The sequence below is a fragment of the Xenopus laevis genome, chromosome 9_10L, assembly GCF_017654675.1.
Source record: "Xenopus laevis strain J_2021 chromosome 9_10L, Xenopus_laevis_v10.1, whole genome shotgun sequence".
NCBI lineage: Eukaryota > Metazoa > Chordata > Amphibia > Anura > Pipidae > Xenopus > Xenopus laevis.
In genome coordinates this window covers 22,002,464-22,074,552 of record NC_054387.1, presented here as the reverse complement: position 1 = coordinate 22,074,552, position 72,089 = coordinate 22,002,464, and positions in this window count along the sequence as shown.

The window sequence follows — 72,089 nt, the reverse complement described above, 5'->3', positions numbered from 1 at the left end:
AGGGTTTTGTTCTTCTAATTAACAACACCTAGAGCATGTACAGCAGAAAAAAAAGCTACTGGAGGCATCTTCTGATGCACAGATCTGGTCATCTGTAGCATTTTTGTAGCTGTAGACATAAAGAAGACCTTACAAAGTGCCAGAGGAATGTACCACTTGTGTGATAGATGTTTAGCAGTTGTAGCTGTGACCAGCATGGTAAGAAACTGGTGACCCACCCCTTTCAGGAAGATATCCCATTACAATTAAGGTTCATTTATGTGTCTTTGCTGCCAAAGGGACATTCAGTCCTTGATTTTGGCAGGGCCCGGCCTCTCTACTCCCATGGTAAACAACAAGTCAAACAAGGAAGGGAAATACTCGATGATCTGTTTCCTGTTAACCCACAACTCTTTCCCTAACATCATTATCAGTTATTTATCTATAATTCGCCTCTAGCATCTCTGCTGAGAGCCTTGTTTAGGAATCTACTCTAAATTCATCTGCACATTCAGCCTGTTAGTGCATCTGTTCTGCTTCTTCCTACTGGAAAATGTTTCCTTCTGTTATTTAGTTTAGTAAGTTATTGGGGGTTAAGTAATATAAGGCACTAAATTTGTACCTTAAATTACATATGGGGAACAGCAACCCAGCTCCTGACGTGGGCTTTGCGGGGAAATATTCCGGGGTGCTACGTTTACTTGATACTGACACGTTCCTATGATTTTTATAGGAATGTGTCAGTATCTCTTTAACCTGAGAACATACTAACTCCATGCAGATAGTGCCCTGGCTGGATGCAAACGTAGGACCCAAGTGCTGCAGGTACTAACCACTGCATCACTATGCTGCACCTAATGATCCGGTCCATAGACTAAATTTGAATCAAACAATTTGAAATCATATTTCCTTGTTCTCTGTGACAAAACAGTAGACTTTCTACTGCCGGTTGGTCTGGTCCTGTTGGTATTCTTGTATTTTGACCGAACGGTGGCTGCTTCAGCACAGTGATAATTCTAATGCTGTGCTTGAACTCAGGTTCATCTTGTCCCATCAATTTACCAAGGTATTATTTGGAAACAAGTTGAACCATGTCTTGTCAACCTTGTCGAAGGCTTAATGTAGTTTTGTCTTGCTCTATGACTAAATTTGCCCAATGAACATTCTGCTTTAAGGTTCCAGCTATGTCAGCTGCAAGTTGGTTATGCATAGACCAAACAAACCAATACAGTACTCACTCACATCTGTGTGATGGCATGAAGGCCCATTCCTTGCAAAATTATGATATGGGAAACAGGTAAATTCACCTTGGGCATTTATCTATTGAATTAACCACACGTACCTTTCCCCCTTCCCTCCTGTTCCCCTGTCCTTCCTAGGACTTGATAATAAGGGAAGAAAAAGAAGGTCAGATACTTTTTTATTGCCTAGTTGAGCATTTCCAACTGCTTCTTTATAGATTAACTATATCAATCAGTTTGTGTCAGGTGAAGTGTTTTATTTTAAAGAGTCTGATATTAGGTTGTGATGGAACTTTTTTCCACTCTCTACTCAGGCAGGCTTGGTCTTGTCTACATTTCATTTCCACATATGGATAAAAGGAAGGAAAAAAAGCAGAATTAGGGGGTATATGTATCGTGGGTGGTTGGGAGGGGGAATTTAATCATCTTATGGTTGGTTAGAAAAGGAGAAAAATACATCTGTACTTATGATAATCCCTACAAATACAAATCAGCTCAGAGATATAAAATTATTTTGCAGACGTAATATACGAAAGTTTCTGTTCATTAACTCCCTCTGAGCAGCATTCCATCTAAATAAGCACATTTAAAGAAACCGTGCCCTCTAGCAAACTGCTGGGTCCTGGTTATGAGGTGCTGGGCCCTTAAAATAAATGTCTGCCTTACAATTGAATTAATAATTCCATAGCATAAGATGTCAATAGCTGGCTAAGGATTCTGGGAATCTTATTTTGGTACTTTCACATTTTCCCAGATAGGGGTCCCAGAAATGTGACCCAGTTGGGTTTCTGCTTAAAACAGATCATTGTAGCTAAAGATATGGATGGGGCCCTAGAATGATTTTTCTGTAGAAGCTAGTGACTCTTAGTATTAAAGCCACTGCAGCCAAGGAAAATAAAGCCAGTTTACCAAGGAAAATAAAGCCAGTTTACCATTTGTGCTCATCTTCCTGATTTATTCTCCCACTTGATTTCAGATGCAATAAAAGGACAAGGAAAACAAAATACAGTAGGGGTGCCAATTTACAGATACCTTCTGAGAGAGACAATATAATCATAAACATTTGCTTGTAATGAAAAACCACCGGCTGGGGTACTTTTCCTCAGTTCAATTCTGCCATCCTAATGGTGGCCATACACGGGCAGATAAAGCTGCTGATATCGGTCGTTTGGACCGATTTGACAGCTTATCTGCCCGTGTATGGGGGCTTCCGACGGGTCTTCCCGATCGATATCTGGCCACGATATTGATCGGGAAGGTTGGATTTTTACCCGACCGACCCGTCGGAGCCCCTTGGCGCATCGTAATTCGATCGTTCGGCCATACGGTCGAACGTTCGAATTACCCCCGATATAGCCATGCAGTTAGTGGCATATCGGGGAAAGATCCGCTCGTTTGGCGATGTCGCCAAACGAGTGGATCTTTGAGTCTATGGCCACCTTAAAAGGATTTCCCATGGATCCTTTGCAGCTGTTGCAGAACATTCACAGTTTTTGGACAACCAAAAACCTTGGAAATCCTTAAAAATGGCAGCAGTGCTTAGATGAAAAGTATCCCAGAACATACGATGGTCTATGGTTATCTATGGTTATGGTTATCACATTGGGGACAATTTGACACCCCTCAGTGAATTTCTCTTTCCCTGTCCTATGCAAAAACGCAAGGTAGGAATATGTTGTGAAACTATGAGGTAAAATAACTTTTTAAAGGACAGCAAGAGGTGAAGTCACTGGGGGGTACCAATATGTTGGGCATGGACCAGCCAGACATTCAATTAGCACCAAGGTTTCACCATTAATGATACAGTTCCAGCATGTGCCACAGTGCAGAACAGTTGTGAAAAGGGATTATAAACACAGATGTCGTACAGTAAGAGCTGTCTATGTTTTGGCAACAGATTCTTCCTCTTTATGGAATGACAACTGTCATGTTGAAATAAAACCAAAATCAATCACATGTCCCTTAGGGGAGAGGAAGATCTGGGTTTCCATCACAGAATGGGGATTTCTAGCAACTTAGTGATGGGGTAATATAGGAACAAAATACCTGTCATGTTTTTAAAGATGATGATAAACACATTAGTGCCTTTCCCCTAAACTGTCATTCATTACATGCATTCACTTCAATAGTTTCATAATTTTCATGTACTACATAGGGGGGATTATTTATCAAAAATCCAAAATTTCTGATAATTTTTGGTAAAAGAGTCCGACCACCTTTTTTCACCTTATTTATCAATCCATTTTTCAGAAAATTTCCTGTGCAGGAAAAAGCTTGATAAAATCGTGAAAAAAATTGAATCATACGAGTTTTTTTGGATTTGATGCCTGAAAATTTTGGGGGGTTTTTTTTGGATTTTTGCCAAAAGACCACAAAATATTAAGATTATTGCATGAAACTCCGCGCAGATGAGGCACTTTTCTCATTGACTTTAAGTTCGAGTTCTTTTTAATTCGGACTTAGGTTTTAGGTTTTTTTCCCCACTAAAAATTCAGATTTTATAATAAAAAAAACCTCGAAGTTTTTGCATTCGGACTTTGATAATTCCCTTAATCTCACCTTCATCAAGATTTTTACTATACCTGGGATCAAAAATATTCATGGTAGCTCTCATTCATATGTGCCAATAAACATGTTCAGGAAATTATGACACATATGTTAGAAAATATTTCAAGATAAAATCTGCATGTAGGATATCCATGTTTCCGGTATTTTTCTAAATAAAAGTATAATAAATAACTGTGCAATGCTGCATTGACCTAAGTTCTTGCAATGTTGCTCAATGGAAGTTGGGAGTACCAATTGCCCCATTTATATCTTCTCTTGGGTTATACGAGCTACTGTTTACAGGGTCAGAAATGCTAAAATGTATGTGTTTTCCTTGATTTTTGTTTGTGGCAATGTTATAATGTCATTCTGACAGCTACCACACCAATGACCCTCTGTAGATATCAGATGATAGAATGGAATCAATTACAATCTATTTTTTTGTACATCAAATTTTGAGGTCAGAAAGTACTCCTTTCACCTCAATCTTGTGTCCGGGCTGGCTGTTGGATTTTCTGGATGAATTGTAGAGTTCACGTTCAAGTCTCAGTATTGCTTCAGCGCACACTATTTCCTCTTGTAACTTTAAGAGCCGAATTTACGGGTCTTAACTATTGTGCCATTGCACTAGCGATGCTGCCAGCCTTTGACCCATTTTGACACTCATTTTTAAGCATGGAGAGGGGGGGAGCAGCATCGGGGCTGCCCCTGAAACTCCCCTGCATCAGATTGCTAAATAGTTCTGAGTGTAATGCTGGCACTTCCACTATTTATTATATACACTGCGTGGAGTTCCTGATCTTGAATCACATGAGGTATCCCATTCTCCTAGGGTATAGCTAGGGTTGCCATCTTCACTGGAAAAAAAATACCAGCCTTAAAGGGGTTTTTCATCTTAACGTTAATGTTTAGTATGTAAAGTAATATTAGTCTTTACTATCTAATTTTTTTTATAGTTTTTGAATTATCTGGCTTTTTCTTCTGACTCTTTCCAGCTTTCAAATGGGGGTCGCTGACCCCATCTAAAAAAACAAATTCTCTGAAAGGCTAAAATGTATTGTTATTGCCTAATTTTTATTACACATCTTACTATTGAGACCTCTCCTATTGATATTGTATGATCTTATTCAAATCAATGCATGGTTGCTTAGGTAATTTGGACCCAATCATATTGCTGAAATTGTAAACTGGAGAGCTACTGAATACAAAACTAAATAAATCAAAAACCACAGATAATAAAAAAATTAAAACCATTTGCAAATTTTCAAATTAGCAAATTAGAATATCACTCTCTCTACATCATACTAAAAATGTAATTAAAAGTGAACAACCCCTTTAATAACATTGGTATCAAGCATCATTTTTACAGGACAGGCCGGTAAAATATCTGCCACTTGGCAACCCTAGGTGAAGCAAAGAAATGCCACTCTGGCACCTAAGAGGAGAGGGACAGCAATTGTGTAGATTGTAAATTACAAGATTTTGTTTCCTGAATTCCACTTTATCTGAAGTTTAGGTTTAGGGCCATCAAGGTTGAACACTTTAATAAGAATTTTAAACAGTGAATCATCTCCGCGTTTGTTGTCAAAGCAAAGGTCAAGACTGTAAAAACATACTACCTGGAGGACAGTTTCCTGAATGCTTTTATCAAAACAGCTGTTATATCAAGAATCCGTATTTTTTTCCAGTCTGAAGTCAACTTGTTATAAACACAGGTGTCCTTCTTCCCCTGAGGGAGGGTAAATTTGTTCAACTGATTGCCCTATCAGGCTAAGTTAGAAACTAGGAAAAGTTGTGTTTAGTTATCAGTGACAATGATCTTACAAAAATGTTGGAGTGTTACAGGTTACCAAGGGCTTCCAGAAAATGTCTGCACAAGGAAAAACCTTACACCCCTGCAAATTCACATGGCGTATTTTTTTCTTTTTAAATACTACATAGTTAAACGTACAGCCAGGCAATATGCATAGACTAGAATTTGATCAATCAGGTAGTCTGATCAATGGGTTAGAACAGTAGGATTAATTCATAGGACCTTTAAGTTGGCAAGACCAAGTAGGCAGTTTATCGTTCCATGTATTTGGGGGAGGGGGAGCATGGCTTCCAGACACCACTATCTCACCAGTAATCTGGCTGGAACAAGTCCATATACAATATCTATTGTTCAGATTTGGAAATCTTATCAGTATAGGAGAGCATCAACACATTGATCCACCCTCCTCCTGGCCGATTTTAAATATGATAATAAAAGTTTGATTTTTTTATCTTTATAAATCAAATCCCAGTGTGCACCTACTTCTTGGATGAGTGAATAATACAGCATCTTAACGGTAGCACCTGGGTAATTGCAAGTAAACGGTGTGCGGAGGATTTATGGAATGTATATATGTGTGTGTGTGTGTGTGTGTATATATATATATATATGTGTGTGTATACACACACACACACACACACACACACACACACACACACACACACACACACACACACACACACACACACACACACACACACACACACACACACACACACACACACTCACACACACACTGGCTGGGCCCGGTGCTCAACTGTGCACTCACCTGTATATGTGTACATGTTTGCCTTTGCTGTCCATTGATTTGACCATGTATTTATGCAGTTGTTGATTTTCGACTCTCTGGGCAACCACACTTTTGTTTTTAAATTTATCTGGTTTGGGACACACAAGTGGTTCCTGAGGTTGTCAGATGGTCAAGGTACTCGATGCACTAGGCGACAGGTGACATATAGGACCATTTGAATGTACATGTATGTGGGCAGGAACAAACGACAAACACACTTTGTGTTGTGACCTTGTGTAATAGAGCCCTTGCCAATGTGTGGGCCCATCCTGGGCCACACAGGTATATATACCCGTCCTTGGTAGGCCTTAAATGCAGGCACCACTGGACAATATAGCCATGAGATCAGGTATGGTAATTGGCATTTGGCTATGTGGCTACAATGGTCCATATTCACTCCCGCAGGTAGGGGAGTAGTATCAGTGTATCGTCTTAGTCTAATGCCCACCACGGGCTCGCCCACCTCTACTGTAACTGGCATTGGACTGCCATGGTCATTTGGTCACCCTGTGTTTCCCAGGTTTTGAGCACTCCGATGCTAGAGTTGGCCTTTGGAGGGACAACAACACTCAGGGCCCAGTGTTATAACCAGTGTTTTTTTAAACTTCACTGTGTGTCATCACTATGATGTCAGCAATGTGGGAGTGCCCTATGATAACTTAGCCTCTCTTTGGCTATAAATTGTGTGTTCTGTCACTGCACTGTGTTTCCTTGAGAAAGGTCCTTGTGTTGGAACGAAACATTGGATTAATAAACTTTTTTTATTTTTATCTCCATTTTGTCTGTTCTGCAAATCCTGTGAGTGCCATCACCCCTTACCTGCTATGAATTACATTTGCATGAGCACCCAGGTATTACCTTAGATCAGGGAGTGCGGCCCATATCTGCTGCTTTTTATATATATATATATATATATATATATATATATATATATATATATATGTCTTTATGTGGTTATTATTTCAGTTGTCTATAATTCTTTCTATTTTTATTAATGAAAATCATAATAATTTTCAAACTAATTACCCTATAAAACAATCCTCATTAAAAACAGGAACTTTTTATACATTTTTGGCATTTTTTGACAAAGCACTTTATACCTCATTTCATCCCAGAACTTGTTTTGGCATGTGTCTTATTGATTTCAATAGGTTCCATCAGGTCTAATGAGTTGTATAACTATTTTTCCCAGATTAGCGTTGTATATTATATTATGTCTGTGGTTATCATGGATGGTGTTAGTTTATTTCTAAGGAGAACAAGAGATATTGATTTTCGATTTATCATCTACAATTTGTTTTGCTACAAAATATTTAAAACACCTTTGGGTGGATGCCATTTTGGTCTATTGCTGTATACATTTTAATATCATCCAATCATTTTCTTCTTCCTCTTCTGTCAGCAGTCAGCAGTCTAATAAACAGAACATTATTTATTGGAAGTCTTGCTGCTGTGGAAATGCTGTTGGTTTATATGTAAAGACTTTATATTCTTCACTCTGCATTCTCGTTTTTGCAGCAGTTTGACTGCACTCTAATTCCGTGTAACTATTTTCTAACTTGAGTTAATATTATTGTAATATTTACCTGTTTTTATATCCTCACTGGATTTCCTTTCACCACATTTTGGCTGATTCTCTTTGTATTTATTTGTTTTGAATCTCTAAGCTATCCAATTCGCCTACCTTTCTTCTGTAAGATATGGCAATGTAGAAATTAAGTATCAGACCAAACCCTTTATTATGCCAGATATTTGAAACATAAACCCTTTAGTTATTTTATTTTTAATTTAATTTTAGTGATACCTCCTAAAGTGAGACCATACTTTACTTATTTTGTGCTGAGACCATAGTTTCTTTCACACTTATTACTTACACATATGAGATGTTCTATGCTTGCCTCTCTGATGTAAATTATGGAGGAAAATACATACATATTAATCATTAAACAGTACTATATAAATCTAAGATATAAGTAATCCTTATTAGAGGAAAACCAATCCTATTGGGTTTAATGTTCAAGTGATTTTTTTAGTAGACTTAAGATATGGAGATCCAAATTACGGAAAGACCCTGTATCCTGAAAACCCCAGGTCCCGAGCATTCTAGATAACAGATCTCATACCTGTACCTCCATTCTGTAAACATAAAAGAGAAAAACAATTCGTAGTGCTGGATTCTTGAATCTGATTTTAATATTATTTTTTATATAGTGACAACATATTCTGCATTGCTGTACAGAGATTGTCATTTGATGTAAAACTTTTGTTGGGGTTCTAGTTTCCAGGCTGAAAAGTGCCAGAACTGGTGATGTCAGGTTTTCCAAGTTACTGGGTAGACTGGGACTCTAAAAAATATCAATAGGCCATGTGTCTTTGTAAATGCGCCATAAAAGGGCCATGGATCCTCTGATTGAAAGATTTATAATGGCTTTGTTGCCTCACAGATCTTAGGTTAGATTCCAACAATGTCATTATCTGCTTGGAGTTGGCATTTCCTTCCTAATTGAAGGTTCAAATTTTGATCAAGGCTTCCGTTGGATTTTTAAAATAATTGAAAAATGTTGCTACCTGAATATATACGTTGTCATTCTAAAACCTCCCAAATTGACTGTAAAAGTTGTTGTCCAGGAATTACTATTAGAACAAATAGGCATTCTTCCCATATCTCGCCTTACTACCTTTCAGGCTGGGCTTCTTCCAGACACTGCCACATTTTGGAAACCATTGGTCTAAGGCTGTGGTCCCCAACTAGTGGCTCCCGAGTAATATGTTGCTCAACAAACTCTGATGTTGTTCCCAGTGGCCTCAAAACAGGTGCTCATTTTTGGATTTCTGACTTGTGAACTGCCAAACTAACCAATTTCAATCCTTATTGGGCACCCCTAGAATCTTTTTTCATGCTTGTTGCTCCCCAACTTTGTTTATATTTAAATGTGGGTATGTTAAATATTTAAATGTGGGTCATGGGTAAAATAAGTTTGGAGACTAGGGTGATGGGAGGTGTATTGAGACTCATCACCAGAAGGGTTGGGACAGGACCAATGGCACCTTGAGAGGCTAAAGGGGGATGGCCCTAAGAAGATTTAAGCTTCCAACCTGCCTACCACCAACTGTAGATTTTTTTTTTGGCCCAGACTTACAGGCCTGATGAATTTTGGCCCAGCCTGCACAACACTGGTGGTCTGGGGAGGTGAGTGCCATTCAATATCATTGATGACACCACAGGGTAACCTGTGGCAACTTGCTGCACAGCAAAGTATCATGGAATGCTAGACCAGCTCTAGGCAAGGGATACATGTTGTTGGCAAGAGAAATGCATTCAGAAAATCCAAAATTCCCTGCCCTGTTCCCCTGCAAATATCTCTGGTGACACCTTCAGATGTTGCAGAAAGACGGTGACGCTGCAGGGAATTTACAGGGACTTTCACATGATGCTTAAAGGGATACTGTCATGGGAATTTTTTTTTCAAAATTAATCAGTTAATAGTGCTGCTCCAGCAGAATTCTGCACTGAAATTCATTTCTCAAACAGCAAACAGATTTTTTTATATTCAATTTTGAAATCTGACATGGGGCTAGACATATTGTCAATTTCCCAGCTGCCCCAAGTCATGTGACTGGTGCTCTGATAAACTTTAATCACTCTTTACTGCTGTACTGCAAGTTGGAGTGATATCACCCCCTCCCTTCCCCCCCCCCCCAGCAGCCAAACAAAAGAACAATGGGAAGGTAACCAGATAGCAGCTCCCTAACACAAGATAACAGCTGCCTGGTAGATCTAAGAACAACACTCAATAGTAAAAACCCATGTCCCACTGAGACACATTCAGTTACATTGAGAAGGAAAATCAGCAGCCTGCCAGAAAGCATTTCTCTGTTTGTTCTTTTGAGAAATGGATTTCAGTGCAGAATTCTGCACTTAACTGATACGTTTAGAAAAAAACATGTTTTCCAATGACAGGATCCCTTTAAGTACCATGTGAAAGTCTCCAGTCTGGCTTCAGAGTTAGGCATGCAGTTCTCAGGATCAGCTCAAGCTTATTTTGGAAATGCATTACTCAAATTATACACTGGTGTGCAAAATTCTAATTGGGCAATCAAATACTCCAGGTAAGAGGTTAATAAAATGGAAGACTACCAAAGCCAAAACACTTTTAAGAATAAACTCCTAAATTATCAGTTTGTTAGATGCATTACACAGCTAGGTACACAAATGAGGTGGTGTGGCCTTTTGAGCAGTGATTTATTACTCATTACATTTACGCCATACCTGGGAAATTACTCAAACTGCACCTAGGGCTTAGCCCGCAGCACCTGTCTCAGACAGGGTTAGTTATTAAAAGATTTACTTACTTACCCTCTATGGAGCAAAAAGTGTCAGATAGACAGCTAGGCCGGAAAGCAGCCAAAGCTTATGTGTATGTATAAACAACACTGAGCTGAACAGAGATATACAAGGTCATTACTGCCGACTGTACTTACAAACTCACATTAACATACACACAAGCACTAGCAAACACAAAAACTCACAAAGACACTAACTCACAGACACACATGGGCATACTTTCAACATAAAACACATCCACATATTTGCAAACTCAAAAACACTTGCAGTCACTAGCAAGCTCACAACATTACACAGATGTAAACTCACTCTCAGGGCACAAATGGTGCCTGAGCATTTACTTCTGTTGACACACTGTCACCTAATCCCTAGCTCCTGCAGTCTCCCCCCTCCTGCCCTGTCTGGTTCTGCTACCCAGTCCTGATCCTGTTCTGATCCAGTTTCTGCCTCCTTACTCACACACCTCCAGTCTTGTCTACATCTTTTCTCTCCTGTCTCTTATTGATAGGCCAACTTCATTCCACTCCAGTCTGTCCTTGAATCATGTCCGCTCTGTCCCACTCCAGTCTGTCCTTGACTCTATGCCGGCTCCATCCCACTCCAGTCTGTCCTTGACTCTATACCCGCTCCATCCCACTCCAGTCTGTCCTTGACTTTATGCCCGCTCCATCCCACTCCAGTCTGTTATTGACTCTTTGTCCCACTCTAGTCTGTACTTGATTCTATGCCTGCTCCATCCCACTACAGTCTGTCCTTGACTCTAGGCCCGCTATGTCTCACTCCAGTCTGTCCTTGACTCTACTCCATTTCTATCCTATTCCTGATCTTCAGCCTCTATCTTCTCAGTACCTGTTGGCCTTTAACAGCTATTCGCCTGAAGGACTCCTTTCCCTTTAGAATCCTAAGAAAGCCCTTACATTCACATACTGCAGGGGTGTTCAAACTTTTTGCAACGAGGGCCAGATTTGGTGAAGTGAAAATGTGTGGGGGTCAACCATTCAGCCTGACCTTCTTTGAACCATTAACATCATTTAACGCATTTAAACAAGGAATCGAATAGCCATAGCAATAATATTTGGGCACATTAGTGAAATGATCTGCCATTTGGTGTATACTGCTGCCTGTGTGCTTAAGGTGTTAGCAATAGACACGTACTGGCACGTAGTGATGCACCGCTCTTGTATAATTCTTTAGTTTACTGTACTGTCACGTCAGTATGTCTATTGCACCTTCAACCCTAAAAAAGTATGCGAGATCAACGTGTCACTACGTTCCAGTATGTGTCTATTGCTAACACCTTCAGCGCACAGGCAGCAGTATAGACCAAATTTGAAAACGGGCCGCAAATGAGCCCTGGGCCTGACTTTGGACATGCCTGACATACTGTGTCAAAGGTTGTCACACCCTGGGCCAGAATTAGGGGTAGGCAGAAGAGGCACCTGCCTAAGACGCAACGATAATGGGAATGATGGCCTCATGGCGCATTTGAGCAACTCTGAGTTGCTGAGTTACCCAAGTAGAGGCAGATATTAACTGAAAGATCATCCACTACTGCCTGAGCTAGCAGCCCAATGGTTCTTGTATGAGTTCAAAAAGGCACCCGTTCATCTCGTTTAACCCTTTATCCAAGTGAAACCTAAGAGGGGGAGAAATTCCTTTCTGACTCCAGCTACAAATACATTTCAGTATCTTTATCATTTGTTAAAAAGGCATCTAACTCTTTCTTGAAACTATTAAATGTATCTGCATGGAGAGAATTCAGTAGCTTCACATGAATCTGCTGAAATTGAAGATTGAAGCTGGTAGCCTAAGAGAACTTTATGTATGTGTAGATCTCCATTGTATAAATTGCCATATTGGTGCTGTGCAGAAGTAAAACTAACTATTGCCCATAGCTTCCAACAGTGGCCCCAACAGCTACACTGTCATTAGAAATATACGGCTTGCTTGGTTTCAGCAGAGGAAGCAGTACAATATGGAAGCACCTTTGTTTTACAAAGTCAATGACTTGTTAATTTAATATACTTTAAAACTCACCTCATTCCTGAGAACAATTTTACAGCAGAGATAGGCTCTACAGTACAGTATAAAAGTGCAAAACATAAAAAGGAATTTGCAATAAGATTAAGTCCGGCGGCACTGCTGCCATTGATCAGCGTATTTTACACAGACCCATTCATATATCTGTGCACAAGTTTGTGGTGAAAGCAAAATGTGCACTCATATCTCTATAAGGTTTTCAATTTATATCTCTGGCTTTTTATCATGATTTATGGCTCCATAACGTTTCTTAAAGGGCTGTGACACATCTAATAATCATAACTGCACCCTGTGCAAATACGGTGCCTTGGTTGCTTTTAATCAATTCAGACTGTTGGAGACAGTAAATATGACACATGGAAGCCTTTTATATAAACATTGTTGATATTGCTCAGTATGTTCATTTACCTTAAGGGAAAAAATCCCTTGTGTGACCGCAAAATGATTTTCCCAACTCAAAGTATGATGATTGCTTTTCATTGGTTGTCCTTTTCTGTATCTACATGCATTGGTCCCTTTTCTGCATGGATTATAGATTAAAGGTGACCATATATGGGCAGATCTGGTCATTTGGAGAGGTTGCCAAATGAGCAGATCTTGCACCGATATGCCCACACGCTGATCCAATTGTGGGCCCAATGGATGAGAATTTTAAAGGAACAGTAACGTCAAACAATAAAAGTGTTTTAAAATAATGAAAATATAATGCAGTGTTGCACTGCACTGGTAAAACTGCTGTGTTTGCTTAAAGGAAAACTATACCCCCAAAATGAATACTTAAGCAACAGATAGTTTATATCAAATTGAATGAGATATTAAAGAATCTTACCAAACTGGAATATATATTTACATAAATATTGCCCTTTTACATCTCTTGCCTTGAGCCACCATTTCGTGACTCTATCTGTGCTGCCTCAGAGATCACCTGACCAGAAATACTACAACACTAACTGTAACAGGAAGAAGTGAGGAAGCAAAAGGCAGAACTCTGTCTGTTAATTGGCTCATGTGACCTTACATATGGTTTGTATGTGTGCACAGTGAATCTTACGATCTCAGGGGGCGGCCCTTATTTTTTAAAATGGCAATTTTCTATTTATGATTACCCAATGGCACATACTACTAAAAAAGTATATTATTATGATAATGGTTCATTTATATGAAGCAGAGTTTTACACATGATCTGTTTTACTCAGTATCTTTTAATAGAGACCTACATTGTTTGTGGGGTATAGTTTTCCTTTAAGAAACACTACTATTGTTTATATAAATAAGATGCTGTGTAGCAAAGGGGGCAGCCATTCAAACGAGAAAAGGCTCAGGTTACACAGCAGATCGCAAATAAGCTCTGTCTGTCTAATGGTGTTATCTGTTATCCATTAGTTAACCTGTGCCATATAGCCGTTTTTCAATTTTCGCCATTGCTCCACAGCAGCTTGTTTATATGAACTATAGTAGTGTTTCTGAAGCAAACACATCAGTTTTACTAGTGCTGGGCAACACTACCTGATATTTTCATTACTTTAAAACACTTTCATTTTTTGACGTTACTGTTCCTTTAAGCCCTATTGACATCTGGCCTTTTTTGGCCAGATATTGATCGGGGAACCAGTTGGAGGGCCCCATGCACTGGTAAATAAGCTGCTTTTATCTGCCTGTGTATGGCCACCTTAAGTTCTAAACAAGTGTGTCCGTGCATAACTTGGCCTGGCCAATTGAACTTGGGCATGTTCTAAATTGCCCTTTTTCGAGATTTGGTGTATAGCCTATTAAGGTAGCCATAATACTACTACTAAAGATCTTTCCAAGAAAGATTGTTTGTTACACACACGTGTAGAGCTGAATTGTCTGATAAACAGGTAGAAACAATACAATTCTACGTGTATCTGACGATTCACTAACAGTGGCTGATGATTTAGTGCCTTCAAAGGTGCCTGATCAAAATTTTCCAGCCAGACCGATCGACGAGCTAACTGATATCCAAGCCGTCTGCTAATATTGGTCAGCTCGTCTCCCACCATACACAAACTGAATATCATACGAAATTTTTTTCTTACGATATGGGTGCGCCTATGGCCACCTTTAGACCTACCTCAATAAAGTAAAAAGCATTCAATCATTTTCTGTAGAATTCATTAACAGTAGTATGTTACATCTTTTCCTTATAGCTAGGTTACATCACGTGGGCGTGTAATGTAAAGGATAATAATGGTTTATGGTGGCTGGTGCAAAAGTGATTCTTATTCAGTCCTTATTCAGTCCTTCGACTATTGAAAACGCATCGCCGCGTGTGCATTAGCCTAGGCGATTTTGCGCTGTAGCCTATGGGGAAAAAACGCTGAGGCAGTTCGGGGAGATAGTCGCGCAAAAGACGTGCCGATAAGTCGCCAGGCGACAAAACCTCCCCGAATCTCCTCGTCTGGCCTTACCCTTATAATGTTGAAGAGTTCTTGCATTAAAGTAAATATAAATCCCTCAGTGGCCAGCTTACCACCCATAACCATAATCAAGTTTTAGATAGGCCCTTTTCATGTCTTGAAGGCGTACTATTGTATTTGTTTGCAGAACCCCTGGCAGCCAAAGGGTAGGGGAATCAATATGCGTCGGCTGTTATGATGCAGACTGTGTTGGTTTCCTGATCATTAAACTGTGAGCGCTTCAAGTGCAGTCTTAAGCCAAGAATTCTAGTCGCCTGGCAACCTCAATGAAGCCCTTCTAATTCCCTTGTTTACTTGGGATTCCGTTTCTTTGTTAGTCCTGTCAGGCTGAGTGGTGGCCTCTTGTCTCTCTCTAAACAAACTTATGATGTGCAGCTTTGTTCCACCCACTTTGGGTTTACTGGACTTTTCTGAAATACTAGCTCACCATCCTGAAATGAGCCTCATTTCTTGTGTATTTCTGTATATGGACAAACTACCGACTTCTCACAAAAGATCATTTTTTTACTTACAGTAAACCTTCTTTGCAGCAATATTTTTCATTTTTACAGTTCCACTTGATTCACCGGGTCTGTATTTGTTAGTTGTAGTGCATTGTAGCCTTTACTGCTACTCTTATACTTTTTACAATAGGGCAGCTCTGTGTCACAGTGGTCTGCATTGCTGCATTATGACACTGGTTTTCTGGTTGGATGCTGATTAGGGGCACAATGTGTGTGAAGTTTCCATTCCACTTGTATGGCTTTTCAGTTGTGCTAAAGATGTCCAACCATGCTTAGTATTGACCAATAGACCTGTCAACCAAACTCACAGATACAGTATGAGAGTCTATATACAGTATGGCTGCCTTGGAGCTGTGCTGTATCTTCACTTTCTCATCCTCCGATATGGTGCATCTGCAGGTTAGATTTTCAACCATGCCCAATAAATGAACTGCCCTACATCTATAATACTGGATTTTTGGTTGGGATCGTTGGGCCACACTTATTGAAAATTGTATGGACAGCTTAAGGGCTGCTGTGCACAATAGATTAAACTGGTTGTTGGTCTGCACCATTGTTCATTTAATTCTGGGTTGTTCAACTTGTTCAACTGGGTTGTTCACTTGTTGAGCACTATAAATTCTCAGGCACTTTTAAGATTCTATTATTCTATTCTCTTATCAAAATGAAAATGTTTTATTGAATGTAGAGATCCTGATTTAAACAAAAATGGTACTGTCTTAATGTTCTTTAAGCGGTCATTCATTTCTTCTTCATTATGTGTCTCCTACTACCTCCTCTTACAGTATTGCAGTCATAGTTGATGACTCTCGCTTCCTCTTAGATTCCAAAGGTCTAGCACAAGCAGTGTCTCTCTACAGGGGAAAGCCCAGAGTAATTTAGAGAAAAGGAAATTAAAACAATCCAAAAAAAAGGTAGAAAAATACCTTCAAATTAAGTAATCGCTCCACTTTATGCAATTAACTGCTGAATGTTACAATTCTACATTTCAACTTTCAGAAGCATAATAAAATAAGTGAGCATTTGTAAAAGTATCTGTTGTAAGTGAAGACAAACTGAAGGCCCTCATTAATAACGTGGGTGTATATTTGCCTCCGAACAGAGTGTTTTTCTATTTAATGTAGACAGAATAATAAGACTAAATATCGGATTGGTGCCTATGACTTACTACACTGGAACCATGGTAGGAAATTACATGCACAGTTTGTGGTTTTTGATCACTATACAATAAGAATAGCTATGTGCTGTATGTTGAGTAGTTAAGGGGTTCTGTACAAGACTGGAACTCCCTAAGGAATGACTGTGCTCTAACATTACTCATTCCATCTGAGGGTCTTTTTTACTGTAGGTTTTGGAACATCATAAAACGAAACATGACTGTCTCACTGTTTGTAGGATATTAATGAGGCCAACAAGAAAACCAGTTGGGCAAGTTTGGACCAAGTGGGCCCAAGAAGTGAATTTTGGAGGGTGATAGGTCACACTTCAAGCAAAGCCCCTCCCCTCTGATAACTTACTCTGTGGTATCTTCAGAGGGCTGGGTGCGGGTAATAAAATGTGGGACTTGGTTGCGAAACAGTCGGTTGAAAGATTTCCACTGATGGATTGGGTATAGAAAAACATTTACTGACCTGTTCTCTCTCTTCTTACAGATGGTGTATACAGAGAAGTTCTTTGCTGTAAAAAAAAAACCCCAGTGTGTTTGGTAAGACTTTGGCCTAGCCATGGTGCTTCTGTAAAAGGCAGGAGACCAGATGTCATAAAAAGGTTCTGCTGATAACCCATGGCGTTGACACTTAATCATTGTTCCTACTCTAGTTTCTATCTTGTATCTGAACATCGACCAGCGGAAAGTGAAGATGTTTGATTTGAAGTGTTTGTTAAAGGGAGGTTGTGCGTTTGTAGAAGGGAGATTATGCAGAAAAAGATCCTTTAATCAAGAAAACATTGGCACGTCACAGTCCATAAAAAAACAGTATTCAAGAACTAATGGATAACTAAGATATTAATCTGTGAAGTGCAGGCAATAAAACTGCAGCACATATAAAATAAAATTCATTTAGTTTGTGGCCTTGTGGGACTGTTATTACCTGGTGAGTTAGTAAAGTTGAAATAATAAGTCCTTCAATTTCAACCATGGCAAAATCTCTTTTATAATGATTTCTATTTTATGGAATTATTAAAAGAAGTTCTATATCTGTCCTTTTTGGGCACATTCTATCCTAATACAGCTTTGCTAATACTGGGCAAATCCTTATCAGCACATTCGGTGTGTGTGTATGTATTATGTTTCTATGAATCAGAAAATGTATTTAAATATGTTTAATAAATATTTTGTTTTAAGAAATACTTTTGGGTACTTGTTGTTATTTGATGGGGGGCCTTTCCAGTGTCATTTTCACTCAAACTGCAAAGTCTTCCCTGCATTACACACCTCCGTTACAGCTCAGATGCATAGTTCCCATACACTGGTCAATATTCCCCAACCCCTAACAGTGAGCTGCAATGAAGAATAGAAAGTGTTTGGGAGCCATACAAGCCGTAAAATCTCCAGGATGCTGCCAGATATGGCCACATAAGTACTGCTAGCTTACAGCAGGCTCTGTTTAGTTGTACCCTTGGTGCCTATAAGACTTGCTTCAAGCCAGAAAATGAAAAAATTAACACATACTCTCAGACAATTGGGAGCAACGTCAAACAGGGGGGATAGCTCAAGAGCCTCAGTTCGAGATCACTGCTTTACCATACCCAATATATCGGTCCAAGGGTAAAACATAAGGGTAACAACAGATAAAGAAACGAGGGGCATTTTGTTTTGTCATTTCCAGGTTGGAGGCCAGATGACAAACCAATCCGAACCCTTTGCATAATTGTTTTGCCCACCCCCCAAGATGAAAGGCGTCAAAGTCCCTGAATTACCCTGTCTGCCGTTACTTTAAGGCACTTAACGGAACAGTAACATAAAAAAATGATTCTTTTAAAGTAATGCAAACATCATATACTGTTGCGTTGCACTGGTAAAATGTATCTGTTTGCTTCAGAAATACTACTATAGTTCATATAAACAAGCTGCTGTTTAGCAATGGCAGAAATTGAAAAAAGGCTAAATGACAGGTTAAATAGTGGATAACAGATAACACCATAATGTTCTACAGAGCTTATCTGCTGTCTGTTGTTTAACCTGAGCCTTTTCTCCTTTGAATGGCTGCCCCCATTGCTACACAGCAGCTTATTTATATAAATTTAAATTTATATATGTTATGGCACACTTGGAAGTTAAAAAAAATAAAATGCCAGAAAATACTAGTATTTTTTATGCTTAACTATAGATTGCCTGCATCTGTATGCCAAATCTGAGGATTAATTATATGAACTACATATACTTTCATGGAACAATTTAGTGACACATTGCCCCCTAACGCCATGGGAAGTGCAGTGAAGTGTCCCACTCCGTTACACCCAAATATTGCTGTGCCTCTTAAACTCACTGATTGCCAGGCTGGGGGGCATGGGTTGCAGTGCAGGGGATTATAGTTGTGATGAGCCCTTATAGCACATATAGGGATTGTTAAATAAAGGGTGAGTAAAGCATAACTCAATATTAGGCTAGAAATTATCTACTCTATGCATGGCACTTACTATCCCAGCTTAAAGGTACAGCATCCTTATGCCAGCACCGCTCATGGCATTGGTGTAGATAAAAAAACACCCAGAATTCCCTCAGTGTGCTGTCAGCTTCTGCGGGACTTACAGGGTTAAGATACCTGGTTTTGATATGTTTTAACTAGCCTGATTTCCTTTGGCTTTGATAAACACAAGCAGTGTAGTGCCCAAGAAAGCTTTTTATTAGTTTGCTTTTGGCAAAGTCAAATATTAGTCGTCAGTTGGCTAGTCTCGGCTTTTTCACTCTTACTTTTGTGCTTTTCTCCACGCCTGGCGCCTTGAACCTGAGATAAGAGTGTGCAAGAAGTGGGGTGAAGCCTTGGAGTTTATTTGCTGCTCTTGCACTGTTTTCTGCACTTCATCTTGCACCACTCCTTTATCCTGCAGAGTAAACATGGTAGAACAGGGGTCAGTAGGCGTGCACACTTCTAGCGCAGTTCAGAACTTAGTGTACAGTTTTGCATTCCTATACAGTGCTCAGGAAGTCAGGAGCACACCTTGCTGCATTGTTCAGTAAGACACTGCTTTATGTTATATTAACTGTGTTGGACTGGGCCTCCTAGGGTGCACCACCAGACTACCTAATATCAAGAGCCCACTCCCGCCACTATTAAATGTGGACAGTGCTAAGTGTATTAGGTGTCATATAGACTTTGGTGTAAATAAGAATGGGCTGATGTATATTTTCCTTGGCATATCCTCTGGTAGGCCAAGGAGTATGGAGAGTTTTTGAATAAGGTTGTTTTATCAGTTGAGAAATCCCTCATGGATTGTAAGCTTTAGTAAGCAGAACCACAGCATATCAGCAATGTAATGCAGATTTCGTTTTATACTATCTTGGTGTAAAAATAATTGGTGCAGTCATGGATATACAGGATTAGATCAGGACAGAAGAGTATAGCTAAGTAAGATACACATAATATATTATGAAAGGGTTCATATTCTTCTACAACTGCAAAATATAGGTCTGTTAATTACTGGTAGGGTTATATTAGTTAGTGAGAGGTGTAAGTATGGCAATTACCTTAAAGTCTAAATGCCCATGTGCCATGTGTCTATGATAATGAGATAAACCAGATGGTGTTCACAAGTCAATCCTGTTCAACAGATCTGCCCAATTGAGGGCCAAGGGCCAGATGGGGCCCTTCCAGATTGATTTCATGGCCAATGTTCTGCAAGAGCTCCACAAAACCTTTGTATTACCATTGTAAATGAATATGGCCTGCAAGAAAAAGTTGAAAAGTGGAAATACATCTTTTCTAGAGCATTATGTATGTGGCTGAAATATATTTAAAAATCTCTTGTGTGGGGATTCTCTTCTCCTTATGCCCCTTACCCCCAACTCTGTTCTTCTATATTGGTTACGGGTTGCCAAACCAATCTGCCTTCCATGCAGTTGCTTGAGTTCTAAAAGTTAAAAAAAAAACTGCCCTTGTTGCGCTGCAAGATAATCTGCTCTCTTCGACTGCTTTACTGTGCTAAACAACATAAAAGTACCTCGACCATTTTTTTTTCTAGGATTTAGATGTTGGATCCATTTTTGTACTACAGTTTTGACTGAAATTTGACTTTCTTTTATTTTCTATTATAATGAGTTAATTCTTCTAGAAGAAATAAAATAAAAATAAAAAATTGAGCAAATGGCTTTTCATGTGTCCAGAAGACCAGCTTTTAAAATGAACCTCTTGCTGTGTACAAGAAAATTTTCAGGAGGAGCGCACATCTCTCACACAGGAAGGGCTGGCATCCCAGAGGGGGCATATTCATGCTAATCAGTCTCTCCATACACAGTTTCTCATTGCAGCCAAACACAGAAAAACTCCTCTGCGGTGATTGTCTTTTATCACAATTTTGTTATAGCCTGTGCCTGGCCTTGTGTAAAGCACAGAAACATGGGGGTAAATTTATCAAAGAGTGAAGTTCCGCCACTAGAGTGAAATTCCGCAGCTCTCAATTAATTTCTATGGGATTTTGAAAGGCGGATTTATAAATGGGTGAAAGTGAAAGTTCACCCTTTGATGAATACGCCTTTAAAAATCCCATAGAAATGAATGGGGCGTGGCGGCATTTCACTCTAGTGGCGGAACTTCACTATTAAATTCACTCTTTGATAAATATACCCCATGGAGAGGACAGTGCACATCACCCAATCCTTTTTGACATTACTTTTTGAGGAACAATTTGTCAGTATGATCCAAAATTATAAGTACCATCATAATCCAGCAATACACAAAGTGCACAGTTATCCCTGCCTCGCTGTTCCTTTTCCTCTAGATGATTCCTATTCATCCCAGAATCTTGGCAAAGCCATGCCCTGTTCAATGTTCCAGATTTATGATTTATCCAGCAGCATGTTGAGGGATTAGCAAATGCCCAAATGGCGGTTTTCATTTTCCATTGACTTCCTCCGCTATTCATTTTCACCGTCTCTGTTTACTCAGATTTCTCACCTTCCCCTAATGGCTTCCCTGCAGATTCAGAGGCCTTCTTCAGAGGCGCCATTCCCCAGCTGTAGCTGTCAGGAGAGCCACAGACATGCCATACACAGCCTCTGCAACCTCCCTCATGTCCGTTCTGATGGAACCTGATCCTAACATTCAGTCCTCACTCTGATAGCTCCATGCAGGATGCCATACAAAGGCTTTGATTTTTTTCCCTCTTGCTTTTTTGCAGGATGTGAGGATGTTTGTTGGAGGAAAATACAGATATGAGCTGCTTTCAACAACTTTTCATTTCCAAGCTCTGTGTGTGTGTCATTAACTAGGGCTTCAGCAGGAAGGAATTATGGGCAACAATCTCCATTTGCCCCCAACACTGGCCTCACTGGATACATGTAGACATACATGTATCATTCAGCCAGGAACAATCCTGAAGCTACATAACATAACATGTACAGTATTTACTAGCAAGCAAGCTTCTTCTGCTCTAATGCAAACCCCAAACCCAGTATTGATCTGTAACATTGTTCTTACATTGTACTCACATGACATTTACTACTTTTAAATCCTTCTGGTAAGGGCTGTTATATTGAGTAAGTCACTTTCAAAATTTAGTATCCAAATACCCTGTATATAGTACCTTCCCATTTTTTTTAATCTGGGCCATGCATAAATCCCATTGACTGAAGACCATAAATGGAATTTCACAGGTCCCAGAATGTTCTCATCATTGTATCAATGGCCAAAATGTTCAATGTAGTTCAATTCAATAATGTAGTTGGATGATTGCATTGGGTACATATTCACTGACTTGCTGTCCTGGTCAAAGGAGAACTATTCTACAGTAAATTTCCATGTGGTTACTAGGCTCTGTGGCCCTAACAACCAGGTATTTCTTTGAATGAAAGAATGAAGGATAATTAGTGATAAACAGTATCTTACAAGTAAATAATCTGTAAAAATTATAGCACTGCAAATTCATGATTTATTATGATAACAGTATTAACAAGAATTTATATTCCCTTATAAGTTAAATTAATACACAAAATCTCTGATCCAACATTGCAATTTCTTGGACAAAACCCAACTAAGTTGCACCCACCCAACATACATAGTTTCGTGAGCACCTTCTAAAGCCAGCCTGAAGTCTTGTTAAAGTCAGGGACACTGGGGATGCAAAACATATAAACACAAGGGGGTTCAACTAGTAATATCGGGCTAAACTGAACGATACCAGTAACTTATAGCCTAAGCTAGCACAAGTTAGATCATAGAAATAAATAATTGGCTGATTTGGATCATGGAACTAGTACAACATGTATACAACATGGATGCTACTTTGTGTCTGTACTGGTAAATTGATGTGCACGGCTGCACACTACTTATAGCAAGATGCTCCAAATTACACATAATTTTTTTAAGGAAGGAACAGGTAATACACAAAGATATCTGTGTATAGTTGTGTCTTAGAAAATACACATTGTATTTTAACTTGTGTCTCCTTTAAATTCTGCCCTCGGCAAACGGTCTCCTAAGTGCGTATTGCACAAAAAATAACAGATAGTTATGCTGATAAATACCCTCATACTCCCAGAAATACATATTTTATACTATGACAATTACTTACACTGGAAGTTGAGCATAACATCTATCAAATCTTGACTCCACTGTACTTGCCTTATTTTTTTGGTCTCTTACTCTCTAGTGTGCTAATGAAAAGCCATCTTCATAAATAAACTATTGTTTGGATTTCCCAGAATCTATACATACCCGCAGAACAGTCTGGAATGTAAAGCCAACCATACTGTACACTTCCAGTTAAACAGCAATGCACATATTTGACCCTGAGCAAATAAATTTGCTATAATACATATAAATCATGTACATATAGGGGCAGATTCACTAAAGGGTAAATTGTTGCCAGTGAATGCTTCACCACACTTCGTGCCACTTTGCATGGTGAAAATTAATTACCATTAGGCTAATTCACTAAAATGTGAAGTTGCGTCCTGGGAGCCGAACGATGGCGACTTTTCGCTAGCTGTACGCTGGCAGTGCGATCTTTTCAAAGACAAATTATGGTATTGATCGCTTCTGCCTAGTGAAACTTTGTTAGTCCTTTTACGCTTAGTTCAATATGAATAGAGCGGTTACACTACATGCCCTACATGTGAGCCCATCCTAAAATCCATGCCCCTCAAATGTCTGGTGAAAAATGTTAACCCAAAAAAGTTCAATAGTTAGGACTTTTGCAGGCAATCCCTCTTAAAAAAAAAGTTGCCAGTGTTTTTACAACTTTAATGAATTTCCGGCAAACAGGATATGATGTAACTGACATAAGATTGAGGAAGATCTAGCTTCATTTTAGCAATTCACCTGGTCTGAGGTGGCGAAGTCAACAATGGTGAAAAAGGTAACATTCAGTAAAAAAGTGAGTGAAAAATTGCCTGCCAATAAAGTGCGAACGAACGTTGACAACAGTCCTGTTCACTAGCGAATTGTCTCCTACAACTGCTAGTAAAATGGTGATGTCCCAGCGGATGGGATTTCTGGCAAAATGTCGCTAGCCACTTCGAGTGCCCCATAGAGTGCATATAGAGTGTCCAGTCAGGTCAAGGCACTAAACTAAAGCTGGCCATGGATTTTAAATGACCTCACTGACCAGGGATCTCCAGATGAGAACCATTAATTCTAGTCCAGTTGTAATAGAATTTTATAGCTTCGTGCCACCCCTGAACTGAAAGATTTGAAGCCAGAGTAAATACTATCAGCCCAGGACTGCATAGAGTTGTTGTTGATGGGACCCTAGATAGAACTAACCTCAAGAAGGCGATATTCAGTATAATAAGGCAGGCATTGAAAAAATTGTCTATGTGAAGAAAGGAAATACATTTTAGTTATGTCGTAGAACACTTCCAGCTAATTAAAATGAGGGGTAGCCATCTTTAAGGGATGCTTTTGTCAAAAGTTTTTACACATTTATGGTGTTGTGTAATATACAGAGCACCTATAGATCACCTATAGCAACCAATCAGCAGGAAGCTTTTCCAAAGTGGACTTGGTCAAGAGAGGACCAATCAGCATGCAATGTCCCATGTTATATGAACTTAAAACTCCCAAACCTGCCCATGTACATCATACCTAAGTGTAACTGTTTAATAAGGGGTAATTTATTGTTCCCATGGACATTTTTCCTATTGCTTATCTTAAAATCATTTGCTCTAAGTGCTGGCTTACCGCATCATCCTGCTGGTAACTTGTGTGATGAATGATGTGCAAGTTAATGGACAAGTGGGAGAGGTGGGACAGCTACGTGCCTCCCCCAACCTGCCCCTATTGGATATTGCAGCGTTTTTTTTAACTTTGCACACTGCATTCTGTTAGGTGAATGAACCCTACAGTGGTTTGCAAAGCTGCCAATAAATCTGTAGATGCACAGATCTGTGGACTTTACAACCTCCATCTGGATCAAGACTGGCCACTTTGTTGACCGTCCAGGATGATGCAGAACAATTGCTGCCATCATTTAGAAAATAGTCAAGGTCTATTGTTGCAGACCTGTGCCTGGCCCGGACCTGCAGACCTGTTTTGGCCCAATGAATCTCCCTACCCAATCTTAAGTGCCTTCCCATAGCTGTCTCTTTAAACTGTGGAATCAGTATTTTGGGGTGGGGTGAAGTGATGTTGCTGACAGGCGAGATTGCCAGGAAGCCCATATTTTTCTCTATTTTATTCTTTATAGCAGTGCACAAACAGGACATCAGGGATTTCCTCCCAGAATCCTGGCCACTTTGCAGGTATGTCTGGTGCATTGGTGTATTTTGCCATGAAATGAATGGGTTATGGATGCATGGGAAATACAGGCTATAACAGGAATATGGTCAAATGTATGGTCAAAGGTAACAAGACCAGTCACCCAGTATCAGCCTTGACAAGCAACAAGCATAGTTGTAGTTATTTCAGGTTCTAGCATACTTAGAGCAGTCACACATCCTGTAACATGTTTCGGCAGGTACACAAACCTCAGGTTTATCTTACAGACGCTCTGACTTTTATTTGAGTGTTACAGTGTATGGAGAGGACCTTTGTTTCCCACGGTCTCTCAAACATCTCAAGGAGTTACCCCCACTCCTCCTCCTCAAAATTACATATCATTATCAGAGGAATGCAGACCAGAGAGGGCTACTCGGTGTGCCAGGCTGGGAGATGGGAGCATGCAGCCAGCACACTGCGGTACAGACGCTAATCCTTAAATTGGTTCTGTGTTTATGCTCAATTCTGTTTTCAGCTGCATTTGAAGGACACTCAGCTGCCAGCATTCAGCGGTAGCAATTAGTATCGAGTTTATCGAATATCATTCAGCTGGGCCTAAATGATAAGTGCATTATGTTTCATTAGCCTATTAGGTCCCTACATTTTTTTGGTCCCAATTAGTAGTAAAGAGATTAGAAATAAAGTTTAGCATTTAGTGGCTAACATTTACACTAAAGTGGTGATATTGTGGGTAGCAGTTGGTAAAAGTCATACCTACAGGTTCAAAGCTGGGGGTGGATGACCAATGCTGAACTTATTTATAGGCCTCAATATATTGTTTCTGTGTTCTGCAATAATCTCAGTCTTTGTGCTTTCAGAGCTATGAATGTTATCTATACCATGGCAAAAGCCTATTAATGGGGGTTGCTCATGTTGCTGAACAACCTCTGAAGGTCCATGGGCTTGACAGCCTTGGTATATTATTAATAATAAGGCCCCAGATACTTTGATTGGTAAAGCTGGAAATAGTGTTAATTAATATCATCATATATATTTTGACAATGTATCTTTAGCTATGGCCAGCTTTGGATATATGGACACAAGGCATTCTGATAATTGACTAGTTGGGACCATGACATGGGGTAGTTGCCAAAAGTCACTTCCTTTTTCTCTGTAATAATAAAACAGTACCTTGTACTTGATCCAAACTAAGATATAATTAATCTTTATAGGAAACAATTCTATTGGGTTTAATTAAATTATTCTTAGGAGATTTAATGGATGAAGATCCAAATTACAGAAAGATCCTTTATCCGAAAAATACCAGGTCACGAACATTCTGGATAACAGGACCCATACCTGTACAAACACTGACATCAACCAGCTGGATGGCAGGCTTAGAGAAGAAAACCTGAAAATTAAATAAATCAAAAATATTAATTCCAAAGGCTCACCATCTGTGGGATACAGAGTGTTGTGCTTTTGACAAAGGTGGCAGGGCACAGTTTGGAAATTACTTTCATTTATGAGGAGATTTTGTGGTCAACGGTGAGATTTTCCTGCCAGGTATTTACAAAAGGAAGACAAACAAGTAGATTAACAGGATGATCAAACCATTTTTTCCACTTTTCTTTCATGAATTTCAGTTCACCTTTAGGATTTTGGCAAGGTAAGCATCCCCAGCACAGGGGCGTGCCTCCACATCCACTCTCTGTCAGTGCCTACGTGCAGGCCTGGGACTCTGGCATGGCGCTGAATAATTGATATCCACTGCTGCTGGGTGAGGTGTCATTTTAATTAAGGGGAGCCAGCGGAAAAAGAAGTGCTGAAAAATAAATAAATGGAGCTAGTTGCAGCACGCTGGAAAGCTGTAACTTTTATCTATTAAAGGAGATTAGACTCTAAGTAAAACATTCAGTACTTGCCAGTTTAACAGAGCGTTATAATGAGGAACAGGCAGTTCTTTTCCCTTCTTGCTTTCTGGAAAACCAAGACGTTTGGGCCAGGCCAGTCTTTTCTCAATGGTTAGCTGTGTGGGATGTTCATGATGAAGCAAAATCTCATAGTTACATAGTTACATATACATAGTTAAATTGGGTTGAAAAAAGACAAAGTCCATCAAGTTCAACCCCTCCAAATGAAAACCCAGCATCCATACATACACCCCTCTTTTAATTAAGTTCTATATACCCATACCTATACTAACTATAGAGCTTAGTATCACAATAGCCTTTGATATTATGTCTGTCCAAAAAATCATCCAAGCCATTCTTAAAGGCATTAACTGAATCAGCCATCACAACATCACCCGGCAGTGCATTCCACAACCTCACTGTCCTGACTGTGAAGAACCCCCTACGTTGCTTCAAATGAAAGTTCTTTTCTTCTAGTCTAAAGGGGTGGCCTCTGGTACGGTGATCCACTTTATTGGTAAAAAGGTCCCCTGCCATTTGTCTATAATGTCCTCTAATGTACTTGTAAAGTGTAATCATGTCCCCTCGCAAGCGCCTTTTTTCTGTTTAACTGTTTTTATTGTTTTCAAATTAAACAAGCAGGATTTCAAACAAAGATCAAAGAACAAAGCTATACAATAAGGCACACCTATACAACTTGTTGTGGCTAAATGCACAGAAAGCAAAATAAAATATAGTTTTTAATTGGTGATGCCACCTAAACACTATACTAGATTACAAACAAGTAAATTAAACCAAAACCCACAAACTAATTACGCTCAGTGAATTTATGTAAGGTCATACAAGGAATGACAACTACTTTTTATGAACACATCAGATTAACCACTATAAGAAAATTATAACTGTAACAAGTCCAGAATACGTGGTTTAAAACTAGAATCAATTTGGTCCCAGAATATTGACCAAGTTTCAGTAAATCTTCTTTTAAAATGGGGTTCTGCTGATTTAATCCTTATCGCTTCTTGCCAGCAGAGTTGATTTAAAAGGGACTGTATATCTGGTAAAGAAGGAGTGGATTCAGACAGCCAATTTAAGAACAACAATTTCTTAGTAGTGGCTGTAAACAACAAAATTAGGTTGAGCAATAGATCACTTAGGGGTTTGGGTCGCCCCGTTGGACTGAGTCCTGGAGAATCCAGATGTAGTAGTGCAAATTTTGGGTTTAATTTAATATGGAGCTTAAATTTGAGATTCAAAAACTTCTCCAAGGTGAACCATACCCTGTATACATTAGGACAACTCCAAAAGTAGTGAAATAGGTCTACTTTTTGTTGTTTACATTTCGGACAGAAGGACTGGGAGCCCAAGCTCGATGTCCTTTTATACAATTTACCATAGCCCAAGTGTACCAATTTAAAGTTTTGTACTCTCCAGTTTTCAGACACCAAATATTTGTTATAATTACTAATGGAATGTGTGAGTTGGGAAGGAGTAATTGCTGTTTGTAAATAACCCGACCACTTTTCTGCCACTTTATTAAGAGGATGTTTGTGCTTATTACCGGAAGACCAAAGTTTTTGAGAAATGAGACCAATGCTCATTAAGTCAGGATTTTCGATAAAATCATTAATTGACTTTGCTAACCAGTGTTTCTGAAGAGCAAAAGATTCTTTATTTTGGACTCCAATCAAACCACTTTTGATGAACATGTACTTGGAGTGGTCACCAGGGTTAAGGTTGTTATGACATCTAAACTCAGGCCAGTTTAATAAGTTGCCGTTAGCAGGATCTACCACATCTTTCATCAGTTGAGGTAAATTATTTCTCTTACAAGAAAGGAAAGAAGGATTGCCAGATTTTGAGTTTCTCCAAAGGAGTTGTAGAGGCATAAAAGGGGTCTGCATATGATTAAAATTGTGGCTAGAAAACAAAAATTTCCAAGTAAAAAGTGAGTCTCTGAATAGGGGATTCGTTTTAAAAACATTGGGCACCTCGTTCCATTTCTTATGTTCAATAGCCAAAATGTTTGGGAAGGTGTTATGAAAAATTTCAAGTTTCGGGTTAGTAAATCTTTCTCCTCCAGATATCCACTCTATAAGGTATCTTGTAATGGAAGCTAGGTTGAAGGTCCGGAAATCAGGAACCTTCAACCCCCCCAAGTCTTTAGGACAACGTAACTTTGAAAGAGCAATTTTATGCTTCTTATTCCCCCAAATAAAGTTGTTCAAAGATGAATCAAGTTTCTTAATATCAGTATGCTTTAATAGAAGTGGCAAGTTAATAAGCGGGTAGATTAGTTTGGGAAAAATTAACATTTTAAAAAAAACAATCTTCCCTTTTAAATTCAGGGGAGCGTTTTTCCATTTATGACAAAGGGAAAGCACCTTATTAATAGCAGTAGTGAGATTCAAAGCATAGAGTCTTCTCAGATCTGCTGGAATTTTAAGCCCTAAGTAAGTTAAATAGGGTTTAGGATTTTTAAGATTTAGCTTTCTAAGGAGAGAGCCTGAAATGTTTATATTAATATTCATAGTTTCTGATTTATTGGCATTTATTTTGTAGCCCGAAAAGGACCCAAACTCTTGAAGTAGTTTAAAGATTTCTTCCAGTGAGTCATTGGCATTTTGAGTTATCAGTAGCAGGTCATCTGCAAAAGCTAGCGTTTTTAAATGAACTTTATTGATTCTGATGCCATGGAAGGAGTTCAAGTTATTTAACGCTCTGATCAAAGGTTCAAGTGAAATATTAAAGAGTAACAGGAACAGGGGGCACCCCTGTCTTGTTCCTTTGTGAATTTTAAAGGAGGAAGATTTCACTCCGGCTATTACTATCTGGGATTCAGGAGAGGTGTACAAGTATCTGATAAAGCTGGAAAAGGGGCCTGTAATCCCAAAAAGATCCAGGCAATTGAAGAGGTGATTCCATATCACGTTATCAAATGCCTTTTCGGCATCAAGACTAACTATAGTGCAAGGGAGATTATGGCTTCTGGCATGGGAAATAGCTGAGAGTACTGTTCTGATATTCTTTATGCCAGACCTCTTCCTTAAGAAACCATTCTGGGTTTCGGAGATAACTGATGGAAGGATTAACGAAAGTCTGTCCGCTAGAATCTTGGATAGCAGTTTGATGTCCTGATTTAGTAATGAAATTGGCCTATAAGATGTAGGTAAAGAAAGGTCTTTACCTTCCTTAGGGAGAATTATCAAATTAGACAGTGTACTTGTTGGGAGCTTCTTGCCCCTAAGTAAAATATCATTAAAGAGCTCTGTGAGAAAAGGAGAGATTTTAGTAGTTAATAATTTGTAAAATACGGGGGGTAGACCATCTGGCCCACCTGCTTTTTTCTTCTTAAGATTTTTAATAGCATTTGAGACCTCCTCAATTGATATAGGTTTATTTAAATTAGATTGTTGTTGGTGTGAAATCTGTAAGATTTGAACATTTTTGAAAAATTTACTGCTATTATCGAGACTGTAGTCGGGAGAAGAATAAAGCGTTTCATAAAATTCCTTAAATATATTAACTAGTTTTGATGGGCTATTGGTCAGGGAGCCAATTTTGTCCTTCACTTTTATCAATTTAGAATTTCTATTCCAGCTCTTGAAAAGGTTAACCAAAACATTATTTGCTTTGTCACTACAGTTGGCCAATTTTGCTTTTGAGTACCGGGCGAAGAAGGAATCTCTTAAAGTAATCCAAGATTTTAATGAATCAGTTATTTCCTTATACTTTTGGACATTTTCGGGTGAGGGAACGTTTTTTAGATTCAGATAACAATCACTTTGCTGCTTACTTAACTTCAAAAAATTGTCATTTACTTTACGATAGAGGCGGATCCTATAGGAGGAAATTTCACCTCTAATGACCGACTTCCAGGTCTCCCACAATAAGGGAAGGTTGTCTTTATGTTGGGCATTTTCAGCAAGAAATAGGTCCCATCTTTCTGAGAGCATTTTAAAAAATTCAGGTTGATCAGCCAACATCATTGGGAAAGACCAGGACACAAAATCTTTACTGATGTTAGGGATGGATATTAAGATTGAAACTGGAGCGTGATCAGAGTGATCGATGGAACCTATTTCTGTTTTTATGGTTTTGCCTTTTTTCCAGAGAAAACAACCCCAACCTTGACAGTCTACCCTCATAATTTGTCTTCCGTCCCTCTAACCAATTTAGTTGCACGTCTCTGCACTCTCTCCAGCTCATTTATATCCCTCTTAAGGACTGGAGTCCAAAACTGCACTGCATACTCCAGATGAGGCCTTACCAGGGACCTATAAAGAGGCATAATTATGTTTTCATCCCTTGAGTTAATGCCCTTTTTTATGCAAGACAGAACTTTATTTGCTTTAGTAGCCACAGAATGACACTGCCCAGAATTAGACAATGTGTTATCTACAAAGACCCCTAGATCCTTCTCATTTAAGGAAACTCCCAACACACTGCCATTTAGTGTATAACTTGCATTTATATTATTTTTGCCAAAGTGCATAACCTTGCATTTATCAACATTGAACCTCATTTTCCAGTTTGCTGCCCAGTTTTCCAGTTTAGACAAATCACTCTGCAAAGTGGCAGCATCCTGCATGGAACCTATAGTTCTGCACAATTTAGTATCATCTGCAAAAATAGAAACAGTACTTTCAATGCCCACCTCAAGGTCATTAATAAACAAGTTGAAAAGCAAGGGACCTAGTACAGAGCCCTGCGGTACTCCACTAACAACACTGGTCCAATTAGAAAATGTTCCATTTACCACCACTCTTTGTAGTCTATCTTTTAGCCAGTTCTCTATCCAGGTACAAATACTATGTTCCAGGCCAACATTCCTTAATTTAACCAGTAACCTTTTGTGTGGCACTGTATCAAATACTTTAGCAAAATCTAAGTAAATCACATCCACTGCCATCCCAGAATCGAGGTCTACTTACATTCTCATAAAAAGAAATTAAGTTAGTCTGGCAAGATCTATTACGCATAAAACCATGCTGGCACAAACTCATAGTATTATGATTTGCTATGAAGTCCAGTATCTTATCCTTTTTTAACCCTTCGAAAAGCTTTCCTACCACTGACGTCAGACTAACTGGCCTTTAATTTTGAGGCTGAGAACGGGATCCTTTTTTAAATAGAGGCACCACATTAGCAATTCGCCAGTCTCTCGGCACTATGCCAGATCTCAATGAATCCTGAAAAATTAAGTAAAGAGGTTTGGCAATCACAGAGCTAAGATCGCTAATTACCCTGGGATGAATACCATCTGGCCCTGGACCTTTGTTAATCTTAACATGTTCTAGTCTCTTTTGAATTTCTTCATGTGTGAACCATGCATCATTAGTTGTATTACTAGAATTGGGACTGTTAAGAAGGAAACCTTCACTTACTGATTCCTCATTTGTGTAGACAGATGAAAAATATGAGTTCAGAATCTGCGCTTTTATTTTGTTTTCATCAACCAGCTGACCCCCCTCTGATAGTAAGGGTCCCACCCCTTCCTGCTTCATTTTTTTACTATTAACATATTTAAAAAATAATTTTGGATTTTTTTATAATATGCTGACAAGTATATTTATTAAGCAGCATTTTAAAGACTTCCCATTTTTGTTCTGTGTTTAACCCTGTGAAAAGCATTTCCCACTTAATATGTTGCAGAGATGCCCTTATACTGTCAAAGTTTGCACGTCTGAAATTTAGTGTTTTAGTTACTCCCTTATAGAATTGCTTCTGCAACAGAATCTCAAAGGAGACCATGTTATGATCACTATTCCCTAAATGCTCCCCCACACAAATGTTAGAGATGAGTTCAGTATTGTTAGTTATTACAAGGTCCAAAAGAGAGTTATTCCTAGTAGGTTCCTGAACGAGCTGTCATTGGCCAGTGTCAGATTGGGACACCATGGGTCCATCAGCAGGGGTATACAGTTAGGCCCATAAATCTTTGGACAGAGACAACTTTTTTGTAATTTTTTGTTCTGTACATTACCCCAATGGATTTTAAATAAAACAACTCAGATGCAGTTGAACTGCTGTCTTTCAGCTTTAATTCAGTGGGTTGAACAAAAAGGATGCATAAAAATGTGAGGAACTAATGCCCTTTTTTAACACACTTCATTTCAGGGGCTCAAAAGAAATTGAACAAATTAAAAAACTGAAAACAAAATGTTAATTTTTAATACTTAGTTGAAAACCCTTTGCTGGCAATGAAGTCTTGAGCTCATGGACATCACCAGATTCTGAGATTCCTCCTTTTTAATGCTCTGCCAGGCCTTTACTGCAGTGGCTTTCAGTTGCTGGTTGTTTGTGGGCCTTTCTGTCCAAAGTTTAGTCTTCAACAAGTGAAATGCATGCTCAATTGGGTTCAGATCAGGTGACTGACTTGGCCATTCAAGAATATTCCACTTCTTTGCTTTAATAAACTCCTGGGTTGCTTTGGCTGTATGTTTTTGGTCATTGTCCATCCATATTATGAATAGACTCCCAAACAATTTGACTGCATTTTACTGGATTTGAGCAGACAGTATATCTCTCTGGACACCTCAGAATTCATTTGGCTGCTTCTGTCCTGTGTCACATATTGGATAAACACTAGTATCCCAGTGCCATTGGCAGCCATGCATGCCCAAGCCATCACACCTCCTCCGCCATGTTTTACAGATGATGTGGTATGCTTGGGATCATGAGCTGTTCCACGCCTTGTCTGTAATTTTTTCTTGCCAATTTTCTGGTAGAGTTTAGTCTTGGTTTCATCTGTCCAAAGAATGTTTTTCCAGAACTGTGCTGGCTTTTTTAGATGTTTTTTTTAATTTTTTTAGCAAAGTCCAATCTAGCCTTTCTATTCTTGATGCTTATGAGTGGCTTGCACCTTGCAGTGCACCCTCTGTATTCATGCAGTCTTCTGGATTTAAAATGAGGGCTCCCGAAGGCCGGTGTCCTCCGTTGCCCCTCCCTGCCAAAGGATGTGTATCCATTCTTCTAACCGGAGCACTAGCAGCTAGTGCTCCGAAATTAAACAAATCAATCATGTGTCTGGGTGGCATGCAGCCCCTTAATTCATGCCGCCCTAGGCCCTGGCCTTTGCGCCCTTGCCGCAGATCCGGCCTTTACCTCTTGTTATAAATTCTGGGGTTATTATACATGAGATGCCACTGTTCTCATCTTGCTATTGATTGACTAGATCATTGCCTTTGATTTATCCTGTTAAGAGTTCTGGGGGTATTGTATATGCAATTGGGGATATTATAAACAGTAATGTAAATGGAGGGGGCAGGCCCTGGAGCGGGACGTGCAGCCGGGCCCCCTGCCCCCCTCCGTACAAGATTATCTGGGCGGAAATTGGTCGCTGTGGGTGGAAATCGCCAGTGCGCGAGCTGCCGGGGGGCCCTGAGGGGGGTGCTGGCCCTGGCCCAATCGCACCCCCTGCTCCCCCAGTAGTTCCACCACTAATTATAAATGTGTTCATCATACTATGATATCTGGGGAATTATACATGAAATTGCTACTGCGTTACTTCTACCCAACAAGAGGAGCACACACATTTAACAAGCCCATCTCCAAAGATGTCCCAAGCCCACCAATGCTGTTCCTGTGTCCCTGATTTTTAATCACTGCAGTCTGCACCAGATAATTTTCACAATACTGGTACTGTGTTATAAAAAAATAAAAACTTAAAATTTTAGTTGTACAGTACTTTGCCCTGCCCTAAAAATGTGTACCAGTTTCAGTAAGTTCAGTCCTATGACATTAGATCAGTAATTTTTACCAGCGGCACATTTGCTCTGGGGGGGGGTGGCCCGGGGGGTGGCCCGGGGGGTGATGGCCCAGTTGCAAATTTCTGCACCGGGGCCCCTAGGTGTCTAGTTACACCACTGTAGTATCCTATAGGCCCCCCTATGCCTACATAGACATGGGCGATAACATGGTCTGCATTTTCTATGGTTATATAGAAATGTTGGAGGGGTTGAACTTGATGGACTTTGTCTTTTTTCTACCCGATTTAATTATGTAACTATATATTCCTGGAATCTGGCAGAACAAGCCAGTGCTTATGTAGCTGCTATGATAATAGTAGTACCCAGGTGGGGGTTGAAAATCGCTCTACTGAAATACGCAGGCCGAGAATCAGCCCCTACACTGGCAATACCCTCCTGTCCTGATGTGCATCTTTGCCAAAATCAGCCACATATGCCTGCACCAGGGCCAACACAATTGTGTAGGTGCAGGCACGTGGGGTTTATTTCTTCAAAGAAACACAAGAGTTTGCATTCTCGTGCCAAAATCCACCATGTGTGGAGGCTATTGTTCTGGGTGCAGGCAGGACAGGAGGCTAATGCCAGTGTAGGGGCTTAATTTTCAGATCTTCCTGGCATTAGCTATAAACCCTACATTTCACTAAGGTTGTCATGCACCAGATGTATCTAGTTTAGGCACCAAATAGGCTGGAATTATCAAAATGTCTCAGTTCCTTGAGAATTGTTTTTTTTTTCATGCAGACCAAACACCTTTGTCCCCAATCATAGTTGTCATTCAGGACAGTTCCAATCTTAGGAACTGAACAGCATTATGCTTTATCGGACACTGCCTGGGGTTGGTGGATCAGAGTTATGGCTAGGCATAACTGGCCATGGTCAAGGCAAATTAGGGACTGCAGTGATTGAATTAGACCACTGAGAGTTGAAAATAAAAAATATTTTAGGGTTTTCCCTTGTGTTGAAAGAAAATCGTAATTGTGTGCTTGGACCTTCCATCTCAGGTGCCTAAGAGGTTTATTTTGAAGACTTATTTTGCAAATGGTGACTGCTATATTTTTAGATACTTTTAGGTGTGACTAATCTTCATTTGCTGTTCCTCTTCTCAGTTAGTCTGTACATCTGTGCATATACAAAATCATTCAGGGGTGGGCTTAGCAAGTGTGAACTGACAATTCCCCACGATCACCATTGGATAACTTTACAGATCTACTCAGTTGTGTAGGACTCTGTTTATGCTAATAAACATTTTCACATCCATGCAGTATCAAATGTTCTTCAAGCACCCAACTTGTTAAACGTTAGCTTTTATTTACTACTTGTTGGTAGTATATCACTTCTGTTGAGATTTTTCTTATTTGAATTTCTACAAAGTTTAAGGATGTGTTTTTTGTAAGTTTCTGGAAGCATTTTGGGGGTGGTGGTTCGGTTGTTGCACACCTCCTTTGAAAAAACGAAAAAAGTGACAAAGATTTGTGGTGCGTGGGGGAATTTTTTGGCCATGCCCATTAAATGGCCACAAACCCTAATTTCCATGTCCATTTTACAAAATTTGGCAGGTTATGAATGTTTGAACACATTTCTGGGAGTTTTAGTGCAATGCAATGTTCTATGTGTTATAACAGTTTTTCTAATGAAAGTGAATTGCCTACGTCATAGTTTCCCCAATAGAACTGCTTATAGTTACAATAGCTTCTTTGCTTATCTTAAATTGTTACAAAAGTATCCAACTCCGGCTGCTGCCTGTTCTGGGCTCTCTGCCAAAAAGCCTCTTAATTTAATTAAGTTTCAGAAACGTTGGATCTTTTTCTGGCGTTGGTGCAGGAGATCAAAGACAAAGTCGGGACATTTTAGTAGGAAACCCAGGACTGCAGGCTGTGCTGTCAAAATCGGGACAGCAGAAAATGGGACAGTTGGGAGGTATGTTGTTGTTGTTACCCTGGTCACATTTGTGCTATATCTAGGGCCAACAGTGTGTCTGATAATCACAAAAAAGCTGTCCATTTGCACTAGGTTAATTTGCCTTACTGCACTAATTGATCACAGCCAATGAGGAATTAGCTTTCATCAATCTACTGTAAGTACAATCCAAAAAGCAATTATGTGATGGCATGCTATGGTTTACTGCACATACGCATTAGAGTAAAGCAGAAAAAGTATGTTTAGATAAGTTTCTAATGGTTAATGTTTAGAAATGGCCTGGGACAGACAAGGGTTAAAGAACTTTGGTCCTCACTACTAACAGTTGCACCTTTGGTTGATGTGTAAGATAATCATTCCTTAGGAATGAGATCAGAGATGGGGATTTCCATCAGTCACACATCAAATACACATCCTGTGTAAGCAATGTGTCTACAGCACATACCATATGCCACAACATACAATAGTGTGGTCATTCTCAGTACCCTAGTCTTCTTACCATAATGCTATAGCTTCAGGTGGGAACTTTAAAGTACAATCCATGCCAACTTTTAAGCCTTACTTATACTAGTATTGTATTTTTTCACTTTCAGTTCTTATTTTTTCTATATAAGTGTAAATAATGACAGGCAGTTTCTAGATATTATTATTTTATTAAATAATGCACTTCAAAAGTACTGGTGTTTTTGTTGACGTACCCCCTACCCTTTACACACACATGCAGTTCTCGGCAGCTGTACCAGTCTTTATTCAAAGTGATTAGTTTTGGACTGGGCGAGCGGGATACCGGCCATAAGGCCCAGACCCGGTCCTTGACCAAAGCCGGAATCAGCTTCCGTCTGCCCTCCCTGGCCCTAAGCGTGGCTGTATGAAAAAAAAAATGTAGGCAGAGGGGCGGGTTGTGACTCAGGGAGGGGGGGGCAGAGAATGCTTTGTTTCTGGGGTGGGGGGTTGTTGGGGACCCGGAGGCAGTAGCCCCCCAGTCCGACGCTGAAAGTGAGAATGAGAGACTAATAAAAACTATAGCAACTTTCCATAGTGCTGTAAAAAAACACCACTGTGAAAGAGGCTAAGGCCTTTTACATATATGAATCTTATAGGTGATACAGGTATGGGATCTATTATGTGTAAACCCATTATCCAGAAAGGGTGGAACTATGTAAAGGCTGTCTCCTATGGACTCCATTTTATCCAAATAATCCACATTTCCTATTTCTCAGTAATAATAAAACGGTATCTTGTACTTGAGCAAACCTAAGATATACAGTAATTAATCCTTATTGGAACCTATTGGGTTTATTTAATGTTTATGTGATGTTTTTAGTAAACTTAAGGTATGAAGATCCAAACATTGCCAGTGTGTCACCCCTTGCCCTCCCTCAGCAGCCTGACTCACCTCTGTGGTAATCTTTTGCTATTTACTATAGCTATTTATTTAGCAGAGCTTGCCCCATAAATTAGTGTTGCCTAATGCTGGCTATGCAAGATCCATATTTGGTCAGGCCTGTTTTGACCATACTACCAGTGCATCTGGGCACGTGTGTCCAGCAGGCCTGGACTGCCAATCTGTGGGTTCTGGCAAATGCCAGATGGGCTGCTGTAATTTGCCATAGACAGTCACTATTTTATTGGGCTGGTGGAGGGCTGTTTGGGCCTCCGTGTGGGCTGTTTTGGGCCTCTGTGTAACTGAAATGCCAGAGCCTATTTTAATTCTCTGTCCACCGTGAACGGTGGTTCAGACAGATAATCCTGTGCTCAGTCCTGAAAAATTGACCAAAAGGAGGCAAAGAGTAGCCTAAGCTTAACAGCTCTTTTCTTCCTGTTGTTCAGATCATTCAAATGGACAGAACAATTCAAAGCTGTCCAACAGTCAGTTGAATACTGTACCTAGATGGCCCATGTAGGGCATTAGGGCTCTTACTCATTTTTTTATGCGTTTGACACGCATAATCCAACTTGAATTTTGTCTTAAGATCTTCTGAAACTTTCTAACATGTTCCCTAGTCCATTAGCTTTTCTCAACTGCTTGTTTCCATGAAGAATGTTCATTCCTCCTGATTTTAAAGACATTTACAGATGGTTGGGAGGGAGGGATGTCTGCACTACAGATACCAACTGACTCACCTGCTCTGTTTTGTTGCTGTGTGGTTGCTTAGGGAGAAGGGTGCAAATAAAACTTACGCTGTCTTAGTAACCCTTTGTGTTTATTTCCCCGGAAGACTCCCTTTCTCTCAACACATATGGCTCTCCAACATTAGCAGCAATGCTTTCACAACTTTGTGATGTAAATATATAAATCAAAGCAAAAACAAACATTATGGCTCATCCAAGAAATATTTTATCATAATACAACAAAAAAATGCCTTGAGATCTGAAAATCGTGACACTGATTCCACTGAACACAAGTAAAGAACACATTCAGAGTACTGCAATTATAATGTCAGATCTTCTTCCAGGAATCCAGCTGTCTCTGGTTTCTTAGGATAGTCCTAAATGTTGCACCTGGACAAAGGCAGAGCTGAGCTGGCCTATAAGTGAGTGAAGCTTGTAGGAGATCCACTGCATGGCACCGATAATTGGAATTGCAGATTGCCTACAGTGAAGAGCAATGTTACTCTAAGAAAAGTTATTTATTTTGCAACATTTATAATCAAGATTCGAATTGAAAATTAGAATTCGAAATTTGAATTTTCTAATTTTTTTATGGTCAAAACTGTCAAATTCGACTAGGAAGTTATTCAAATTCGATTTGTGTTTTTTAAAAAAATTCTAATTAGATTTTCAAGATTTATCATATGCTGGCCCTTTAAGAATACAAATTTGACTATTCGCCAATTAAAACCTGCCAAACTGAGTCAATGAAAGAGGTCCAGGGATCAATTTGGAGTTGATTCCAGCCTTCCTGACATACGAGGTTTTTTCAGAGAACTCGAATTCGATTTGCGTTTTCTGGTCGATTTCATTTTAAAAATTAGATTTTTTTTAAATAGATTTCGATTTTCAAAATTCAACCTCTGATAAATGTGCCTCCCAGTGTTATCTGTTCTTGTGGGAGCATAATTCTTGGCTGTGATTTCCATACCTCCGAAATGTCCCGGGTGTGCCCTGCCGGCCCAGACCCGCTATTGTGCTGCCCCTGGTTTCAGCCGTAAGTGGGAAAAAAAGGTAAGTGAGGGGGGTTGCGGATGGGGTGGGGGGCAGGACCGGACTGGCAATCTGTGAGTTCTGGCAAATGCCAGAGGGGCTGCTATAAGGTGCCATAGAAAGTCAGTATTTAGTGGGCTGGTGGGGCTGTTTTGGCCTCTATGTGGGCTGATTGGGCCTCTATGTGGGCTGATTGGGCCTCTGTGTACCTAAAATGCTAGGGCCTATTTTAATTCTCAGTCCGGACCTGGTGGGGGGCCTGAGGTGCGTTGGTGTGGAGGCCCCAGTCCAACCCTGCTAATAATACAACAATGCCTGCAATTGCAATAGTGCAGCAACACCTATTGTAACAGTGACAATAAAAGTGCAGCAATGTCTAGTTATTGCAGGGATAATATTATATTTTAGTTATACAACACTGCTACACATTTACCCAGCATATAACACACACACACACACACACACACAAACTGATTAATCATACAAACTCATTGCAGGTACTGTATTGCTAAAGCTGAAACTTAAAGGATCAGTTCAGTGTGAAAATAAAAAACTGTGTAAATAGGCTGTGCAAAATTACAAATGTATCTAATATAGTTAGTTAGGCAAAAATGTAATGTATAAAGGCTGGAGTGACTGGATGTCTAACATAATAGCCAGAACTCTACTTCCTGCTTTTCAGCTCTCTAACTCTGAGTTAGTCAGTGACTTGAAAGGGGGCCACGTATCTATCTGTTTAGTGAGTCAGCATTCAGCTCAGATTCAAAAGTAACAGATATGACCCATGTGGCTCCCTCCTCAAGTCTCTGATTGGTTACTGCCTGGTAACCAGGGTACCCAGTCAATGTAAACCAAGACAGCTGAAAAGCAGGAAGTAGTGTTCTGGCTATTATGTTACACACCCAGTAACTCCAGCCTTTATACATTACATTTTTGCTTAACTAATTATATTAGAAACATTTTTTTTATTTTGCACAGCCTATCTATTTACCCATTTTTTATTTTTACACTGAAAAATTCCTTTAAGAATTAAGCTTTAAAAAGCTAAGAATTAAAAAAGAACAAAACAATATATGTATACATATGGCAAGAGAATATCCTTTATTATAAAGTACAAGTCTGGGGGGGGGGAAGTGCCCTCCTTGCCTATATATGTGAATGCCCATGATCCCATGATCATAGCCCTATCAATCTGTTCACTACAGGTCAGCAAATTAACTGTGAATGTCATTATACAGTACTTACATGCGAAACAAAGAAACCTCTTTTGCTAATGGCAGCTTTTGCCAACACATTTAACTTCCATTTTACCATTTTATAATATAATATATTAATACTTTTACACAACATATATTAATGAATATCTATTTCTTTACATTCCAAATATGAGCAATGTTAATGGCTTTCAAAACAGTTGTATTAAGAAGAGATAATTTCCAGTACAGCAGGATTTACAATCAAATGGATATTATAGAGGAACCGTCTTACTTCCCTAATGTGAATTTAATCGAAAAAATCATTGCAAATGAGAAACTGGTACCAGTGCAAAATAACCAGAACACAGCACTCTTTTCTAATACAGGTGGGGAAGCAGGATTTCTAGTGGCGACCCCCATTTGTTTTGCTAATGACAAGACTTGGAAGGAGCCAGTGCAAATGTTTAGACACAGCAAGGTACGTGAGTCTGTGCTTGCCAAAAAGCGAAATGACTGAACTGCTAGTGAACTTGATGCCTTAATTAGATTTATCAAACCGTTCTACCTTAAAGTTCATCTGAATAACACCCCCCCCCCCCGATGCTCCCCTCACAACGGATCACATAAAGAGCTGATAATTCTAAAAGGAACCATGGTGTTTGGATAAGCTATTGAGCAGAGCCGGCAGGATGGGCTGAGGCCTGAAGGGGAATTGGAGGGAGAAAAGATACAGAGGAATAAGCCAAACGTGACATTCTCCTAGTGATGAGTGATTAAGGCAGATTGTTTATATTGCTAATTCATTGCTAAATGATGCACTCTCTTTAACTGTACCTGGAATTTGCATTCTCAGATGCAGATGTCAGAAAAAAAGGGTTTGGCTTCTAAACCTTCTAGCAGTATTTGAAATACTAGTTACCCCTACCTACATGAATGATTTATTTTTTATTCATCCACTGTTATTGAATAGAAAAGATCTACCTGCTCTAGGCTGCCTTAAAATACTGGGGTCATCTGTACCATTTTCATCTGAAACCTGAAAAAAAAGATGCTTTAAATGTCTCTCCCTTGGCAGTCTCAAGATGGACATACATTATAAGATCCGCTTGTTTGGTGAAGCACTGGGGCAACAAAGACTTTCAGTAAAGCAAATGTGGCCCTCTGATGGACTTCAACGATCAATATATTGCAGAAACTCAGGCAGATATCAATTGGAAAGGTATAAAAATACTATTGGAGCAAGGACCGCATTGGCTTGTTGATGCAGTCTTTGCTCTACAACGTCGCTTTAACTTAAAGGTACACAACCCCTTTAATACCCCTCTATTGAATCCAAACTGCATGGGTTGGTGCCCAGTGGTCCTACAAGTGACAGTCATGAAAGTAGCACCTGGTACAGACCAAGAACAACGCAGTACTAGAATCAGTGAAGGCGAATGTCTGTCTGATTTGAAACGAGCTGGGTCATATCTCCTTATGCATTTGACCACCTCCTTAGTGAAGCCAAAACTATTAACTTCGGAGACTGCCCCAGTTCTAAAAGAATAGATAGTAAATGCAGATATTACCAAATAACATAAATATCATTCAATGATCATATAAAACTAAAAGTACTGTGACAAAATAGAAAACCATCGTTAGAACCATAACCACACTAACAATATATAGAGCCATGTCAAATGAAACAAAATAAACCTGAATTCAACCTTATTTTTGTCATCTTTAAGAGAGTCAGATGGTAATTTACTTGCCTTATTTTTGGGATTATTCCCAATGGGAAGATCACAATGGGGGTCATTTATAAACTTCGAGCAAGGCAGATTGGTTCGCAAAGTGGATATATTTGCCCTGTGCATGGTTATATTTATAAAGCCAAATAAGTGTGGTGCAAACAGAATTGCAACATTTTTTTCACAATGTGAATGTCTATAAGAGCTTTTTAAATATGTCAAAAATTTGCAAATTGTGAATATTTATGCTCATAGTCTGCGACTGAATTACGCCACAACTTTGGTGGCGGAGAAAACATTCGCAAAACTGTTAAAACTGTTAATTTAAGTTACTGTCAATGCTATTTTCGCACACAACAACCTCGCACATTGGGTGTACTCGTGGCAAACTCACGTCTCATTTGCAGGCCATTTGCGAAAATCTATTCACAATGCGGATTCGCAAAAAAAAGGAAAGATGGGCAGAGCAGTGCGTTCAGGAAAAAATTTGGGCAATACAACCATTTGCGAAAAAATATGCGCTGCGCGAACTTTATAAATGACCCCCACTAACATCAGAAAATAACCTTTTTTATTATCTATCATACTGTTGTCTTTAAATTTATAATTTTGCCATAAAAGTATTTGTCTGATGCTTTTACATTACCTTTCTTACTACCCTCTTCCTCTATGAGGGGGCTGCCATATTTGTGCAGCAGTTAGTCCTTTGCAGTAGAAACTCTAACTGACAGGTTAAGAAGGGACAGTCAGGTTGGCAAAAAAGTCAGGTTAAGGAACTTCAAGTCAAATTACTTACAAAAGCAGAACTATCAGCGAAAAACATCATGACCTATAGGTAACTTTTAATGTACTGTAGATTAATATTTTGAAAAGAAAATTTTTAGTGTCAGTATTACTTTAAAGTTACCTCCCAAACCACATTTTTTTAGAGTTTGTGTAGCTGCCTTAGCCACTATAACATCTTTTACGGTGGGTCATGACTCTTGGAAGCAGACATTATAGCTTCAGTTTCTTCTAGCTTCTGCTATGGTTCACCTGCAGAATGAGCATTTTTCCTATTAGAAATTAAAGAAAACTGGGGCAAATGTGCACTACATATGCACGAGTTAAAGTCTTTGATCCACGGAGCACTAGACCAGGTTGGAGATTAAAATATTTCCATTTATTGAAGATTAAATGACATACATGAAAATCCACCAACAGTGCATCAAACACAGTCCATGCTTAACGCGTTTCGTGGCCTCAACGCCACTTCCTCAGAAGCATAGGAAAACAGTTTTCTGCCCACCCCTAAACAGTGCAAAAACCCATAGCTAATTATACTGAATCAGACTAATTAACCCTTCAAAAGCCCACAAGTTAAAAATATTCTGGAAAACAAATTAAATGAAAAGTTATAACATTCCCTCAGGGTTAAGCATAACTAGTAATATTCAATCAATCGCTACCTCCTATCACCTGTTTCCTCTTCCTCTTTTTTAACGTCGGATCAAGATCTCTCAGGAGACGAACCGGAAGACTGCAGGGACCGAGACAAGTTGCCGGACAAGCAAGGGAACAAGGACCCCAAGAAGAGGGAACAGGACGGTACCCGGAACCCAAGAAACACATCAGGAGGGGCAGAAGGAGGAGAACCATCGGGATACCGCACAACGAGATCCAAGGGTCACAACCGGAGGACACGGTGGTAATCCAAAGTCCAGCTATTGGGTCTAATGATAATATTATCAGCCCTAATGAGTTTGACAATCGAGGGGCCGGCGTAGAAACGGTAACATTTTCCAATTCTAAGTTTGACAATGTCATTAATTTATCTTCTTATACTTTATTGGATGAGGAACGAACGCTGTTGGCCATGGGCTTAATTTTGTCCCCAGGATACATTGTGATTCTTTTTCTACTATTTTGGACTTGAACAAATTTATTAGAACTTTAACCCTCAAAAGGCATTTTTCCCTTACTAATGATAATAAGGTTGATGTACCAATTATGAATACAAATGAGATCGATGTAGATTTATCTTTGTCTAATATAGAGGACTCGACGAGCTTACGCAGGAATATGGAAATAGAAAGTACAATGAATTCTGTTATTTCACATGAATTTGAATTTAGGGATTTGGTAACATTACAAACCCTGGAGGATTTGAAACAAGAAAATACTGTAACTGATACTAGTGAGTTATCGATAATACATACAGATTTAAAGAAGGGGGTCTAATTTTTATTGTATACAATCTAAGAGCTACCATATTGATATGTTTTACAAATTGGTGCAAAGGGATATTGAGGCTTTGGACTGGAGAAACAAAAACAAAAATGTAAAGAAAAATATGTATAAACATGACAGTAATTTAAGCCCGGGAGAACAAAAAGCTCTAAAGAATTTGGGGAATAATAAAGACAAAATTGTGAAAAATGCTGATAAAGGGGGGGCTGCGACAATTGTCAGATAACCTACTCTGTTTTTCCAGTCCAAATTAAGAACCCTTCTGTTGTCGGCACTTGATGATGGTGTTATTGATCAGAAAGAATTTGATTTTATTTTCTGTGAAAATCCGATCTTACCAATTTTTCATGTACATCCAAAGGTGCATAAATCACTGGTAAATGTAAAGGGGCGCCCTATAGTAGCCGGCATTGGATCGTTAATGGAAGGGTTATCAAAATATATAGATCAACTTTTACTACCCTTGGTGTTACAATTACCCACATATTTAAGAGATACCACGATGTGCCTTAATAAAATGTCGAATGTGGTCTGGGCAGGGCCGGAACTAGGGGTAGGCAGAGTAGGCACGTGCCTAGGGCGCAAAGCTGAGGGGGCGCCAGGCACGTACCTGCTCTGTCGCCTACCCCGTGTCCGGTCCCGTCTCTCCTCGTCTGGCACGGGCGTAAATGTGCTTCTGCGCATGCGCACTGGAGCACACTTTCGCGCATGCGCACTGGAGCGCACTTTCGCACATGCGCAGTCGAGCGCGCACAGAGCCGGCGCCTTGGCCCGCCAGGCTGCCTAGGGCGCCTGGCCGGGTTGGCCCGGCTCTGGGTCTGGGGTTCAAATTACAGATGGTTTTTGATGGACGTAGTATCCCTGTACTTCAATAGAACATGATGTGGGAATACACTCTATACAATTTTGGTTGAGGTCAACAAACATGTTCCCGCAGAGACAAATAGATTTCATTTTAGAGGCAGTTGAGTTTTTGCTATATTCAAATTATTTTATGTTTGATGGCCGCTTCTATCTTCAATGTAGGGGAGCAGCGATGGGTGCATCTTTCTCTCCCACCTATGCTAATTTGGTAATGGGTTGGTGGGAACGGGTTTTTGTGTTTGGTGAACACAACCCATTTAAAAGCAATATCATGAAATTTTATAGATATATCGTTGATTGCATAGGGGTATGGGAGGGAGATGAGTCATCCCTAGCTTTGTTTGTTGAATATTGCAACCATACTTTAAGGGGTATTCAATTTACCCATGAGACCAATTCTGTTGAACTACCTTTCCTGGATGTCATGTTTTATGTACAGGATGGTAGAGTGGAGACCAACCTTTACCGCAAACCAATTACGCGTAATACTCTTTTACATGCCGATAGTGGACATCCAGTGTCTTGCCTGAGAGGGATCCCAGTAGGACAGTCTATGTGATTGCGATGCATTTGCTCCTCTTGGGATACATTCCAGGATCAGGCTATGATTCTTTGGGACAGATTCCTAGATAGGGGCTATGCGTCTAAAGACATCAAAAATGCTTATGATAGGGCAGTGAGTTTGGATAGGGCAGCCCTTCTACAATATAAGCCCAGAACTAAATCTAGATTGGGACATGATATTTCTCAAGCAAAAGTTCATTTTTGCACTACTTATAGTAAGGATGCCAATTCAATTAAGAGCAGTGTACGTAAACATTGGGGGATTCTTCTCCAAGATCCAGTTTTGAGAATAACTTTGGACAAAACTCCAAGTTTTGTCTTCAGAAGGAGTAAAAGTATAGCTACCCATATATCTAAAAGCTTATATTCTTCAAAAGTTAAGGAAACTGAACATCCCTGGATCAAATTTAAAGGCATATATAAGTGTGGGAGAACCAGATGCAAAACCTGTGACTCCATCAAAAACATTCTCAAGCTCTGTGACGGGGGCTATATATGCGATAAATAGATATTTTAATTGCATGTCTAAGGGAGTTATATTAATATAATACTTAATTACATGTGAGTGTAAATCCCAATATGTGGGTAAGACTATCCGCATGGCAAGTACCCGGTTCTTGGAACACCTGTCGGCGGTGGACAGGAAGGATTATAGATCTGCAGTTGCCAAACATATAGTTGAGGAACACTAGGGTTAATTTAGAAATAATAGTAATTAGAGGGGGTAACTATGAGACTAAACTCAGTAGGTTGGAGACTTTTTGGATATACCACTTGAAAACCACTGAGGATTATGGGGGTCTAAATAGAGAGTGTGAGCTCTCGTGTTTTTACAATTAGCATTATGATCAATATGTTTTGGTATTCTTAATGATATATTTTGTATTTTTAAGATTTAGAAATTATTTATATATCTCTATATTACTATTTATTCAGTAGAATTATTATATTCCCTTTTGTTCTTATACTTGTACTCCTCCCCCCCTTTTTCTCAATCTTAGGAGGTAGCGATTGATTGAATATTACTAGTTATGCTTAACCCTGAGGGAATGTTATAACTTTTCATTTAATTTGTTTTCAAGAATGTTTTTAACTTGTGGGCTTTTGAAGGGTTAATTAGTCTGATTCAGTCTAATTAGCAATGGGTTTTTGCACTATTTAGGGGTGGGCAGAAAACTGTTTTCCTATGCTTCTGAGGAAGTGGCGTTGAGGCCACGAAACGCGTTAAGCATGGACTGTGTTTGATGCACTGTTGGTGGATTTTCATGTATTTCATTTAATCTTCAATAAATGGAAATATTTTAATCTCCGACCTGGTCTAGTGCTCCGTGGATCAAAGACTTTTTCAGATACTAATTGCTATGCTTTATCCGGAGGCGTGTCGGCGTTGTTAGCACAGCCTGCTTTTGGTCGGTGCCTGACTCTGGAGTTTGGGTGAGTGCTCTCCTATTGTGCCTATATGCACGAGTTAAGGCATTTGGAGGCAAAGACAACTAGGAATTAGAAAACTCTGAATTACAGGAAGGCTATCTCCCCTAGATTCCATTTTAATCAAATAATTCAATTTTTTTTAAAAAAATATAATTATTTTTTTCTCTGTAATAAGAAAACAATACCTTGTACTAGATCCTAACTAAATATATCATTAATGCTTTTTGGAGAAAAAACAATCCTATTCGGTTTATTTCATATTTAAATTATTTTTAGTTGATGATTCAAATTACAGAAAGATCCCTTATCCAGAAAACCCCTGGTCCTGAGCATTCTGGAAGACAAGTCCCATACCTGTATCTGTATTTCTCTGAACTAAGCACGATCGTTCCCAGTAATGCCCAGTATTATGATCATGTGTCAATAATATAAAAATCTTTCCCAAAGTACCACTAAAAATCTACAATTTAACAGCTAAATTACAGAAAACGTTTTCATTAACCTTTTTATCCATCTGTATTGTATGTTAGATGTTTTGAAAAGAACATTAATTTATAATAGGGCTGTGTAGCAATTTATCAGAAGAGTTCTGAGAAAAGGGTCCACTTGAGTTCAACCATCATACAATAGCTATGTCATATCTCAAATCTGACACAGCTTGGCACTCAGTTGCAGTCCGTACCCAAACAGTTAATGAGCACATCAAAAACAAATCACAGTACAACTGCCTTTTTTTAAGTGGCTTTGAGAGTTTGGTGAGGAACAGACTTCTAAAACAAGGGAGGGCAGGTGATGGAGGGAAGATGTGACCTCATATTCTAGCAATCTGATTGGATGCCAGGCTCTGGGGGGTGAGAATAATTTCTGCCAAAATGAGCTCTCTCCAACTTTTTTTATATTATTATTTTGTCTTTTCCGCTCCTTGGGGGTAACACAGTTGTCATGGTTACTAATTCAGCAGTCTACAGGCTTTAGGCATGGGAAAGTGGATGGTACGAGGAAGAGAAGGGGGGGGCGGGTGGATGGCATAAATAAACAAAGCAAATATTTAGTTTAACCCTCTCTTTGTCAGGGTAGACAGGCACCACTATCTGCAAAATAAAAGTTTCAGAAGGAAAATAATTTAAACGTTTACAATCAAGTTCTCAATACATATGCAACTGACCAAGCTCTGATCTGGCTACAGGAATGGTGAAATTTGGAACCTATTTTCTGTTGTTTTATACATATTAACCCTCTTTGTACCAATCTAGCAACCCGAGGTCTTAAATCTCCCATTGTGACTTCTTCCCTGGAGTATTCTGCATAATATTTGATATTTCCTTAATATAGTAAACATTGTTGAATTTGGAAATAAATAGGTGTTTCGGTGAACATATGGCTCATGTCAGAATTTGAGTGGAATGCAGAATCTTTTGCTTGTTAACAAAATATAGAGGCCGTCAACAAGCCCATCGTAAAAGTGCTGCACACTCAGAGGCAGGTAAGGCTGACTGACACTTGGGCACTTATTTCCCCTACCTCCTTTGCTCTGCCTAATTGGGCTTAGCCAATGTGTGTGAGGGGGATAATAGCAGTCAAACCCAACATGAGATTAGAGGGGTGTGCAGAGAAGGAGGGGGCTGCATCATGCTGAGAGGATAAGAGGGGAGTTCACAGACTCACAGTATCATGGATCAGTGAAACAGAAAAAAAGTTATGTAGCTTTTAGGTGGATAACATTTCCTGTTTTTCCAATCTTAAATTTCTCAAAAAGAACATGTATCAATCACCAGGAGGAGAAGTGGTTATTATGAATGAGAAACAGAGCTTCCATATCCTTGGTTCTGATCAGCTACACACTACAGTGGTTACCCATGCACACTAGGGCATTTGGTCCATGCTAGGGAATGGGTTAAATTACGTTTTGAAGGGATAAAGGCTCTGCAGATTTAGTTGTCTAGGGCCTCTTGAATCCTAAAGCATCCTTTTGTTGCATAAACCGACAGTAATTAATTTTCTCCTGAATTAATTACAAGATTCCCAAGGAACTGAAAGATGGGGGTGGGGTGGGATACATTTCAGTTGGACTAAACCTGTGATTCATTTCAACAAGAAGACACAATTTTATAGAAATTTCATATATACAGCACCAAACCTTTTCACTGGTTTACAAGCTTTGCAGAATGCATTGACTATCACAAATGAATAGTAAACTGATATACTTATGTCATAAAACAATTAAATTTCTCCGAAATGCATTGGAGTGAATGGGAAGCAAAATTGCATTGCAATTGGAGTTTTTAACTGTTGTAACAGAATGGTTCTGGGCCATGTAGCCAGTCCACGTATTCTTGCACTCAGGTGGGCTAATTTAAACAGCTTTTCCAATGTAGGAGGGTGTGTAAGCACTGAGAAGGAGACTGTGTGTTTTCCAAGCTGAGCTGCAGGTTGATGAAATTGCACCAGATGTCTGGAAAAAGGAACAGGAAAAAATCCCTCCTAACCAACTAGGTGAATGCTGTAAGTGCTGGACATATTTTGTTTTCTTCGTACACCATTCTGGGTGTTAAAGGAGAACCAAACCCTAAAAATGAATATGGATAAAAATGCCATATTTTATATACAGAACTTATTGCACCAGCCTAAAGTTTCAGCAGCAATAATCTCGGACTTCAAACTTGTCACAGGGGGGTCACCATCTTGTAAAGTGTCTGCGACACTCACATGCTTAGTGGGATCTGAGCAGCTGTTGAGAAGTTTAGCTTAGGGGTCGTCGCTAATTATTAAGCAGAAAATTAGGTTGGCCTGTAATATAAGACAACGCTACAGGGCTGATTATTGAATTCTGATGCTAGTTGCACTGGTTTCTGTGCTGCTGTGTAGTAATTATCTGTATTAATTACTAATCACAAAAATCTCGAATGATGAGCAGGCACCATTCCGAAACACCAAAAAATCAATTAATTAGTAGAATCCAGGAGTCCAAAAAAAATTTGTATAAAAAATAAAAGCCTACACATGAATTTGCTAAAATTGTTGCTATAGGTAAGCCATGTAACTGTGGGAAGATGTTCACTTGTCTCAATTGTCAATCACAAAATTTGAGGTCTTTGTTTGGTTGCATGGTTGGGAAGAAGTTACAGTGGGCTTGTTTAGCAGTAAAAGGCAACATAAAAATTAAGGATAAAATCTGATTTGCTGTGAAAAACAAATTCCCTAATTAGCCTGCAGAGTTCACTATAGACTCCAATTAAGCATGATAAATTGGGAGATATCTTTTTCTCACAAAATCTGGTCTTAACAATGTATGTAGCAGCTGGTGTTTTGGGGATAAAACTTTGCCCCTTTATTTTAAGGGGAACTATCGTGAAAATTAAAATTTAATACAAGCTTCCTCATATTGAAGTAAGGAACTGTAACGGTTGGCACCCTAAAACCAGAACCGATGCCAAGCACCCTGGTCTCGGCTCGCGTTTCTGCCTGTAGCAGCCGCCTTTGGCTTCGGGAGGAGCCCTCAGCTACTCAGATGCCGCCAGGTCTTAATAACGAGAGGTGCAAGGCGAGGGGTTCTGGACAGACAAAGGGGCACAACTGTAAGCAAAAGTCTCTGGGCAGAAGGTCGCAGTACAAGGCGTGAGACAGAATCGTAGTCAGAACAAGCCGGGTCCGGGCAGGCGGAGTACAAACGTAGTCAGGCAGGCAAAAGGTCAAACCGGGTGATCAATCAGAATGGATTTAGCAGAAGAGGTAGTCGGTATTCAGGCAAGGGTCAGGATACAAGAGTTCAGAATAGTCGATAGCCAGGCAGGGGTCAAAATGGATACAGATTAAAACACCACGAGGTAACAAAACCTATAACGGGCAATGAATTACACACTGAAGTCCTTTTAAATACCTTTTGAATTTCGCGCCATTGCGCACTGAAGTCATCACGACAGCGCGCATGCGCTCACAAACCAGAAAGCGGCGCGCAGCGTGCCCTAAGAAGCAGAAGGGGACTTAGAAGAGGAGCAGCATGGCGGGCGTCCCCGCCGAGGGGGCTGCAGGCGTCCCTGTAGACCCCCTCCCACTAGACCACCAGGTACAGTTGTTACAGAAACTTTCTGTAAACAATCATTTAAAATTTCTGCATTGTTTCTGAAATAATCAAGTTTATATTTACTATTCCTCTCGGCATCTGTTTCTCTTCATTCTGTCTTCACGCAGCAGTTGGGTGTCAGATGAATGATCCAATATATCATATAGGGAGGGGCCTCCCTTACCTAGCAGATGTATTAGAGCTCACTAAAATAAATTATTCCAGTACAAACAAAATTTAACAAAATAACTGCCTTTTACACAAATCCTGCATGTAGAGAGACAGAATTTCTGGTGATTTTAATAACGTGAGCTCTAATACTGGCACCCAAATCCTGAATGAAGACAGAAGGGGAAACAGATGCTGAGAGAGGAATAGTGAATATAAACTTGATTATTTCAGAAACGGTACAGAATTTTTAATTGATTGTACTTAGAAAGTTTCTTATTTCAGTATGCGGAAACTGATATTAAATTTTCATTTTTGTGATAGTTCTCCTTTAAGCAGTTTGGGTGTGTTGCAGTTATATAGTACAACACTTTAACATTAAGGGTAAGGACACACTGGACGATTTGTCGCCAACGTTTTTAAAAAGCAAATCGCGGCGACATATCACTCGTTTTGTCTCTGAACAAAACCAAATGAAAGACGCCAGCTCCTGTGCCCACAGCGCGTTTGTGAATCGCCTGTAGCTTCAAATGCACTGAGACCCTTTTCCGAGCGATTTATCAGAAATAGCATGTACTTAGAAAAGCACTGAAATCTCCTAGACACACACACACATACAGATAAGTAGCAGCAATTGTATTGAAATTACAATGTGAACGCAATGACGCAAGAACGTAAAGACGCCAGGTTACAGCGGGAAGCACAAACCGTTTCCGGTTTCGGTGGAGCACGTACAGCACAGAGTAATGGGATACAAATCGCTCTGTGCCAATAGTTGCTGTGAATCGTCTGTTCAAAAAAGACGATCGTCTTGTCGCCGCGATTTACTTTTTTAAAACGTTGGCGACAAATCGTCCAGTGTGTCCCTACCCTTAGGGTGAGATGACCAACAAGAGTTCCTTGGTATCAGATTCTGGCAGACAGTGGTGTTGCACATAATCCTTTGCTGTTTATAGCTTTTATTTAGAAGAGATGCATATAATAACTGTAATTTACATTAATACAGAAATGTGCAGCTTCAGAAAGAGAGATTTCTCACACACACACTCTTGCAGGAACAGGAAACTGTAGATCAGGAAGTAACTCAGAACCAATAGCAATCTCCTACATCACACATGCACATAGGAAATGACATTGTGACATGTAGTACTCTGTATAATATAACAGATCTAGGGATGCCACCTTTTCTGGAAAAAAATATCGGGCTTCCTATATATTTATCTTTTTTCCTTATTAAAGGGATCCTGTCATCAGAAAACATGTTTTTTTTAAAACGCATCAGTTAATGGTGCTACTCCAGCAGAATTCTGCACTGAAATCCATTTCTCAAAAGATCAAACAGATTTTTTTATATTCAATTTTGAAATCTGACATGGGGCTAGACATTTTGTCAATTTCCCAGCTGCCCCTGGTCATGTGACTTGTGCCTGCACTTTAGGAGAGAAATGCTTTCTGGCAGGCTGCTGTTTTTCCTTCTCAATGCAACTGAATGTGTCTCAGTGGGACATGGGTTTTTACTATTGAGTGTTGTTCTTCGATCTACCAGGCAGTTGTTATCTTGTGTTAAGGAGCTGCTATCTGGTTACCTTCCCATTGTTCTTTTGTTTGGCTGCTGGGGGGGGAGGGATGGGGGTGATATCACTCCAACTTGCAGTACAGCAGTAAAGAGTGATTGAAGTTTATCAGAGCACAAGTCACATGACTTGGGGCAGCTGGGAAATTGACAATATGTCTAGCCCCATGTCAGATTTCAAAATTGAATATAAAAAAATCTGTTTGCTATTTTGAGAAATGGATTTCAGTGCAGAATTCTGCTGGTGCAGCACTATTGACTGATTCATTTTGAAAAAAAATAATTTTTCCATGACAGTATCCCTTTAACAACATTGGGATCAACCATAATTTTTACCTGCCAGGCCGGTAAAATACCGGCCAGGTGGCAATCCTAAACAGATCTGTAATAACAGATCAAATCATAAAGTTCGCTGATGACACCATGGTGGGTCTCATCAGCAATAATGACGAGTCACCATACAGAGAGGAGGTGCAGCGGTTAACTGACTGGTGCAGAGCCAACAACCTGTCTCTCAATGTAGACAAAACAAAGGAGATGGTTGTTGACATTAGGAAGACTAGGAGTGACCACCTGCCACTGTACATTGACGGCTCTAATGTGGAGATCGTCAAAAGCACCAAATTCCTTGGTGTCCACCTGGCGGAGAACCTCACCTGGTCCCACAACACCAGCTACTTGGGTAGTGCTAAACCCAAAAACAAAAGTGCAGACAGACTGCGGGAGGGAGGTATCTGGGAGATGACAGGCGCTGCGCTCCTCTGCCCCACTTCTAGCACTGAGTGACGTCAGCATGCTGGTGTGTTGGCGCACACGCTCCACTTCTTATTAGTAGTGCTCCCACCCTCCCCTACTCACTCTTCACGCCAGCAGTACAGCGACCGTGCAACCCCCACCCACCCATTTTCTTTTGGTACGTTCTCAGATATAATGTTTAAAAAAAAAAAAAAACATTACAAGAACTAGTTTCAAGTTTATTTGTCACAGCATGGCGGTTAAGTGATCCTTTGCCTGTTATCTGTTTTATAGCAAGGCTATAGCACATACCCACTGTACTTGCAGTGGCCGGCATTGGGGATGTTAGTAAACAAGTGGTTACATTTGTCATTACTATACAAGTGTTTTGGGATTTGGCAAGGATCTGGTGAGATATGATAACAATTTAAATAAAGCTGTGGCCGACTTTCACCCACACTCCGTCTCTGAGCTATTTATTTACAACCCTAGTTTAATGGGGATCCAAAGGTGTTTTCAAGACATAAGGGATGGCAGCAAGTTACATAAGCATCTCCGCAGTCTAGCCAAGAAAGCCCATCAGCCACTCTACTTCCTGCGCTGAGGAAATCCCATCTCCCACCATCCATACTCAAAACCTTCTACAGAGGGTCTATCAAGAGCATCCTGAACAGCTGTATCACTTTCTGGGCTGGGAACTGCACTGTCATGGAGGGCAAGACCCTACAGAGGATAGTGAAGACAGCAGAGAAGATCATAGGTATCTCTATTCCTTCCATCACGGACATTTACACCATTCGCTGCATCCGTAAAGCCACCAGCATTGTGGCTGATCCAACACACCCCTCACACTCACTGTTCACACTCCTGCCATCTGGAAAAAAAATTACACTCACTACCAGACTGTGTAACAGTTTCTTCCCCCAATCCATAAGGCTTCTTAATACTCAGGGACCGGACAGATCTCTCTCAAACACACACTCCATCTGACCTTACTATATACCACAACGTTACACAGCCACTGTACACCATTGTATAAATAAATAGCCATTGGATACAATTGTTCTCTATGAGCACATCTGCACTTTATCATGATCTTTATCAAGTTCTTACTACTATCATATAACAATGATACACCCATCATGTCTGACGTTTAGCATTATTTACTTAACATATTACATCTGCTGTCTTGTCCTGTCCCTGCACTATGCTGTCCTGTCTTGCAGGAGTTGCATATTTTTGCACTTGCACTTTTTGTCTGTTGTCTGGTACATCTATGTTGTGTGTAGCACCATGGTCCTAAAAGAACGTGGTTTCGTTTCACGGAAAAGGAAAAATGTTACAGTCCAGACCCGTTTTTCAAAACAGTTTGTCCCATCATGTAGTGAATTTTATGAACTTGTTTATTATGCCTTGTTCATGTTTATAACTAGGCAGCACTGCTGGCATTAGAGGGCACCATCTAAAGCAGACCAGAGAGTATCCTAGAGGATCCTAGGCACTATGGTTTTGACACAGCCATGTGGAACATGGTTTGCAGTTCTGCAGCCTGTTGAATAAATCCTACAACCAAAGTCTTCTTTGTGTGTCAAAATTTTCACGTCATTTAATGAAATCTGTAAAGGAATATGGATAGCTAGACCTACATGCACTATAACTACAGAGATTGCTGAAGGCTAGTGATAGGCGAACCAGTCCCATTTCACTGAATAATTCACGAAACGGCGAAAAAATTCACAAAATGCATTGAAGTCAATGGGCGGCAAAATATTTTTGACGCAGAACAATTTTTGACGCAAGCTACAATTTTTATACGCATGACTATTTTGTCCAAATGCATTGAAGTCAAAGGGAGATTTTTTATGTGCGCATCAATTTTGACGCACAACAAATGTTTTTTTTTTGCCAGTGAATTTTCGAAGTTTCGTGAAAACATTCACTGGCGGAGAAACGCAGAAATTCACAGCGAATCCATGCCTCGCGAATTTATTCACCCATCACTACTGAAGGCAGCTCAGGTAGGTTGTATAATGTCATAGTCCTGTATATCAGTAATGCAAATCTATCCATCTATAACTAGTTGTTGTGAAGAGCAAAGCTTTAATTTTTATTTTAAATTCATACAAAGTCATTAGTAGGAGTGGCAGCTGACGTATTGGTCTATTCTTCAACCACATGACAATATTGCAGCAACCGATCACATTTGGACAGGACCTTAGTAAAAGTTTGGAGGTAAGGGGCCAAGCTTGGTGGACAGATGGTAAGAACTAAGCTGGTCTGCTGATTCCAGCACATGACAACACCATGCTGTGAAATGACAGGTCATTGTCAAAGCAGAAGGGAGAACCACCCAGAAATGGCTCTTCTTCACCAAGCAAAGCACTTGGTCAATTAAAAACAGAGTTGGCCTCATTAATGCTGATAAACACAGAGGGCAAGACAAATGACAAAGTTTTTAAAAGCAAATGTAGAATCAATACAAAAACTTTATGGCCATCTGTGTTAATGTCAACATTTGGGGTGTCCTGTGTATCAGCAACATTCACCATATGATGTTAAAATGCCATTTGTCTACAGAAAAGGCAATCATATTAGTATTATTCACTCTGTGCTTGTTGTTGAGCCAAAACAATGTTCCCAGTTTGCAGAGAAACAGTTACAGACATTTGTCGAATATATTCGTAGCTGTAAAACTATTAATTTGGAGAAAAAAATGTATGTTAATTAAATATTTAATGGGGGAAGGTTCTGGTGATTTCATTCTCCATATGCAAAGATCAACAGGGCACTGGACGCTGCGCTGCTTATCAGTCAGGGCACTAAACAATATCAAGATAGGTGCAGTAACTTGCTCACAGAATTTTATGGGTACCTTTATGGGTATTTGAAGGTATGGTTGTCATGTGATGTTTCCTATGCATTTCAGAAGGATCAAGGCTGTTTGTTACATGTATCTGTGTGTACAGTATCTGTACCTAATGGGGCAGAGGTTAATTACCAATGTGGAAACAATGGCTTCAATTGTTTTTTATTTATTTATTTTTTTTGCTCCCATCGGTACAGCGATATATTGCTACATGTGACTAGTCTCTACATATAATGTAATGCCCGCCTAGAATATGCTACCACTAAATGGCAAGTGCATTCAACCATACTTAATTTGCATGGGGCTCTTTAGGAATCCTCAGCAACACTTCATGAGTGTTGGCTGTGAGTTTTGGCACCATAAAAGTGTATTCCTGAAATGAAATATGTAAAGTTAATCATCTCAATAGTTCCCATGTGAAATATTTTGTGTGCCATATGCCTAAGGGCCAAAAATTGTGTCCTAATGAAGACAATAGATTTCAGATAGGGATATTGAATCACATTGGACTAAATAAACTGCCGTATAAATAGTTGAATCCCAGCCATAAGGCTTGACCGAACTTCTTTTGTCAGAGAATGGAAGAAACCTTCCTTATTCTAGCACAATATTTACTAAGATAAATTATTTTTTTTTCCAAAACAACCCTACTTTTCTAAACATTAGACACTGTATTCAGGCAACAAGAAATTAGAGATTGTTAGAATTGTTTATTCTCTGGATTTTGTATAGTCAAGGGGTATATTTTAAAACACATTTGCATTTTCCATGTTTTCTAGCAGCAGCTACAGTTAAATGCTGTTGATTCTAAACAGATAATCAAATTTACCAGTACTAACAATACTAGTGAAATATTTCCTATGTCTTAGTGACTATGTTTTGCCCTGACATTCTCAGCTGTGAGGATCTCATATTTCATACTTTTCAGTACTATCCAAAGTATTTTTGCACTGCTGGAGCTTGGGTGATAATTATTCTTTGACTCATTATCCCCAAACTGAACACTTTGTTTAGAGGGTATAATTACAATTCAATAAACAATTGAATGAGAGACAAAAATTCCATCAGGCTTTTGCCAATGTGCTCAGGTGGAAAAGGCAGTTGAAAGATACCGCGAACAGACTGATGATTAATACACGGAAACAAGGTGCTGATAAGGCTTATGGAATAGTTCAGAAGAGCTGGGCATTATGCCATTACTCAGGTGTGTAAAGAAAATAAAGTTGCATAGGAAATGTTTTATTGGAATTCCAAAGCAGAAACCTTTGTTTTTTTGTTTTGGAATCTTTGTGAATATATTTCAATGCATATTGTGCATGTCTGTGCATAGTTCTCTCTAAAATTACTAGGTATTGGGGCAAATTCACTAAAGGGTGAATTATCAATTGAACTACCTGAAGCTAACTGAACTGAAAAAAGTTTTGGAAGGTGAACAACCCCTTTAAATCATACTGTTTAATATCTAATGGCTGCCAGCAGGATTCACAAGCATTATGTTTATGCTGAGTTTCTAAACTGGTACTGTAGTTATTACATGATAATGATGCAAGACTGAGCAAGTGAGATATTCCATGAAATATAATTTTGGTGACTGAAAAGTAGACCAACATAGTTAGTTAGGTTGATACACATCCATCAAGTTTAAAGGGATACTGTCATGGGAAAAAAATTTTTTTTCATAATGAATCAGTTAATAGTGCTGCTCTAGCAGAATTCTGCACTGAAATCCATTCCTCAAAAGAGCAAACTTATTTTTTTTTTATTCAATTTTGAAATCTGACATGGGGCTAGACATTTTGTCAATTTCCCAGCTGCCCCTGGTCATGTGACTTGTGCTCTGATAAACTTCAATCACTCTTTACTGCTGTACTGCAAGTTGGAGTGATATCACCCCCTCCCTTTTCTCCCCCAGCAGCCAAACAAAAGAACAACGGGAAGGTAACCAGATAACAACTCCCTAACACAAGATAACAGCTGCCTGTTAGATCTAAGAACAACACTCAATAGTAAAAACCCATGTCTCACTGAGACACATTCAGTTACATTTAGAAGGAAAAACAGCAGAAAGCATCTCTCTCCTAAAGTGCAGGCACAAGTCACATGACCAGGGGCAGCTGGGAAATTGACAAAATGTCTAGCCCCATGTCAGATTTCAAAATTGAATAAAAAAAAAATCAGTTTGCTCTTTTGAGGAATGGATTTCAGTGCAGAATTCTGCTAGAGCAGCACTATTAAATGATTCATTATGAAAAAATTTTTTTTCCCCATGACAGTATCCCTTTAAACTTGATGGATGTGTGTCAACCTAACTAACTATGTTTGTCTACTTTTCAGTCACCAAAATGATATTTCTTGGAATAATATCTCACTTGCTCAGTCTTGCATCATTATCATGTAATAACTACATTTCTCTTTTGAGAAATGGATTTCAGTGCAGAATTCTGCTGGAGCAGCACTATTAACTGATGTGTTTTGAAAAAAAACATGTTTTCCGATGACAGGATCCCTTTAACCTTTTATATTTATATATAACCTAGGTTACTGCTAGTTGATCCAAAGTGTGGTGTTCATACAAATGGCCTGTAGATGTCACTGTGCTCAGACATAATGTGCATACTTCCTGGACAGCTTAGAAAGTGAAAGTTACTGTTATGAAATGGCTGCATGAGAGCCTGCTAATAAAGCACTGTTATAATCTACTCATCCTCGGCTACCCAAAACATAACAGATTGGCGATAAGATGGATCTTCTACCTTTGCAGCAGCCTGCAGCTTTTCTTCCAAATCCTGGTGAGCCTACCATACCTTTTACTGTTGGATCCGTATGTTTGAAAATTACATTATTGCTGCTGAGCAAGGGGAGATTTCGGCTGCTAGAAAGCCTGCTTTACTTATTCACTGCCTGGGAGCAGAGGGACAGCGTATATTCTATACATTACCATTAGCTGATGAGACTTATGAAACTGCTCTTACTGCTATAAAGAACTTTTTCATGCCAAGAGTAAATGTGGTTGCTGAAAGATATAAATTCCGCCAACGTGGACAACGTAATGGCGAATCCACAGAACAATTTGTAGCAGCTTTGAGAGAGCTGGTTGTTACCTGTGAGTTTGGGACTCTAACGGATGAAATGCTTAGAGACCAAATAGTGGAAAAAACAAATCCACCTTGCATTAGAGAGAGACTGATCCCAGAGCAGAATTTAACCCTTGCAAAGGTTATTACAGTTGCTAGCCAAATGGAAACAGCAGTGGCAGGGGCTAAATCTCTTAGTCAGGGAACTGCTGGAAATGTACAGATTGTGAATTCAACACTGTGGCCTAATAATGCACAGTCACAGGCAAAATACAGTGCTAAGGAAAGGGATTCACCTACACTGCAAAACCGTGCAGCAAATACAAATAGAAAATACTGCTTTTGCTGTGGTACAACACACTGCAAATCATGTTACATGTCCTGCAAAAGCTAAACGGTGCTGCAAATGCACAAAAGTAGGACATTTTGCTATGATTTACCGTAGTTCTGCTAAAGATGTTCATGAAGTCACTACTACAAATGTCACAGTATTAAGTGTGGATAAAGCTGGTACATTTATTCCAGACAAGTTTATATGCACTGTCAGTGTCAGTACTGCTTCTGCTGACAAGGGACAATCCATTAACCTGAAACAGGTTCAGCTGTTTCTATACTGCTATACTTGGAAGGTATCTCTTTGCTGGATTAAACCTACAATTAGTTGATGGTCTCATTACTACAGCACCAGTGCCTGCCACACAGCCAGTGTCTAAAATTTCACCACAAAGCAACACTTCACTGGGTTATGCAAAGAACTTTCTACACAAAGTTAAGTTGAGACCAGAAGTGAGACGGCAGCGAGGACCATACACATATGAACTGTCTGATGGACGCATATGGAATGCAAGTCATCTTGCTCCTGTTAGATGTGACTTTGGAGAAGCTCCATTTGATGAAGGACATTTTCCTACTACTTATGTCAACTGCAATAGGCCTGAAGAAAGTGAACCTATAAGGCGTACTGAGAGAATCAGAAAACTACCTGCATGGACCCAGGATTATGTGATGTGAATAATGTATATTATTGCTTTAAGATGCATTGTTGTTGTTTATTACATTTGCCCAAATTCTTTCCTACTATAGGGGGAATATGTGGTGTTTATACAAATGGCCTGCAGATGTCACTGTGCTCAGACATAATGTGCATTCTTCCTGGACAGCTTAGAAAGTGAAAGTTACTGTTGTGAAATGGCTGCATGAGAGCCTGCCTCCAAGAGCCTCCAAGATCAGACCAGTCCATGGATCAACCGTTTTTCAACTATTTTAACACAGACTTTACATATTTATCATAAAGCCTCACCTGCTATATTGCTTAAATTTATAATAGGGCAATAGTGCTCCATCAGATTTGCAAGTGAGGTTTACAAGTCAGGCTGTTCTCATTGGGTATTCCACAAGATAAATCATGGCTACAAAATTTGGCACCCTCTATATCCAAACTTGTATTTAATACATGCACATGCACTTAGTTGACTTTCAACCCATTGTGTTACTGTCAACACATTTCATTCCTCATTAGAAAAGTGTGGTTACTTGTAATTTCCACTAGTCTGTTTAAATCATGGAAATAAGTCAAGCTACAGCCTAGCCGAATAATCACTACACACTCTCATAACTGTACAATTCTTGACATTTATATTGTGTGCATCAGTGTATCTCAGCTATTTATGTATGCATATGAATCAATGGGGCTATGAACAGAAGCAATACAAATAATAAAGACAAACATTGACCAAGTCAAAAGGTCAAAAAGGCCTTTCTTGTCTTACTTAAGCAATTGAATTGGATTGAAATATATTTTGTTGTTATCACTATATTAAAGGGGCTGTCCACCTGCTTTGAGGCCACTAGGAGCAACATCCAAGGAGTTGTTGAGCAACATGTTGGGGATCACTGATGTAGAGAGTAATGTTCTGAGACAATTTGCAGTTGGTTTTCATTTTTTTATTATTTGTGGTTTTTGAGTTATTTTGCTTTTTATTCAGTAGCAGCTCTCCAGTTTGCAGTTTCAGCAATCTGATTGTTAGGTCGAAGGTTGTAGTAGCCTATTCGATGGTCCAAGTACCCAAAAAAAACCTTCGAAATTTGAAGTTTTTTTTCACTCGAATCCTTCACTCGAGCTTAGTAAATGTGTCCCTTATAGTTGGGCATTAACCTCTCCAATACTGTCATGCCTGCATTCTAGTTTTCAAAAGAGAGACTTTGCTGTTTTAAAGATGCAACAAACATTATTAAGGTTGGAGTTGTATTTTCCACAAAAATCGAGTGTTGTATTTATTGGTCAAAACTCATATTTTTGGGGGTAAAAAAAAATGAAATCGAATTTTTAAAAAATAAAAAACTTAAATTTTCGAGATTTATTATACGCCAACACTGGAAATAGCTTGAATGCAAAAATACACCATCTAAAACCTGTCGAGGTCTTATAGGAGTCAATGGCAGAGGTCCCTTGAACCATCTGAAGATCTTAACAGCCTGTTTGATGGTTGAGATTGTTTTCAGAAGGTTTTGTCCGAAAATGATTAGAGCGATTCAAGGTTTTTTTTTGTTTTTTTTTTGCAGAAAACTCGATCAATTCGAGGTTTTGGGACTAGAAACCCATTATTTGTATCCTCTAATCCTGTAGCATGAACAGCTGTCTGTCTTTTTCACAGGTGAGGCAGATGTCCCACTGTGCCCATTATGAGGGCTGAAGATGGGCACTAACTTTATCTGCACATGCCTATGGTTGCCAGCTAAGTAAGAGTACAGGTAAGTAAGTAATACTAGCACCACTATAATTTCATAGGTGCCACACATAGAAACCTTAGCTCATAACTTGGCTGGGAGGGATATATGCACCACATTGGAGCTGACTATAAAATAAAGTGCTGCTGATGAGAGAACCCAATTTAATCTCAAGTAGTGAGAAAAAAATAGTGCAAGCTTTTTTGGGCAAGAAAAATATATAGTGATATTTCTTGACCTTGAGTGAATTAATATACCCAGCGGAGCCTGCTGGACCTTGCAAGCCTTTGTTTACCCTCATCAGGACATATTCTACTACATTGTGAAGTAAAACACAATAAAAAAAGAGAATTTAGAATGATTGGGATGAAACTTGCAGGGATAGGAAGCACAGAGTCTGACCCCAAACAGATATGTAATACAATATTGTGACCACCTATGATGCTCAGCAGATTTTGGCAAGCATAGAATCAAATGCCTGTTCAGACTGTCATGCCCTTGCACTGTGATCATCCCAGCACACCTGACACTGAACGCCATCCTCTTTGGAACCTCTGGTGGAGGTATGCAAATGGCTGCCACTACCTTCATTTATTGGAAGCAAAACAGGATGTTTTTATATATTATACTCTACAAAGTGCCAACATTTTTACTTCCATTTATAGTCACTGAAAAAGGGAGACATACAGGGCCAGTGAGAGAGAGAGAGAGCAGGGGGCACCTGGGTGAAGTAACCCACCCAGTTAGAGGAAAATAAGAGATATCCCACAAACACCACTGACATTTAGAACTAGCCAATGGAGTAGGACCAAATTATAGATATATGGCCGCCTTTATATTTTTATGAGCATTCATTTGTGAATACAACCGTTGTGTATAAAACGTATGCACTTGAAGATAATTGCAGATACAAATGGAGTAAGTTATAATTCATCATGGCCATTTGTGTATGCTTTGTTCTGTTGCAATTCTGTAATTCTAAACACTCTGACATATCCCTTTTATCTGCCTTTAAGAAGGAAGCAAACTGCTACCATGCAAAGCATATTCCCTCTAAAGTCTAGGGCTTTAAAGGGTCGCCTTTAAGTTATCTTTCAGTGAGCTATAGAATGGCTAATGCTAATAACTTTTCAACTAGAATTTTGTTCTTTTTTTTTTTCATAGTTTTTGAATTATTTGCCTTCAAATTCTTATTCTTTCCAGTTTTCACTAACCCCATCTAAAAAACAAATGATTTTTAATTAATGTATTGTTTAGGCCCTCTCGTATTCATATTCCAATCTTAATCATATTAATGCATGGTTGCTAGGGTAATTTTGACCCTAGCAACCAGATTACGAAATTTCAAACTGGAGAGCTGCTGAATAAAAAGCTAAATAACTCAAAAACCACAAATAATATAAACTTAAAACCAAATTCAAATTGTCTCAGAATATCACTCTACACCATACGTACGTTAATTTTAAGGTGAACAACCCCTTAAAGAGCTAACCCTCTAGCTTTAAACTGTAGACTCCGATAACAATAGTGGCATATATGAGCAGATTTTCCATACAGTTTGGACATTTTATTTTGAACAGATCCTATGCTCATAAGTCTACCTATGTGTGGACCTATCAGTTTGTGATTTACTTGACCATGCTGTGGCAAGAGGTTACCTTTGCCACGTTGAGAGCATCAAGACAATTCAGTGCAATTAGCATTTTACAAGATTAATATAGGGTGTTACCCATTTTCTTATGATTAGTTAGTGATTAGTGATAGAAGTTGTCAGTCCTTTTGTGTTCAGGCTCCTGTTTGCTGTCACAAATAAATATAAAATCAGGAATATCCAACCCAGTAACCACAAAACTTCACCCTAATTAGGTACAGTCTGGGTCCTTCTTGAAAGGACAGCATCACTATTCGGCAACACCTAGCATAGACAGTCACTTGGAGTTAAAATATGGTAATGGACAATTATTCAGCCTTGGTACCTCCCCATGGCATCAGCTGGGCATACCAAACAAGCAGATCTGATTTGGCTCTAATGTGCTGGGCCCCTTGAACAATGATAAGTTCAAAATAGGAAGATCCATAGTAAAGGTGGCCATACATTTGCAGATCCTCTAGTTTTTTTTTCTTATGTTTTAATGGTTTCGCTCTACCTTGGTAATGGTAACCCAATTTATTCTGAAGGACCGCACTACTGTGGGGTTGTAGTGAAAAAGTGAATTCAGAGTAAAAGCAGACTGCAGGAGTAAAAGAAACAGTTGCATCAGTATTATATACTATGGGCAGAACCAGCAGGTTTTTTTCCATTTGCATTATTGTGCGGCTCTTATCTTCTAATAAGCACGTTGAAGTTTAAATTACAAGACAATGTCACCAGCCAAAGACACTAAGAAGTCGGCAGATAACAATCACACTAGCCGGCCTCCTGCTCGGGATTATTTTCAGATTTGTCTTTGCTAGAACAAAGCTTGCATTCTTCTGGGCAGCAACGGAGAATGGGACACTTTGGTGGGTGTTACCTGGGAATATTGTGCAAATTGATATTTTGATAAACACTTCAATTATGGCCAATTCTATGTGCAAAACCAGTGATAAGTGGGTAAATATAATATATTGTTTTTTTCCTCTTGTAGCATTAGCCAGAACTGGACAGGTTAACACCTGCCAAGTATGTGCTTTCAATGCGGTTGATGATAAGCAAGTATACTGTTGCACAACTTATTACAGGATTAATATCATATCCCTAGTCATGTACAATGCAATTTATAGTTCTTATTTCTATACAAAGCAGTTAGGTTCCGGCCTAATGCAGAAACACTCTTGACAACTTCACATCCATCTTTTTTTTTTTTTTTTTTTAAATCACCAGTTGTAGAAATTGCAAATATTTTTGGTTGCTATGGACAATGGCACTAATGCAGTTTAATGCATGTCTTCCTCATGAGACATGTTATATGCAATGATCTCTTTTTGTTGAGTCTTTTTTAACATCATATTAGCCATGCAAGGAAATAATTAATCATTGTCTGATTTTGTGTAATCAGCTGTGTATTTGTTCAGAATCATAAAATTTTTAAACCATTGTACCAGGGCCATTGTAGACTTCTTATGGTGGTACATTGTACAAAGGGTCTCATTTTGTGATATTTTATAGGCAAGCTTCTTCATGGTTGGTTGCACTTTCCTGAGAATATCACCAGGTCTGTAATACAGGAACCGAGGTCAGAACTTGGCTGTAGCAACCTCAATAGCTCTCCTGGTGGAGGTCATATGCCTTTAATAATATGTGTTGGTCTTTTCTTTCCCCTTTTCGAAATGGCCTCAACGTGGCCAGAGATAGTGGCCATGTGGGAGCCTAGCATTAACCAAAACCAAGAAACTCTTCTTGTAGGATTCTTTCTAAGAAAATTAAGAGAGAAGATTAAGACCAACATAAGTGTGTTAGGTTTAGTTTGGCACGGATAAGGGTGTAGTGTGATTAAAAATGGTAGAATGCTTGTTGGGTTGTGTCAAGCAGTAACCTATAATAGGCATTTCAGAAATAAGATGTAGTTAGCAAGACAATTCATACAAAACTTCACTTTTTGTATCATTATTGGCCAGGGAAAAAACAATCCATTTTACACCTTAATATCAATTTACAGATGAATACATTGAATAACCTGGTGGAGGGCTGAGTTAAGTAAATTATTTCAAGAGGCTATATTACAAAGTCTAAGTAAGAAAAGAAGTCAGCAGAGAGCTTCTGTATCCATGAGCTTGCAATCTTTAAAAGTAATAGGATAAGAGTTGGCTTGCAGCTTGCAGTCTTATGGTTTATTAAAATGGCATGTCTTGGTTCGCTTAAAATGTATATACCGTATGATATAAGCCTGTATGTCCCCTAAATACAGGCATTACAGTCACATAATAAAGCAGTACTGTATCTTTAAATAACCATGAACTGGATGTAATACATAGGAGCGTATGAATGTTTTCCAGGATATGGACTTCTTCAACAATGCTGTCTCAGATGTATAGAATATGTTGGCATTAATCATGACTTATAGAGCTTACAACCTACTTATATTGTGGGGCACACATTCTCAATGAAACATGAAATCAGCGGTAAAATGGCATATCCTGTTATAATATAATGAAGCATCCTACAGTTAAATGCTAAATAGGGCGTATATAATCAAGCACACACACACACTCAACCAGAGGCAGATTTACATGGTGACATGGCAATAAACACAATGTGGGCAGCCAGGCAGGAACCACTCTTGTTCTGAAACATATTGTCCTGTTTCCCTCACTCATCTGAACTGGCTGACAACTTATTTTGCAGGACAAATGTGGTCTGTTTGTTCATTAAGTTCATAGCAGCATGAGCTTCTCATGTCATGGAAATGGCTCAGAGGGAGCTGGAAGTGAAGCCAGAGACAGATGTGAAAGATAAAGACAAGTGGGGGTGGAAATACAGATCCCGTTACTGCTGGAGGGACCAGAAATTCTATGTCCAAACACAGAAGGGCTAAACAAAATCAGTGGACTGATACAATACAACCCATATAACATCGCCCCCCTGCAGTCATATTTTACATAGGAATAGTACACGTTGCTGCAGAAATATAGGGTGGGTGGACCAATGACTGCAACAATCTGAAACATAGTCAGGCACATGTACCACTGGGTAACAGAAAGATCAAGTGGCAAGCCAAAATGAAGGGAAATCGGAGAACTATGAAAAATTATTTTGGATCATCACCCTGAACCAATCTGGAAATAACTGCAACATAAAACAACTGACAACATTTTTATCTGAAAAAAAGCTCTTTTGTGGGTGAATGGTGATTTAAGATTGTCGTCATGCCGGGTTGGCTTGGAATCACATTTGGTTACACCCTAAGATTCCAAATACAGAACCCAAACAATTCATAAATATTAATAGAACTGATGAATTTAAAAAACCTTCAGTGGTTCATATTATGTTTTAGAATGTTTGGGAGAGGGCAGCACCTATCATTCTAATGCTTCCCAATAGTGATGAGCAAACTTGAGGTGGTTTGTTAATCAAAATTTTGTAGAATTGCAAAATGCATTGGAGTCAAGGGGAAGGTAAAATGACATTGCAGTTATAGCGTTTTTAGCTCCGCAATAGCATATACAGTGCACTATATTGTTAGAGAACCTCTTTTACACTTAAAGAGACTAAACCCTAAAAAAGGAGGTCTCCATCTTGGTGGCTCATTTTTGCTGTGCTAGTGCACATGCTCAGTGTGCTCTGGACTGCTTAACAGAGCTTAGGGGTTGTGGGGAATCAGCAACATATTATCAGAAAGTGAGGTTACACCTGTTACAGATGCTGATGTTACAGTTCAGTACATAGTAGCATAGTAACTTTGGTTGAAAAAAGACATTTCCATAGAGATCAGTCTTTTTCTAAATAAAAACTGCTTAACTGATTGTTGATCCTGAGGAAGGCAAGACAATCCACGTAAAGTCTCTCCAATTTGCCACAGAAGGGGATAAAAATTCTTTCCTGTCTGCAAAATTATAATCAAACTACTCCTTGAATCAATATTGCACTAATTGCTATTTTATCACATCTCCCATTAAGCTCTTCTTCTCCAGCATAAACTAGCCCAACTTGGTCAGTCTTTCTTTATCATCATCATAGTTGCTCTTATTTGGACTCTTTTTAAAGGAGAAGGAAAGCTACAAAGGCATTTTATTGACAATAGATTAGTGCAATAGTGCAAGCTAGATTGCTATATTTAGTCTGTAGAATGTTCTACCATACCTGAGTAAAAAGCTCTAGAAGCTCTCTGTTTGTTTATGATAGCAGCTGCCATATTAGCTTTTTGTGACATCACTTCCTGCTTGAATCTCGCCCTGCTCACTGATAACTCTGGGTTCATATTACAGCAGAGAAGGGAAGAGGGTAGGAAGAAGAGCCGACTGAGCATGCTCATGCCCGGGACAAGGAAGTTTAAGCTCAAGGCAGGAAGTCTGATACAGAAGCCCATGTATACACAATAGAAGGAAATAAATGCAGTGTTTCTTTTGACAGAGGACTCAGAGCAGCACTACTTTGAGGGTTTACTGGTGTAGTTATATAGACCTTTCTGATAAGGTTTACTTAGTTTCAACCTATCCTAGATGGGGCTTTACCAGCAAGGGAAAGAGTGACCCTCTTCTACCACAAAGCTGTACTTGTTTTAATACAGCTCAGAACCAAATTTGCTCTTTTGGCTGTTGACTGGCATTACTTGCTACAGCCAAATTTATTATTCACTAGTCCTCGTAGATGCTTCTTCATTATGGATTTACATAATGCATCCCATTTAACATTATAAGTGGCTTGTATATTTTTTTTTATCACAGGTGCATTACCTTACATTACATAGTAACATAGTAAATTAGGTTGAAAAAAGACACATGTCCATCAAGTTCAACCTCGGTCCAATTGATCCAGAGGAAGGCAAAAAAACCCTTCTGAAACCTCTCTAATTTGTCTCAGAGGGGAAATATATTTCTTCCTGACCCCAAGATTGGAATTGGACCAGCCCTTGGATCAACTTGTACTAAGAGCTATATTATATTACTCAGAATTTTCTTACTTGCTAAAAAAGCCATCAGACTGGAATGAATGCCATTGTGTTCTGCTGGAAGGACCTACTAAAGCATTAGTAAAATTATATGATCCCCTTATATATGTATACATAGTTTTCATAACCTTCTTAAGCTTCAGCAGTGTCAACAGCACCAATTTACCCAGTCTTTCTTCATAACTGACACTTTTCATACCCTTTACCAGCATAGCTGCCTTACTCTAGACTCTCTAGTTCAATAATATCCTGTCTGAGCACTAGAGACTAAAGAATAACCTTCTGCCTCTGCAAAGCTATGCCCCTTTAAATACAGCTCAAACTTTGTTTGTCATTGCATCTGCTGACTGGCATTGTTTTCTAAATCCAAGTTCATTATCTACAAGGACTCCAAGGTCCTTCTCCATCATGGATTTGCCTAGTGCATAGCTTGCATGTTTTTACCACCATAAACTTACATTTATCAACACTGAATCTTTGTCACTTAGAATCTTTATCCTTCCACATCCTGGATGGAATTAACTGGACTGCATAGCTTTGTGTCATCGACTCATCTGCAATCATTGATATATTACTGTCCTGAATGTCCACCCAAAGAAATAAATAAACAAATTAACACATTAAATAAAAGTGGACCCAATGCAAAACCCTGTGGGATCCCACTAAGAACCCTACTCCAAGTACAGAATGAACCATTGACAACTTCCCCTGCACACAATCCTTTAACCAGTTTCCTATCCATGTAAAAACAACTACCAAAAGATCTTTAATTAGAAAATCAGACTAAGAGGCCTGTCTAAAACTGAAGCTGTACCTGAGGGTGGGATAGACCCTGGTCCCTTTGTTTACATTAATTTTGAATAAACTTTTTATGTACCTTATCTTGTGTCAGCCACTGACTGAGCCAAATGTGTCCCTACTTTGACACCTCTATTCTATACATTGAAGAACTGTTTTAACATCTTTACTTTATCTGTATCAAATATAACAGAATTATTTATTTTATTTAATGGAGCCTCAACTTGCATCTTTTCACTATAAATATACTTACGATATATGGGGTTTTAGTCTTTAGCCTGTGTTGCAATTAGTTGCTCATTTTCTATCTTGACTTCCAGAATGCTGTTTTATAACAATTTTTATTATATTTATATTCTTTAAATGTGGCTTCTGTGCCCTGATTTGTAGTCTATAAAAGCCTGACCACGTGCACCCAATGAAGGAAGGAATGAGCTGCATTTCATTGTTTATTTAATTTACATATAATGGGGAGGTGGCGCTCTCCTTAAATGCCTGCTCTCCCAACCCCCGCTTAATGGTGTCTTTGGAAGAGATCATGCTAAATAAAGAGAAAAGCAGGTATGGTCTTTTTCACTTAGATAGGACTGACGCATGGATACTACCTTGATTATGGGGTGCCGTTTGTCCCAAATACATTCTGTATACAAAACTATCCCTAATACACAGAATGAATGTCTCTCATGTTATATAAGTATTTGTGACCATACACAGAGAAAAAAAATATACAAAAGAATTATTTCTATTAAAGAATGAAAACAAAATCTGGTTAGTGCACAAAAGGATGTCATTATATCAGAAACTCCATTCTGTACAGTTTAACAAGCAATCTGTCGCACAAATGTATAGCCTCCATGTAACGGACGCACTTATGTGCAAAGTTACATACAGAATGAATTATGTAAAAACAAACTTGGACATAATATATAATAGTGTAACTAACTAGTGCTTGTCAAGCTAGATTTGACTGACAAAATAGATATCTGTGACAGAAAGCAAGATTTTATAGTACAGGATTCATTCTTTCCACAAAATGACAGTTTTGTTTCACAAAACAGATAAAATAACCATTCTGTGAAGCAACACTGTCAGTCACATTCCTGAACCAATAAGAACAAAGCTTATTGCCATATACAAACAAGATGAGTGGCCAGCTCTGCTCCACATGGCTAAGGCAAAGTATCTGACCTGCTATAGAGGGCGCCCTCTAAT